The sequence below is a fragment of the Balaenoptera acutorostrata genome, chromosome 13, assembly GCF_949987535.1.
Source record: "Balaenoptera acutorostrata chromosome 13, mBalAcu1.1, whole genome shotgun sequence".
NCBI lineage: Eukaryota > Metazoa > Chordata > Mammalia > Artiodactyla > Balaenopteridae > Balaenoptera > Balaenoptera acutorostrata.
Window position 1 is genome coordinate 20,736,188 of NC_080076.1, and position 52,671 is coordinate 20,788,858.

General features: G+C 36.7%; 1 protein-coding gene and 1 non-coding gene across 5 annotated transcripts; both read right to left on the minus strand.

The window, feature by feature from the left end:
- Nucleotides 1–2,835: 2,835 nt before the first annotated feature.
- On the minus strand, nt 2,836–28,754 carry POLI (DNA polymerase iota). 4 transcript variants are annotated; one of them, XM_057527061.1, is made up of 10 exons: nt 28,655–28,754; nt 27,065–27,187; nt 24,886–25,050; nt 20,888–21,040; nt 18,459–18,695; nt 17,472–17,650; nt 16,555–16,643; nt 14,149–14,279; nt 9,018–9,223; nt 2,836–7,057 (listed from the first exon to the last, which is right to left on the minus strand). In XM_057527061.1, exons 1-10 carry the CDS (start codon nt 28,692–28,694, stop codon nt 6,236–6,238), a joined length of 2,145 nt encoding a protein of 714 aa, XP_057383044.1. In that variant the 5' UTR covers nt 28,695–28,754; the 3' UTR covers nt 2,836–6,235. The 4 variants fall into 4 exon arrangements, with proteins under 4 accessions (XP_057383044.1, XP_057383043.1, XP_057383042.1 ...); XM_057527060.1 differs by having other exon boundaries at nt 28,616–28,754; XM_057527059.1 differs by lacking the exon at nt 28,655–28,754 and adding an exon at nt 28,307–28,595.
- Nucleotides 28,755–40,190: 11,436 nt separating this feature from the next.
- On the minus strand, nt 40,191–40,325 carry LOC114239115 (small nucleolar RNA SNORA1). Its single transcript, XR_003624304.1, has one exon. It is a non-coding gene; the product is annotated as a small nucleolar RNA SNORA1 (small nucleolar RNA).
- Between the last annotated feature and the right edge of the window lie 12,346 nt (nt 40,326–52,671).

The following is a 52,671-nucleotide window of genomic DNA, read 5'->3' on the forward strand; positions in this document are numbered from 1 at the left end:
GACACTATACATAGAGAATCCTAAAGAGGCCAACAGAAAACTAGTAGAGCTAATCAATGAATTTGCTAAAGTTGCAAGATACAAAATTAATGCACAGAAATCTCTTGCATTCCTATACACTAATGATGAAAAATCTGAAAGAGAAATTAAGGAAACACTCCCGTTTACCACTGCAACAAAAAGAATAAAATACCTAGGAATAAACCTACCTAGGGAGACAAAAGACCTGTATGCAGAAAAGTATAAGATGCTGATGAAAGAAATTAAAGATGATACCAACAGATGGAGAGATACACCATGTTCTTGGATTGGAAGAATCAATATTGTGAAAATGACTATACTATGCAAAGCAATCTACAGATTCAATGCAATCCCTATCAAAATACCAATGGCATTTTTACAAAACTAGAACAAAAAAATCTTAAAATTTGTATGGAGACACAAAAGACCCTGAATAGCCAAAGCAGTGTTGAGGGAAGAAAATGGAGCTGGAGGAATCAGACTCCCTGACTTCAGACTATATTACAAAGCTACAGTAATCAAGACAATATGGTACTGGCACAAAAACAGAAATATAGATCAATGGAACAGGATAGAAAGCCCAGAGATAAATCCACACACATGTGGTCAACTAATCTATGACAAAAGAGGAAAGGATATACAATGGAAAAAAGACAGTGTCTTCAATAAGTGGTGCTGGGAAAACTGGACAGGTACATGTAAAAGAATTAAATTAGAACACTCCCTAACAACATACACAAATATAAACTCAAAATGGATTAGAGACCTAACTGTAAGACCGGACACTATAAAACTTTTAGAGGAAAACATAGGAAGAACACTCTTTGACAGAAATCACAGCAAGATCTTTTTTGACCCACCTCCTAGAGTAATGGAAATAAAAACAAAAATAAACAAATGGGACCTAGTGAAACTTCAAAGCTTTTGCATAGCAAAGGAAACCATAAACAATACGAAAAGACAACCCTCAGAATGGGAGAAAATATTTGCAAATGAATTATCGGACAAAGGATTAATCTCCAAAATATATAAACAGCTCATGCAGCTCAATAGTAAAAAAACAAACAACCCAATCCTAAAATGGGCAGAAGACCTAAATAGACATTTCTCCAAAGAAGACATACAGATGGCCAAGAAGCACATGAAAAGGTGCTCAACATCACTAATTATTAGAGAAATGCAAATCAAAACTGCAGTGAGGTATCATCTCACACCAATTAGAATGGGCATCATCAGAAAATCTACAAACAACAAATGCTGGAGAGGGTGTGGAGAAAAGGGAACCCTCTTGCACTCTTGGTAGGAATGTAAATTGATACAGCCACTGTGGAGAACAGTATGGAGGTTTCTTAAAGAACTCAAAATATAATTACCATATGACCCAGCATTCCCACTACTGGGCATATACCCTGAGAAAACCATAATTCAAAAAGACACATGCACCCCAATGTTCATTGCAGCACTATTTACTATATCCAGGACACAGAAGAAACCTAAATGCCCATCGACAGATGAATGGATACAGAAGATGTGGTACATATATACAATGGAATATTACTCGGCCATAAAAAGGAACGAAATTGGGTCATTTGTAGAGATGTGGATGCATCTAGAGACTGTCATACAGAGTGAAGTAAGTCAGAAAGAGAAAAACAAATATCATATATTAATGCATATATGTGGAACCTAGAAAAATGGTACAGATGATCCAGTTTCCAGGGCAGAAACAGAGACACAGATGTAGAGAACAAACGTATGGACACCAAGGGGGGAAAGAGGCGGGGGGTGGGGGTGGTGGTGTGATGAATTGGGCGACTGGGATTGGCATGTATACACTGATGTATATAAAATGGATAACTAATAAGGAAAAAAAAAAAAGATAGCTAGTGGGAAGCAGCCGCATAGCACAGGGAGATCAGCTTGGTTCTTTGTGTCCACCTAGAGGGGTGGGATAGGTAGGGTGGGAGGGAGATGCAAGAGGGAGGGAATATGGGGATATATGTATCTGTATAGCTGATTCACTTTGTTATAAAGCAGAAACTAACAAATCATTGTAAAACAAATATACTCCAATAAAGATGTTAAAATAAATAAACAAATGAATGAATAAGTAAAAAAAAAGACTTGAACACTAACTAAATTAATTGGCATTTATACAACACTCCATCAACAGCAAAATACATATTCAAGTACACACAGAATATTTACTTAGTTACAGCACATTTGGGGCCAAAAAACATCTCAAAACTTATTTCAAAATGTTCTGCAGTAGAATAAAGAATTTTTCTGCTCTTCGTCCAGAGTTCCTGGCATGGAGCTCCTAAAACCTTTAGAATTTCCCAAATAGGAATGTCTTTGTTATTCATCATGGACACTGACAATGTATGCTAATGAGGTGATTCGTGGTGGGCCCCTAGATAGCTTGTATCAACAAGATGACTTAGGATGGAGATAGCCCACATCAGAAAGACCAACCACTTGATTAGAATGTTGAGACTTTGAGCCAGCCTGACATCCAGGGAGGGTAGGACAGGGAAGCTGTAGATGGAGTTCAATCACATGGCCAATAATTTACTAAATCCTCCCCATGTAATGAAACTCCAAGAATAACTCTTGACTTCCTTAGATCTTAAAAGTTCTCATCACAAGGGAAAAAAAATTTTAACTATGTGTGGTGACAGATGTTAACTAGACTTATTATGGTGGTCATTTTGCAATATATACAAATACTGAATCAATATGTTTTACACATGAAACACGTTATATATCAATTATATCTCAATTAAAAAAAGGAAAAAAAACCCAAACTTCCTGATCCCTTGATATATTTTATTTCTTGACCTGGATAGTTACATAGTTTTTACTTATGATTACCCATTAACATGTCCATTCATTTATGTACTTTTCTGTACACATATTTCACAATAGAAATTTTAAAATATTGATATTAATCCAGATTCGATGAAAGACACAAATCTGCAGATTCAGAAAGCACCCAAATCCCAAGCATGATAAAAATAAATATATATTTTGACATATAGTAAAAACTGCAGAGCTCCAAAGATAAAAGTAAATATATTTTAAAACAACCCAAGAGAAGTCAATTCTAAATCCACAGTTCTGAAGACGTAATTTCAGAAAGTAAAAATAATTCTACTTTGAAGAAACATCTGCAATACAAGAAAAAAAGGTGAGCCCCCCCCCCAAGATAAACATGTGAGCACACCCAAACATTAACTATATAAAATACTAACAATATCCAATTTGGAGGTTATATAAAGAACTAGAGGAATTTGGTTAAAATTAATATATTTTAACATCTTTGTGTCGTTTGGAAAGAGGGTACAGATATATACAATTTTTAGATGTTAAGTATGTTAAATTTTTAAGGATAATCAAAAACTTAGAATGTTTAAATTTCAAATCAGTAGAAGGAAAACAGAAAATTCTACCAATCCAAAAGGAAGACAGGAAAGGGATAAGGATGGGAAAGAAGCATAGCATAGAAAAAGAAAAAAATAGAAAGCACAAAATAAGATGGAAAAAGTAAATCCAAACAGACTTGCACTTCTGCACTATGGTGGGACAGATACTCTTAAGTGTTCTCCCAATACAAAACACGAGCTTCTGAAGAAAACAAACGATTTAATTCATTGCTGGGTTGTGCTATATAAGAGAAATTTCCAGGTTCCATCCCTCTACACTCACACAGGGGGAAAAAAAATTGAGCTGAAACAAAAGCAGGAAAGGAGCAGGAAGTATCAGGCAAGAAACAAACTTGTCTGGGTGCTGAAAATAAGACAAAGACAAACTGCATTCAGTCAGGAACCTTGCCGGGGCTACAGTGGTGCCAATGGGTTTGGTACTGCCTCACTGGAAGCAAATGCAAAATCACATCTGAAGGGAAGCATACACAATTTAGGTCCTTTGTTTTCCCACAGATTTAGCTTAGTCACACACTAAAGAAAACAAGCCAAAATAGCACACAACAATATTTAGTACACAATGGTACACACAAAAATTTAGACTTATAAGACTTAAAATACTGAAATGATCAGAAATAGAATATGAAATATTTATGAAAATTTTAAAATTAGAAATGGACTTACAAGAGACTATAATGAATAAACAGGAAGATTAGAAAAAGAATAAAATAAAGAATATAATTATTGACATTAAAACCATCATTAGTGTTTTTAAATCGATCAGACATTGCTGAAAAATGAATTACTAAATAAGACACAGAGCTGATGAAATTAACCAAAATGCAGCACAGATAAACAAGATGATGAAAAATATGAAAGATTAAAGGACATGATAGAGTAAGAAAGTCCATTATTTGTGCAATCACAGTCCTAGAAGAATAGAGAAGCAATATTTGAAGAGTGGCTAAAAATTTAACAGAACTAAAATGAATTGAAAGATACAGAAAGCCAGCATACACCAAGAATAAATAAAAAGAAATTCACATCTCCAAACATTACAGTAAACCTGTAGAACACCAAAGAAAAAAGAGATTATTTTATTAAGAGTAGATAGAGATAAAAAGGTAACCTAAAAAGTCAGATGCTGAGGCACAAAGATGTTGAAAGACCAACTTAAGGCCACAGAATAAATAAATAGCAGAGCGGTGATATACCCCTTGCATTCTCACTTAAGAAAGTGTACTTTTTACTACTTTATTTTCTCTTTTTAAACTGTCCCAAACTGTTTACTTTACTTTTCTTAACCTTTTTTTTTCTTCTAACTTTCCAGTTGTCCAATGATTTCTGGCTGAAAAAATTACAAGGATTATTAGAAACTTCGTAAAAATGTATTATCTAAAAAAGTAATATACTCCTCCATGAATTTTAACTACCTTACCAGAATACTGCATGTAGAAAATTCTATAGTCTTTGATCCTAAGCACTAAATATTTGCATGGTAAATAATTTCTGACATTCTTGATCCAAGTTATTATTTTTGATAACCCCAAACTCCCTGTTAAAAATCCTTGATAGTTAGGGAATTTTCAGATGTCAAGAAATCTAAAACTAATTAAAAGTCCTCACCAGGAAGAAAATATTTTTAAACAACTTTTATTCATGTTTGTACACTTTATTTTTATCATCCTTTCTTTCTTATATCTGGAAAGGATATAAACTTGAGAACAGACCTCCTCCAAACCAGTGCTGACCCACACTTTGGTGTCTTCTAGAAACATCCCCTATGTCTTGCAAATTATAAAATGTCCACAAGCTTATATCTGATTCTTAATCTGGAAGGCAAAAGGGGAACGCAACAACAATGGGAGAAATAGGATACCTATCAATTTAGTCACTGTGTTTATTTGTTGTGGGTATGATATCCTTAATCTCATCTCCAAATCTTCATCTACAAAATTGTAGAGAAGATTAAAACACACCTAATCCATTGTTTTTAGACCCTACAGACTGGCCAGAGGAAATGGACTTCTTCCATTATCTGACATTCTTAAAGACCTATCACTTTGGATTTCTAGTGTCATCCTTCCCTTAATCAACTTGTATGGAGAGTTCCTTCTAGTTCTTTACAACAAATACACTCCCCAGCCCAATTCCCCGCTGGGCCTCTGCCACACAACTCATTCATTCAATACTTACTGAGCACCCTCTGTATGCCAGGCATTGTGGTAGGTTCTAGGTATACAAAGAACCATTAATTGAATATACACTGCTTTGGTATTGTTTTTAAATCAACTTATCGAATGGTACATAGTACTTCAGTCAAAGACATATACATTTTTAGCAGGTTAGTTGGCAATAGAATTTCTTATAGCTATTTCCTAATGAGGTGAATTTCTTGAGCAACTCCATAATGCATAGAAAAAACCTGCTTTTTGGTACAGCATACCAATGATTTGGCCACTCTATTTTTTATATACAGTCATATATATCTTCCTCCCAATGTTTCCACAATGAATGGAAAATGTACTAATGCTGACCATGATATTCTTTTTATTGAAAAGCAATATAAAATAGCTTTAGAAATAAGAGGAAGGTAATATGTTACATTATTTCTGTTATGAATATTTTTATGCTTTGTGCCAGAATTTACTTCCCATAACTTTGTTTGCTTTATCCGGAACATTTTATGTTGTGTTTCTACATTATTGAAAGTATTAGTGTTTAATTTAGAAGAGCTTAATAAACTGTTAATCTGAGAACAATGGTCTTTCCCTTTTTTCTGAGCATGCTTATTTATGTACAGTGTGGAAATCTGATCCTGTTCTCTTCCAATCAGCCAACAGTTCTTTTTGTACCTCTTCTGGTAGTTCATAGAAAACTTCAGGATCAATGTCAGAAGGAAAAGTAACTTTCTCTTCGGTAGAATCTTGCTCTCTATTTTCTGTAAGTCCTTCATGAATAAAGACTGTTGCCATCGGTTGTTTATGGCTGTCTGTAGTGCAGGTTTTGGAGAAAAGTTGCTCACTCTGCAAATTTGGAAATGAATGGAAAACAGATACAGCAGGGTCTGTTTTTGAAAAGTGGAATCCTTGAGACTCTTTAGGTCCTTGACTCATTAGTTCATCTTTTAAGCTACTGTCTATATAATGTGAATAATCCTTTTGGTTAGACACATAAGAGGAACTACTGCTATTTAAGCCTGATGTTCCTGGTTCACAGGGAGATACAGAGGATATCTGTTTGGTATTGGATAAATGATCCCTAGGATTTAAGGAACCATCTTGCATTTGTTTTGTAGAAAAGAAAGATAATACTCCTCTAGAAGCATGTAATGGACAACTCAAACTTCCTTTCCCTTGAACTTTTTCTCTAGATTTTCCAGAAAGGATTTCTTCTTGAATATCTACTGGAAGTTGCTTAAAGACCTCTTGGTCAATACCCTCAGGAAGTGAGGAGAGTGGAAATTCGTTACTGTCTTTTTCTTTAGAAAAACTTGTAGTATCTGGTGGAGACTCCCCAGTTCTTGTACTTTCAATTCTTCCAGTTGGTAGAAAATCACAATTTGTTTCCTTGTCTTTAGAAAAATCCTCCATATGAGTGTCTTTCATTTTCTAGAATACAAGGATAACAGAAAAATTTAGATAACTGATATCTTTTAAACATTCATGCTGCTGAAGTGTGATTGTAGCTATTATCTGACCAACATGTTTCTATCCTACTCTGTAACTTCAATCCTTTTGGCCAGTTCCAAACAACTAGAAATGATCAATCCACCACAATTAGTCACACAACTGTGTGGATCTTTACTCACTATGCCAGGAAGATGGCTTCCTTCCTAGATAGCACTGAGTCAGAAGGTAGGTATGTACTGGAAACCTGGAAAGGACCTAAACAATCATGTATTCAAACTTCCAATTCTGTGAATAAAAAGACTGGTGGCCTATAAAAATAAAATGATACCAAGGGTATCTAAAATATATGTATATGCACAGATAGCATCAAGGGCTGGTTTTCTAAAATTCCCTATTTTGAAGTGTAACATTTAACAGAAAGAAAAAAAAATACTTCTATGGTAAAAACCCAGTATCATTATTAATATGTAGCATTATTCTATATTTACATGAAATAAAAATTTTAAAACACCTTCTATTTTAATTTGCCTAATTTTCCCTCTAGTTCAAGCACCATAAAAATGTACAGATAGTCAAATATAATTCAGGAAACATCAACACATTAGTAACTTCCAAAAAGTAAAAGAAGAGATTTGGGTCATTGTTTTTATTGAGCACGAACTGTGAGCCAGACATGTACAAGGTACTTTCACTTATGTTTGCCTCTCTAATACTACTGTGAATGAAAAACCTTTAATTCTCATTCTACAGACTAATTAAAAAGTAAAAAGTAAACATCTTTTTAAATGTCAGTTAATAAACAGAATAAAAAGGGTCACTGAAAAAAAGTAATTTGAAGGGCACTAATTCAGTATTTCCATAACACTATTCTGTTCTCATTATAAGCTTAAATGTAAATGAAAATATTACTAAAATTATAATGACTGATTAAACAATAAAACTAAAGAAAATAATAAAAACATTTAAAATTAAGAGTTGGACTTCCCTGGTGGCACAGTGGTTAAGAATCTGCCTGCCAATGCAGGGGACATGGGTTCGATCCCTGGTCCAGGAAGATCCCACTGCAGCGGAGCAACTAAGCCCATGTGCCACAACTACTGAGCCTGCACTCTAGAGCCCATGAGCCACAACTACTGAGCCCATGTGCCACAACTACTGAAGCCCACGCACCTAGAGTCCGTGCTCTGCAACAAGAGGAGCCACTGCAATGAGAAGCCCACGCACCGCAACGAAGAGTAGCCCCCGCTTGCTACAACTAGAGAAAGTCCGCGCGGAGCAATGAAGACCCAATGCAGCCAAAAATAAATAATAAATAAAATTTATAGATAAATAAATAAAATAAAATTAAGAGTTAATTGTAGGCATAAACAATTTAGTAAAAGATGATTATTTTTTAAAGCATTTGGTAAACAGAAGTTTGCATTTTCTTTTAGTCATGTGAAAATATGACTAGCCTCTGCCTCTCTATTGCCACACTCTTAATTTCTACAATTGTAAAATGAGGAGTCATATTCTATCAATATTGCTAACAGAATTTTATGTAATTTCAAAACCAAGAAAATTTAAATATTTGAACAGAGACATTTGGGGGGGGGCTGTTGCTGGTAGCTTATGTATAAATTGACAAGATTAGATTTCCAGTATTTGAAAATATTTTCATATGAGCTAATCATCATATTCCTATATACTGTTATAAAATGTTTTAACAGTTCCAAAACAGAGAACCTCTATCAAGGTTTTCTCTTTTATCCAGCGATGTTTATGTTTTATTCTTAGATCACAGTACAATATACTTAAGGCTAGAAACCATAATATGAAAGGCACTATTACAAGTAAGTCATTCAAATCATATCACCCAAAAGAATCTCTAAATTATATCAGTTAAACACAAATTTATCTCTCTAATTTAACCATACAAATCCAGTAACAGCGTACTTACAAAACTGTGCTTGCCAGAGCGTGAAGTTGTTGATAATGATGGTGTTAAATAATAATCAATAGTCCCTTTCTTAGCAGTATTTAGGGCTTTAAGGTTGCAGAAGCACACACTTAAAAGGGTAAGATGAAATGGCATCTTCACATTCACCATATTTCGAAAAAGTTTCATAAGTACATCAACCATTGGGGTCATCACATCATAATTTCCTAAATAAAATGTTTAAGAAGACAATATCTAAACACATTATATCATAATTAATATTAAGAGCTTAATCTAATTTATATTGCTTAGATTAAGAAGTTAAAATCCTAAATAGATATCATTGGGACATCTTGACATTATTTACTGAACTGGGACATCTCAACACTAACACCAACTGCCAAATGAGTTAAGGTTTTCAGAAGATTTGAAATATGGAACTTTTAGTTATGGGAGAATGATGAGGTCAGAAAATCTCCCCATAAAATTAAAATAAAACTGAACAAAATGGTCAAAAATAATCATTCTGAGATTCTGGAATGAACCAAAGGCAAATAAAGTGAGAAGCACTGATTTATGAAAAGCTGCTAAATTTAGGTAATAAAGTGGGGACAGCAGCCTTATTGGTTGGAGTTGCTTGTATCCCCATTTACACAGTACAGTTTGTATAGTAGTTTTACCAGGATGAGGCTGGCTGTGAAAGCCGGAAGGTTTGCTGCCAGAAAGGACTGACCTGATTTGAGGTAGAGGGCAAAAGCCCACACCCAGCAGTGTTGCCACAAAAATGAACTAACTTGGTAGGAAACAAAGGAAATCACATAGCTCTTAAGCCTGGGGTTGCAACTGTGGTTGGGATGAGTGAAAGATCAGTGGACCAGCCATAAATTTAACCCGGAGATCTGGAAATGAGAGAAACACAGAGGGACTGGATAAGCTCTCCTCACAACCCCAGCTGACTGAGAGCTGCACACAGAGAGGAGCCAAGCTTTCCACATGTCTCTCACCAGAATGGCAACAAGCATACCAGGGGAGATGCAAGAGGGACTAGCCGAAAATAAAAGCCAAGGCAGACTTGAAAAAGGCCTAAATTTTGAAAGTGTTCTCCAACCCAAGCACTTGTTTGTTGACAGAAAATGAAAGCCTTCCAGGCTGTAGTATTTGAGCAAACCTTTGACCAATTATTGTCTAACCACCAAACTATGCAGACACAGGGTAACCTCCTAAGAAGACAAAATTAAAAATTTAAATTTAAATTAAAAAAAAGAAAAAAAGTTAAGCAGAGAGATCAGGGGCAACACATCACAGGGAAGGTAGATTTTGCAGCTTAAGTCCAGACAGGTTACAAAGAAAGAAAAGGAAAAAAAAGCCCACAGGGAAAAAAAATCCAAATCCAGAGTTTCTAGAATACATTACCTAGTCCAATTTTCAACAAAATATTACAATACATACAAAGGAAACAAGAATGTGATTCATACTCAGGCAGAAAAAGCAGTCAATAGAAACTGACTTTAAGTTCAATTTAGCAAAGACTTCAAAGTTGTTATTATAGATATTTTCAAAGAATTAAAGAAAATCATTTTAAGGAATTAAAGTAAGATATGATAACCACTACCAAAAAAGAGGGAGTCTCAATAAAGAAACAGAATCAAACATACAAACAAAACAAAACAAATGAAAATTCCAGAGTTATAAAGTATAGTAACCAAAACAACAACAACAAAATCACTAGATGTGTAGCAACAGTTTTGAGGTGACAGATGAATCAGAGAACTTGAATACAGCTCAAAAGAAATGATCTAATCTGATAAAGAAGAAAAAAGTCTGAAGAAAAATGAATAGAATCGCACACACCTATAGGACATTATTATCAAGCATACCATCATATGTGCAATGAGAGTCCCAGAAGGAAAGAAAAAGAAGGAAAGAAAGAATATTTGAAGAAATAAGAGCCCCAAACTCCCCATATTTCATTTAAAAATTTAGTCTACAGAATTAAGAATCTCAATAAATCCCAAGTAGGATAAACACACACACACACACACACACACACACACACACACACACACACACACACACACACACACCACTTAGATATACCATAGTCAAACTGCTGAAAAAGACAGAGAGGTAAATAACTCATCACATAAAGGAGAACAACAATACAACTGTGCCTGGTAACAATTTATTGCCTCTCAGCTACAAATCACCCTTCAGTAACTGCTGTGTGATAATGCATTGGACTCTAAAATTTTTTTTACATTGAACTCAACTGTTAAGTTTTGTCAGTAGAGAGAACTGGAGGACCATTAAAGGAGACAGGGTGTTTCTCTTCCTGGTTCCGATGTACTGTCATTTACCTTTTCTTGCTCCCGTAACATGGTCTGTGTGCGGTACATATGTGTGGAAATATCCAATAGTGCTCGCCAGACCACATGTGTGTGGAACGCTCAGTCCCTCAGCAACCTCCAGCCCCAGTCCAAGCCTAGTGACCATGTTACCATGGCACTAGCAACTCAAACACTGCACATACCAGGCCTGTGCCATAAACAGAAGCCTGACTCTTCCTGCATACCCACCTAATAGGCTTGACTTGCGTATGCCACAGAGGGTTGTTTCCTCCAGCTCTTCCTATGCAGCACCATACCCTCCACCTTTGCACTAGCAGGAGAATGAAGATTCCTTCAGCACAAACACCTACCAGTCTCAGCTTGCCCACATCCTGGAGGATCGTTAACAGAAGCCCTCCCAACATGGACACCTGCGTACCCCAGCTCGTGCGCTGCCCTGCCAGTGAGCAAACTCCCAACATCCCAACACCCCCTGTGCACCCACCAATCAGCCTCAGCTCATCTGCAGATCAGAGGGTGGTATTCTCTTTGCCCAATAACTATGGACCAGCTCTGGGCCAGGTAACTCAAAGGATTTCTCTACCATTCAGTGTTCTGCAACCATACCTTCTCCTTGAGGGGTAAGAGGACTCTCTTTTCCAAGTTTGCCCTTCCTTGGATACTTTTCCTCAGCCCTCAGGGACCTCTTAGAGTATCTTTATATCTTTATAGTCACTCCCCTATCATAATTTAGTAATTCTTTGAAACTTTCCCTGTTCAAATTTCTGTGTGGTTATTCTCTCTTGATTGGAACTATTAACAGGAATCTCTCCTGATTAAACTATTAACAGCTGCCTCTTCATCAAAAATAATGAAAACCAGAAAGCAATGGAATACTATATTCAAAGTACAGAAAGAAACCAGTAAAGGATTATATATCCAGACAAACTGTCATTCAAAAATGCTATTTTGGAGAAGTAGTCCATAAATTTTAGTTAAGTAGAATGGTTTGATAGTGTTGCTCAACTCTTCTTTTCAAATGCAAATGGAACATTCTCCAGGATAGACCATATGCTAGGCAACAAAATAAGGCACAATATATGTAAAAGGACTGAAGTTACTTTAAGTATGTTCTCTGATCAACTAAAATCAAAATGGAAATCAGCAACAAAAAGAAATTTGAAAAATAATCAAATATTTGGAAATTAAACAGCAAATTTCTAAATAAGTTTAAGGGCCAAGGAGGAAATCACAATGGATATTAGAACTATTTTAGCCGTAATGAAAAAGAAACACAACAAAATTTATGGAATGCAGCTAAAGCACTGCTTAGAAGGAAATGTATAACTTTAAACTTGAATTACTAGAAAAGAAAGTAAGTATAAAATAAATAATGTAAGCTTCCATCTTAAGAAACCAGGAGTGGAAAGGCAAATTAAACCTAAAGCAAGCAGAAAGAAGGAAATAACAAAGATCAGAGCAGAAATAAATGAAATAGAAAGTAGAAAGACAATTGAGAAATCAATGACACCAAAAGTTGAATCTTGGAAAAGATTAACAAAACTGATAAACCTTTGCTAGAATGACCAAGGGAAAAAAAAAAAAGAAAACACAAATTACCAAAATCAAGAATGAAAGAGAGGACATCACTATAGACCCTACAAAAATTAGGATTATAAGGGAATATTAACAACTTCATGACAACAAATTAGACAACTTGGATGAAATGCATACATTCCTAGAAGATACAAATGACCAAAACTGACTCAAAATGAACAGAAAATCAGAATAAACTTATAGCAAATAAAGAAATCAAATTCTTATCCATAAAAGAACAAAGCTAGAGAACTTACACTACCTAATTTCAAAACTTACAACAAAGTATCAAGGCAGGGTAGAACTGGTATAAGGATAAACATATAGATCAATGGAATAAGAAGGTCAAAAATAAACCCTTACATTTATGGTCAATTAGTTTTTGACAAAGGTGCTATGGCAATTCAAAGGGGAAAGAACATTCTTTTCAACAAATTCTGTGGAACAACTGGATACCCACAGGGAAAAGAAGGAACTAAGACTCTTACTTTACACAACACATAAAAATTAATTCAAAGTGGATCTAAGTATAAATCTTAAAACTATAAAATTTCTGAAAGAAAACATAAGAGGAAATATCTATGACCTTTAGGTTAGGCCAGGAAATTTTAGATGATATCAAAAGTATTACCCATATAAGAAGAAAAAACCAAAACAATGAAATACCATTACACAGTCATGAGAATGAGTATAATAAAAGAAAATGACAGTACTAAATGTCAATGAGAATATGAAAAAACTGGAACCCTCTATACTTTGTTGGTGAAAATCTACATTGTTATACTCACTTTGGAAAAAAATTTGTCAGTTTAGAGTTCAACTTTACCATACAACCCAGGAATTCCACTCCTTGTAATCTACCCAAGATGAACAAAAGCATATATTTGCCCAATGATTTGCACACAAATGTTCACAGCACCATTTTTTGTAACAGTCAAAAACTGGAAACAATCTAAATGCCCATAAAGAAGTTATCTCATGCTATGTAATTAATTACCATAGTTTTGTTTTCTCTGGAGTTGGGGAGCATTCCTGAGTCTTTACTTTTAATATCTATTAAAAAACTGTAACAAAGTTTTCTAGTGAAAATTTCATATAGAATAAAAGTATTTAATAGTTCACTAACTCCCTGTGAAGACTACCCATCTTTGGATCATATTTCTAACTCAAAGTTTGTTTTTTTAAGAGTTCGACCTGCCAATTAAATTATCAGAAAATTAGTCCATTACCTATCCCTAACTTCTGAATTATGTGGGATGGAATTGGGCACTGACGACTCTCACGGTTATAGTGCTTCTCAGATGAATACCGACGGATTATTAATCTTATTGTATGTGGCTTCCTTCCATCTTGGCAGACTCTAAAAATAAAGAGAAAGAGGAAGCAAGGAATTAGAAAAAGTATTATCTAAAGTTTTTTTAATGGTCCAATATACCTCATTTACCTAAATGTGCCAGATTTAGTAACTGTAACAATTATAAATACAGTTGATAATTAGGCAGTAGGCAATAAAGGTCCCTGAATAGTTCAAGCAAACTTCACAAAGTCTACATAATAAAGCTCTGAAACTTAAATAAGGCTCTCAGGTCTCATGCAGAATTGAGTGCTATCAGAAAAAGAACAGAGATAAGATATAATAATAACAAGCCATTTTACAATCCAAATCCAAAACATAACTAAAAGCAGCATATTAAAATCAGCAGGAAATTTAAGAAACAGAGAATCATTTACTGACAGAAGCAAATATATAAAAAATGACAATTTTTTTACACACATAAAAAAAATAAGATTACAAAAAGAAAAAAAATTTTAATGAGATTATTTCTGTCAAAAAGCATTCCTCAAATAGATCCAAGGGAGTCAGTAATATCACCATTATATGGCATTAGAGAAATAATGTGAAAGATTAATTATACACTATATTTAGGAAGGTAAGTACTTGTCCATGCATCTTAAAAAGTGTTCCATCCAAATAATCTTGGTTTTAGTGTTGAAAACAAAACTTTTAATGACATGGAAAATCCGCTTATAAAGCAGAAAATCTAATTACTAGAGAAAATAAATGTCATCAAAGAATAACATTTTCCTTTCTATATGCGTCACAAACATAAAATATAAGTATTATTAAACATACTCAAATTGATTTTGAATTAGAAAATTTGGATTTTTGTAGTAAACAATTTTTTTCTTATTGCTTTATCACAAAACTTCTTGATTGCTGCTTTAAGATAATATCTTAAATGGTTCCTGTAAACATGTTACTAGTTTAAATATCTTCCAGTTCTATTAAGTTAATATGCAACTCAAAGAGTGTAATTTGGTTCCTATAACTAATTAAGACATACTAGAAAAAGGTTATACTCTAAGCAATCTTAAGACCAGTGTCTAGAGAATGGATTAATGGACCAGTGCCTAGATGTATGATTTTATACCTCTTACATATCTATAGTATTAATCATCATATGCTTGAGAACATTCACACACACGCAATTATTTTTTTTGCCAGTTACTTAGACGGCATTATACAACTCAGTCACTGATATAAGGGGCCACTATGTAGAAAAGGGAATGCCAAGCAGAGACAAAGAGAAATGGTTAATAGTTATTTCACAGGTTTAGAGCATCTAGACTCATTTCTGGGTTGATGCTTCAAATAAGAGAACCTATAAAACGTATACTTCTTGTGGTTTCTCTATTTGAACAACTTTTTCCAGTGACCAGGCATTTCACAGTAGTCTTATACTTAGCTGAAACAAAGCAGATAACCCAGTTTCACTAGCATACTCACAGGCTCAGCCTGAGTCATATCACTGCAGCTGGGTCATATAGCCAGCCAGCTGCGTGCAGCAAATGATGAGCGGCACGGCCCTGCTCAAGACATGGGATTTCAATGCATGTGACAGCAAAGTTGAAGGAAATTTCACTTTATCAGTTTTCTGAGAGTTACAGCCATCCAAAAACCATCTTCTCTAGTCACATTAACCATCCTAGCATCATTACAGAAGCACACCTACCCAAAACTGTTAGACCCCTGACACCCCACTTTGAGAAATCAAAGAAATGGGAGGAAAAGAAATGGAGTATTGAGAAATAGATATATGATGGCAAAGGAGCATCAGAAAACTAAATGTCTTGTTCAGTTTATGCAATGCTATTTGTATACTCATAATCCCAATTGACAGTCTTCATGTATTTATAGGCCAGTAACCCTGCACATAACCACAATCACTCACTGCTCACACATAATCACATTAAGCTATTCCTTCATCTGACTCCATTTTCTTTCACATGGTCTGAGGCACAGGAGATAAAAGGGTTCTTCTGCTTTCTCCATCAATTTCCTATCCTCAATCATCACAAAGTTTATAGGTGCAGCGATTCTAGAGATACGCATAAAACTCCCTTAGGTTAATGATCAGCAGCTTAAGATCCACAGTAAACCATAATGTTACTAAAATTAAGACCAATGGAAGTAGGTAAATTAAATTTAGTTACAAACATGTTACTTTATAATGATCTATCTTTGCATGTTTAGTCTCCAGTTAATTGGTAAGTTCCAAGATAGAACATCAAGTATTCTTTCCATGTACCAGACACAGAATCTATAAGATGATATGGCAAAATGGAAAAATCACCTGTTCAAAAGACTAGCAAGTAGTTCTTCAATCTTATTTTTAGCTTCAACTTCTGATGAACATTTAAATGAATCTTCCTCACTAAAGGACTACCAAAGAAGCACAAATAAGGATTAATATAAACCCAAATAAACATATCCAATTATCAGTGTATATGTCAAATAAATATTCAACACATTCTTTACTAACTTACCTCAAGTACTTAGTTTGAGCCATTTAGTTCACTTTTACATTAAATCTTTTTATCTGCAAGTTATTGTACTCCACTAGAAAGTGCACTGGAAGTCAAGAAAATTACAAAGCTCTAGTACCAATGCCAAGCTTTACTGTACGATTACAGTGAGGCTCTTAATCTCCTAGGACTTGAATCTGAGTTTAACCTTGGGCAAGTTATTTAACCTTTCTAAAGTACAGTATCTTCATCTTAAAAAAATAATGGGAGGAAGAGGGAGTAAGGGAGGGGTAAAAGGTATGAACAAACAATAGCACTACCTACCGGGAAGATTCATTGTGAAGATTAAATGGGATAATGTATATATTATTATCCCTCAGGAAAAAAATTAATCAATGTTATCTGGTTGATTATACCTTTCTCCATCTCCTAAACCATTAGACTACTCTGAAAACAAGATTTTTAAAAATTATAATATTTTGCCTCCTGTATACAATATAGGCTATTAAAATTAAGTAGTATTCAATCAAAGTGGCTAACTTGAGACTTAAATACTAATTCTTAGATTCAATTTAAGAATATTTATTAATCTACTATAATAAATAGCCTTCTCATAGGAAAGGGATCATGTACTAACCTAAAACGCAAATTAAAATAGTAAGAACAAAGTAGTAAAACTAGGAATCTTTATCTCAAATAATGTGACAACCAGTATTCAATTAAAATAAACATCATCGTCACGTACCTGAGGTGGTCCTGAGGGTGTCACAGGAGAGTTATCCTCTCCAAAACTGAGCTTCTGGATACGCTGAGCAACTGAAATTCCTAATTCCTTTTCTAATATTTTGGATGAAAAGGTTTGAAGATCACGCACACTACTGATACCCAGTGCTTCCAGACGTTTGGTAGTTTTATAGCCAATACCTAAGCAAAAAGAAATGCATACGGTGTTACAATAGTTTTTCTCTTTAAAATTAGCTAATTAAAATATTATAAAGATATCAACCACAAGTTTTGATACCATAATTGGTATTTTGTTAAGCTCAAACTTTATTAAAAATTAGGTTATTGTTCTGCTCAAGGCCTCTGAGTTATGAACCACCTCGAAAACCTAACAACCATAGTATAATATAATGAATAAGGAGACAACCAATAAATGCTGTCTTGATATTGATAAAATGAAATTTTTACCACCTGTTACATAACAATGTGGAAGTACTGAAGAATCATAGTTATTATTCATGTAAAGAAAGACTGTCACTACAGCAATTAAAATTCATTACCATTTGCTAATTATTAGCTAACCTGATTGATTTCTATACACAATACCACACATTTATATCTGGAGGTAGTAACCATCCCAAATACAACTTCGAGCCAGAAAGCGAACAAATCTTCTCATTAGCGAAACTCCTATGACAAAGTTCTTGCACCAAAACTCAGTCATACTTTAGCACAGGAAAAAAATTAATGCTGTGATAAAGGACCATACGTTTCCAGGTTATAACTTTCATGATCATATTCAAACTATACAAAAGTAGGTAGAACTAGGAAAATACTTTCATAAATATAGATTCCTAATATAGATTCCCTCCAGAAAACATCAGGTTTTTTGGTTTTCACCAAGAGCCAAGTACACAGGTTCTAAGAATTAATTACCCGTAGCTGTAATTTTTAAACTTAAAGAAATACAATAAAACCAATATATATTTTTCAAATATATTTGTCTTACCAGGCATTTCCTTTATGTGGTTCAAACTATGAATGAGATCTTGAGAACTTTCAGGTAGTAAGAGTGTTTGCTGATTTGGTTTAAAGATGCCAGACACTAATTTTGCCAATAGTTTATTAGAAGCCACTCCAGCACAGCCTGTGAGACCCAACTGATTATACATGGCTTCCCGCATCTCAGCTGCAATCTGAGATCCAATAAGTAGTCTGATGTGCAAGATGTCATGCAGGTTTATAGCTATAAAAACAGCCAATGTTGTTAAAAGTCACCATCACACATTTTAATTTTCTTTTTAACAAATGAGTTTTAAAAACATAAAGGGCTTAATCTATATCCAACCCCCCTTCCCCACCACCATACTGCTACACACTTAACTAATCTCTCTTGTCCTTCACAGGAATTCTGTAAAGTAACTACCACAAGTGAATTCCAAGGCCTGTGATAGCAAATGCATACTGGGAGTGTTGAATGATTAACAGATTACAAAAACTGATCTCTCATAAAAAATTCCGACAGACATTAGTAGAACTTTTACTCATGTTTATCTGGAAGTAAGCATAAAAGTAAAAGTGTGACATTAATGATAAAGCTAACATTACAGCTTTAAAGATCTGAATCTAAACTTTACACACTAGTGGTATGTGCTATTAAAAACAATTTTGGATTTGTTTATAGTTTAAGAGATCTTTTATTAAAAGTATAGGGAAATTATACAGAAACAAATTTTCTTAGGTGTGAAAATGACATTAGAGTTATATGAGACAGTCCTTAATCTCAGGAGTATTTACATTTCAAGTGTTATGATGTCTGTAATAGTGGCTCAACAACCTATCAACCAATCAATAAACAGCAAGATAAAGCAAATGTGGCAAAATGATAACAATGGGAGTATCTACAAGGAAGGGCATAACGACTGTTCTCATTGTATCATTCTGTCAACTTTTTTGTAGGTTTAAAAAAAATTTTTAACACAATCTTACGTGGAGGAGAAAGAAGAATTCATGAAGAATTAGATATTTTAGGATATAAGACCTAGCTCTCTGTAATATGTTCTAACAAACAGAATCTAAGTTTGCTTTAAAAATTACACAGAAACACATTTGGAACCTTCTTGCTACCCAGACCTTGAAAGTGACAAAAGAGCACAGGTACAAAAGACACATGAAAGCTTCATATCTTCTTCTAAGACAGAATGGCAGCTCTACTTCTTTTCTTCTTTAATATCCGGGAGGTGGATAATGACTGGAGACTGATCCACCAGCTCTCAAAAAAGGGGGATAAGAGAAAGCACATGCTGGCTGAGACCTATGAGCAAGTATGTCAGGACAAGTCTTAGAGAAAAGCAGAGTAGCTTGCCTTCTACATGGTATGATTTGGAAGTCACCAGCAGTCACAAGATGTTTGAAAGCCTAATTAGATATTCAGTAGGGTTGATTGCAGCTTATTTTCAAATGCAAATACCCCTGGAAATACCATCAGTCATTCATACTTTAATACGCGAAGGAGAGGAACCATTCTGTTTTCTTGCTAAGAGTTGGCAAAGATTATTTGAACTGATTAAATATGAGCTTGCAGAAGATGGCAGGTAGGCCTGGACAAGCTTCCACAAGGGCTAACTTGGGAGGGTCTTAGTGCCTTGGGAGAATAGAAGTGAGCAAGCAAAGAGGCAGCAAAGGCAAATTTAGTCTACCTATAACATTTTGCTTAAAAATGGTTTTAACAAAATCAAAAATTACTCTAAAAAGCCAACTCCTGTAACTTAAGGATGACCTAAAGAGTCATCCTCTTTAAAAACGATAACACAGGGACTTCCCTAGTGGCGCAGTGGTTAAGAATCCGCCTGCCAATGCAGGGAACACGGGTTCGATCCCCGGTCCGGGAAGATCCCACAGGCCACAGAGCAACTAAGCCCGTGCGCCACAACTACTGAGCCTGCACTCTAGAGCCCGCAAGCCACAACTACTGAGCCCGCGTGCCACAACTACTGAAGCCTGTGCACCTAGAGCCCGTGCTCCGCAACAAGAGATATCCCACGCACCGCAACAAAGAGAAGCAATGAGAAGCCCGCGCACCGCAACAAAGAGTAGCCCCACTCACCACAACTAGAGAAAGCCTGTGCACAGCAACGAAGATGCAACGTAGCCAAAAAATAAAAAAATAAAATAAAAACTGTAATACAAGACTGTGTCAGAGAAATGAAAAGTGCACAAAGCACTGAGCTACATGTCATCAAAATACCATTTTCTGCCTATTTAATATGGAATAGCAATAGCTGATTTTAATCATCTTAGACTGTTGAAATATGGCTAATATATCCAACAAAAGCCAGAATACTTTCAGAAAGACATAATCGACTCTCTGAACTGACTGAACATTAAGAAATGTAGATACTTTTAGTTACTAAATAGAATGAATAAGAACCCACTTACGCTGATTATCGTATACATGACCCGACACAGTCAGTGCTGAGTGTTCATCACTTTGAAGCTGCTCTAGTCTCTTCTCAACCATTTCTGTTAGATCCACAAAATTTTCATCAAACCCGAGTCTCTCAACAATTGGACTAAATTCTTCCAACAACTCTAAATTAAAATAACATTGGAGCACAGATGTAACTGAAGTTATAACTAGAATAGATTTAACTCTTTTATGCTTAAAAAAATAACAAAATATGTTGTTAAAGGTTTTACATATATTCACAGTCCCATAATATCTTTAATAAAGTCCTCAGTTAACTGGGATTTTTTTTTTCTGTACCACATTCTGAGTAAAGGCAATATTTTCCAACAAAATAAGTCCAAAAATAACATTTCCTGGGCAGATACTCATAGCAATAAGTTTCTCAATCTCCTATACCTATAATTTCTCTATCTGCAGTGCATTAATTATCAATGCTTATAGTTAATTATGATCTTGAAGCAGTAGGTCAAAGAATAAATTACAGTCTGCTTAGAGAAGTAAAAACAAGTAATAATATATTCTAGCTATGTTTTTCGTAAGAATTTTTAAAAGGCAAAACAAAATAAAATTTTAAATTTCCAGTTAATACTAATCTACAGAGAAAAGTTACTTAATTTTCAAAATATACTACAATGCAATATTTTTTGATTAGTTACCCTCCAGCACATTCCTTAAGGGCAGAGATGGACCATGACTTACATGTATTTGAATGTCCAGCCTCTAGCACAATGCCTAGTCCATAACTCAAATGTTTACTAAATTGAGCTGAACCAAGATTTGAAATAAGTTCAAAAAGACTTATCGATTCTCATTTTTAGGATTAAAACTAATAATTTGAAATCATTAAGAAGAATTTTCACTTCTCTCTGAATCACCTATGACACCAGCTAGATGGCAGAAAACAAATTATTAGCCTCTTATTATATAAAAATGCATAGGTTCTTAAAGTCCTATAATATGAAAGCTCTGTTTTATTGACGCCAACACTGATAACAGCAGGAGAAAACAATTAATAAAGATAACAGTGTGATCTGGTGACCACCAAAAATCACTTTCAACCTACCTAGAGAAAACCATATATCTACTCTGAGGAAAACCTGACAATGTGTCTGACCATATAAAAGGATTCTTTTGAATTTCCCTCATCAATTTCTGCTTTTCTTCCCCAAAAGTATATACCTGATATCCAGCAGTAACAGATAGAAAATAAAAGTTTATCAAAACAATACTATATAAAAAACAAAGAACAAGTTAAGTGCTAAGGAGAAAAGCAAGTTAAGTACAGAATCATGCACAAAGCTGGTGGATCGCTGAATATTGATTGATTATATTGGTTCTATTACTAGGTCATAGGAATAAATCACTTATCCATTCCTGAAGTTAACCTCGTTTTTGCTGTCAACTTGTCAACTCCATAAACAAAAGGCATTTATTAAACATATGATTACAAAAGGCCAAAGAGAGGAGTTATAATTAGAGAAAAAGCTAGACAAAAATGTAATACTGCAGAATAAAAATATGAAATAAACAATAAGGTTATACATCATAAATAGGTCTGAAATAAATTCAGTATAGGACTATTAGGCTATGTTCCTATTTCAACTCAGAAAATACCATGAAAAAAATTAACAAAATAACATTCTATCGATGCATAAATCATGCTTAGAATATTTATTGTTACTATATTAGTGCATTATTAATTCTTTCAAGATACTACTTTATAAAACTTATAAAGAATCAGCATAAAAACTGAGATTTACTCATTGAATTTCCAGTGATATTTTCACTGTGAAGAGCTGCAGTGGCACAGAAATCATAAGAGAAAGACTGATAAGTCTGACACCATAATGTCAGCCAAAACACAAATTGGAAAAGTAAAAAAGATGAAACACAAATTGGAAATACATTTATAACACATGGCCATCAAAGGGTTAATTTCCTTAACTTCCCCAAACAATGACACAAACTAATCAGAAAAGACAGGAGCAATCTAAATAAAAACGGGCCCAAGTGAAAAGGCCATTCACAGAAAACATATATAAATGACCAAAAATACATGAAAAAATGCTCACACTTACTTATAGAGAAATGCAAATCAAAACAATGATTTACTATTTTTTCTACCTATAGGCAAAATCTTTATGAATATCTAATACTGTCATACATACTAGCAATATGTTGGGACAACCTCAAGTGCAACATATAGCAGTATTCAAAATTTCTAATGCAAATTATCTTTGACCTAGCAATTAAACTTTAGGAACTTACTTTAAGGATATCTTCATGAAAGTATGTGAAAATTTCTGTATGAAAATGTCTACTGAAGCATATATTTGGAAGAGCAAAAAGTTGGTAACAGAGAAATAATCCCTCACTATCAGGGAAACCACATAATTTACAAGATATCTTTTGAATAAAAGGAGGTGCTATTAATAATTACATAGGGACAATGGGCATAAAGTGGGACATACTGTCTTCGTGTCAGTAAAGGAATGGTTAAATAAGTTTGGGACAAAATACAACAGAATACTGTGCAGGCATTAAAAAGAATGAGGAAGAGCTATATGAATGAGATGAAATATCACCAAGAACAAAGGCAAGATGCACACTGTCTGTATTATATCATCTCTTCTATGTACAGTAAAAATTAACTTCTGAGTATTCAGATACACACACATAATTGTGCACATTGTCTATTCACACATAGACATATACACACATGTGGCGGAAGGGGTTTGGGTCATTGTTTTACACATATGGAAAAACCTGATACTGGTTTTTGCATCTTGCCTTTTACTCAACAAGGCATATCTCTATGAGTCAAACAGTACAGCACAAAGCATTCTTTTTAATGGCCATATAATATTCTATAATAGAGAAGTCTTAGTTTATTTAGCCATTCTCATCCTGATGAGCAATTGTTTTCATTCCATATTTTTAGCAATTATGAACCATGCTACAAGAGACATTCTTGTACATATACATTATTTTAGTTCTATTAGATAAATCCCCAGCAGTGATATTATTGGGTTAAAGAACATAATAGGTATCTTTAATTTCAAAAAATGTTTCTAGATTGCTTTCTTGAAAAGGCTGTAATACTTTGTTTCTACTTTTTCTCACATTCTTATTTTTAGTACTAATGAATTTGAGCATTCTTTTTCCACATTGTTGAATTTGCTCTTTTTGTTAATTGCCTATTCATATCCTTTGTCCACTTTTCTTAAGTTTCTTTTTCTTCTTAAGAGGTCTTGGATATTATATTTAATGCTTTCATCTGAAAACTGCTACAAATAACCAAAGAACAAGTAAACAAAAACAATAGCAAACAAGATAAATAAAAAGCTGATCCTTACACATTTTAAAACTATATATATTTGCCATATGCCAGTACAACATATGGTTTCATTTTTCCTGTAATTTACTGAAACACTAAGATTCAAACCCAAACCTTAGTAAGGGGGAGTTTATCTACACTGAAATATTTAATATATACATAAAATCAAAGAAAAAAATATACTAATCTTTGCTAATACTTCCTAACAAATTGGTTTTTAATTATGTTAATCAAACATTACAGAAGCCTCTCTCAACTACCATTAGTGCATTAGAGTACAGCATATTTCTTCATAGTTCATTTAAACTTGGCATTTAAATTTATAATTAAAAATATCTGGTTCTTTTTGGTTTATTGTCTCCCATTTTCTCACTTTAAAATTTTTTTTACATTTTCTCATATTTATGTAAACATCAGCATGACAGAGTTCAAATTCCTTCCAACTATACATTTTTGTCACCATTACTCATAATATATTAAGTCATTCTCATATAAATTTTTTTAAAATGGGAAAGCCCCAAAATAAAAGGAAACTGACTTATGCATTTTACATTTATTGAAAGATTCATGTAGTTAACAGGCATCCTATAGAAAAATTAATGCTGAAAGTATATTGCCCATAATCTGTACCTGTAACCTTATATGACATCTCTCTGTAACGAGTCAAGTCTTCTCCGTTAACTAATACTAGTTGTGGACACTTTTCTTTTGCATCTCTGACATTCATAAGTTTCTTAACTCCAAGTTTCCTAGCTTCATAGTTGCAGGTAACCACCAAATATTTCTGCTGAACCCCTATAAGAAATAAGTATTTTATGAGAAAATTGAGCAGGATTAAAAATTAAAATTAAAATATATTTTACTTATTCCATATTATAATTGTAAGTTGTAATACCATCTGTTTTGATAAGAATAAAAAGCTCTCAGTTAAAAAATACAGCCTCCATTCATCAAAGTTCTATGAAGTACAATTTAACAAAAATTTCCACAAACCAGCAATTCTATGAAGTCTTCTGCAAAAAGATACAAATAAAATCATCTGAGGATTTTTTTCAAACAATACGAAACCAAATTAAGTTATATTGAATTAGCTCTATATAACTTTATATATAACTCTAGGCCATGTTTTATCAAAAAATAAAGCAGATGAAAATAACTGAGTACAATTAACTACCGGTTGCTGCTAGAAAACCTAACTTGTCTTCTGAGTAACTTTCCAATGAATATAAAGCAATGTTCTGTTACAAGTGCCAACCTACAGCAATTACTAGGGATCTCCCCCAATCAGTGTTCTAATTATTGAACTGTTCTTCATAGTAATCTGCAGAAAAGATTATAGACAGAGAGGTGGCATTATGAGCCCCCTCCTTATCAAAATGATTAAGTTATGATCATCTACAGACTGTTTAGAAATTCTAGTTTTCCGGTAGCTTAAAATTGCTAAAATTATTTGCCTTTCTCTTTACACAAGTTGACTACTTGTTTACCACTACTGAAGTAACGTTCATCTAAAATATGTAAAACACAAATATGTAGATGGGGAAAAAAAGGTTATGTCCATTCCCCTAATGTAAGACATTTTGTTTCTAAAATCTTCATACTATAAACAAGGCAAAGAAACATTATTTCATACATTTTTGATATATCAGATTATGCCCAAAAATAGAATCACTGGGTCAAAAGTAATAATTTATGATTCACCAGTGAACTATGTAAAAAATCAGATTAGTAACTTCCTTAACTAAAAAAGAAGTCTTTTAATGCAGGATTAATGGACTCACCATTATGTCACCAGCCCAAGTTAAGTAGTCATGTATTTGCTGAGTATAAATGAAAGACTATGATGCTTTCTCCTAGAAACTTTCAGCATTATATCCCTCACTTCCTGGTAATCATTCATTCCTGCATCTTCATTACACAATACCTTTTTACTAATCATTACTTACAGAACATCTTGTTACCATGCTACTAGTTAGAAATGCCTTCAGAAGAAAATTGAGGTCCCCTAATCCTAACTCCTTGACAGACTTAATTTTAAAGATCCTAGACTGACCTTGGCATACCAAAAACTAGTCATCAGTCATCCCTCTGTTCCTTAGTAAATCAACTAGGCTGAGTTGAATTGGGGACTTAGCAAAACCAAAATAGACACCAGAGGGAAGCAGCAGGTGAACCAAAATTGCTCTTTATGATTTTACTAAAAGATAAATCCTTACTACATGCATAAAAGAAGTTTTTAGAAATTTAAATTACTTTTCCAATTTAAGATATAGTAAAAAAAGAAAGTTTTTTTAAAAAAAGCCAACATAATAGTAACTAAATCCCCAATGTAAAATTTCTCTTTGCCTTTTATTTTAAAAGATACTTATGATTTTATGGAAAACTTGTACTGTATGCCTTAACATTTTGGGTTCTGTGCAAAATCCAACTATTTTGTCGAATGTTACACAATTCAAGAGTTAATTTCAAAAGTGGGAGAATAAATGACAACTTCCATTAAAATTAATAAAAGAGATTGTTCTTGAGACGAGATGGTTGTAAAATTTCAAACACTGAGAAAAAGACTAAAAGCGTATCATGGTCTCTCTGTTCATCCGTTTGGTTAACTATTCTACTTGTGTCACATTCACCATTGATTAAACGAGGCTTATGAAGTTTACACCTGTGGTGAAGCAAAGATTACTATCTATAAAGCATCACAGAACTGCTTCCAACATGTATTAATATGGTTAATAAATCATAACGTAATAAACGTAATAAATAACGAATACTATTATACAAAGAAAACAGTATCAAACTCCAGAATTACCTAAAGGTTTGCCCTTCAGCTCTGGATTTGAGATCATTTCTACTTGTGCGTAAAAGCAATCCAGATCCACGTGTACTATGACTCTAGAGGAAGAACTTCCTTCTGGCACCACTTGATCATGGACTGCGGCACAATATGCAAAGGAATATAAAAATACATTCAGGCTGCTTATCGTCTCCGAGCAACTGCCAGCCCCTTAAAACATGGCAACTGAGAAAGAAGAATGCAGAGTGATTTTTTCAAGTTTTTTTTCCTGGATTTATCACATGTGTCAAAGCATCTAAAAATTACAAAGACATGAGAGAAGCTCCACCCACAGTAGAGTCTTCAGTCCTGTTTAGTTACTATTTCTTTGTATACTATATTTTTCTCAGGATAGTAATAAATTTAAGGAAAAGAATTTATCAATAATGGAAGATTGCAAGAGGTAATCCTAGGACTTGGAAGTTTATGGGAAAATTTAGAGTAAGTTGAAAGGGGCAGAAAAGTTTAAACACTGACCTTTCAACCAACTTAAAAAGTATTCTAAGTGGCATGTCCTTAAATTAAAAAAATAATCTGAAATACAAAGCAGCACAAGACAGAACCTATGGGTCCCAATGGACTACATTTAGCTCCCATATGAGATCAAGATTAGCTGGTTCAATGCTGAATACCCAATACCTAAAACAGAGCCTGGCATATAACAGACTACCAATAAATACTTGCTAAATTGAAAGGCAGAGTAAATATTTCCTGGATTTTAAAAAGTAGCTCATGTCTTGAGGGAAGGGGCAGAGGGATAAGACAGAGGAGATTCCAGCTCTTAACACCAGTTAAAAACAAGGCAGGCTAAATGCAATGTGGTTTTCTGGTTTGGAGCCCGGAACAGAAAAAAATTAAGTGGAAAAAAACTGGCAAAATCTGAATAAAGCCTGTCCTTTCATTAATAGTATGCCAATGTTACTTTCTTAGTTTTGACAAATGTATCATGGTGACGTAAGATATTAAAGTTAGGAAAAGCTATCTGTGCATCTCTGTAAATCTAAAATCATTCCAAAATTTAAGTTTTTAAGAAGGGGGGCGGGGGTCTAGGAGGCAGGGAAGGAGAGCCTTGGCCCCAGGCCCGGGGGGTGGCGCGGTGCAAAGTAGGGTCCAGAGGCTGGAAGTGGGTCACCGGAGAGGCGGCCACTGCAGACGTGCCTCGTCCCCGGTTCCGAGCTGAGCCGTCTCTTCCCGTCTGGGCTGAGCCCGGGCCCCAACCTTTGCCAAACGGACGACAAGTTCCCCCGCTTCTGCAACCTTTAGGCAGCCGGGGACTCTTCCGCTTTCACTGGGCTGTTTTGACGGATTACAAATGCACCCTCGATTAACCAACTGACGCGCCCACCCTACTGCTACTGGGCAAAAAAAATTCCCTCTCGGGATCTTGGCCTCAAAACACCGGGCAGCGAAGGGCAGCTCTCTCAGCGGAGCCGGGAAGACGAAAGGAGCCGAGCCGGGCGGACGGTCGCACCCCAACGGCCGCCGCCACTGCCCCGGAAGTCCGCCCGCCCCGCGCTGCTCATTTACACCAAGGGAGGCCGCCGGGCTCCTCAGACCCCAGCGCACCCGGCGAGCTGCCGGCTGCCCCCGCCTCGGCCCGCTCCATGACCCGAGCCGCGTCCTCTTCCTCGTCGCGGTCGCCTTCCTCCTCGGGCTCCACCCCCTGCTTCTGCGTCCCGCCCCAGCGGCCAACCGCAGGGCAGCTTCCGACCGCTTCCGCCCGGTCTCCAGGGAAGCCGCTCCGGGCTGGCGCCTGCGCGGTCTGCGCCGACCCGCGGGCTGCTCCGGAGGACTCGCCGGCTGGGAATCCTCCAGACCAGCGTGCGGGGGTTCCCTCCCGCCCAGCCGTGAATGAGAGATTGTCGTACCACACAGCTCATTTTTTTCTTAAGGTCTTCGGAGTGAGTCCCACACCACAAATTTTAACTGTTTATCTTTACTTAGAAGCCAGCCTGTTCTCCTGATCAACTGTTAGCAGAATTGCTAACCCTTAGATGCTGAATGATTTATGCTGATGGAGTTGGGGGAAAGGATGGAAATTATGGTGACAGCAGGGCGACCATGTAAACTAATATGATTAGCAAGTATGTTAAAGTTTGCATTTTGTTTGTTTGGTGTTTGATTCAAAGATACTGTGACAGATTGGACCCCTGAATTTTTAATCATTTAAACTGAATAGGATTTTGATACATGAGCTTTGGAGTCGGGTAAAGTTCTCAATCCAGACCCTCCAACTTGCTAACTGTGACTTTGGGCAGGTTAAATAACTGCTCTGGGCCTGTTTCTCCACTGTTTAAAAAAAAAAAAAAAAAGGTCTTGAGTGTATTGGGATTAAATGAACGAATGAAAACTAACATACGCTTTAATATTCCAATGAATATAAAACACCTGGGACATGGAAGGTTAGAAGGTGCTCAATAAATGTTCATTCTCTTTGCTTTCTGTTGAGATGCCTTTTGTGCCTCTGTGTGTGTGTGTTTCTTCCAACAGAGAAAATTTGGAAATTACTGTGCGCGTGTGTGTGAATGAATATATATATATATATTCACACAATTATTTTGATTTTTTTACAGGATTCTTTCATAAATAGGTTGTGAAAACTTTGAGAAACCCATTAAAGGACATGCTGATGCATCCATAAAGAAGGAATGAGAGGCAGAGCTGGGGCTCGGTGGTTTGGAGACCAGGTCTTCTTCCTCTTTGGGTACTTTACACTTAGACATCTGGACCAGTTCCTTCAGAGTCTCCAGTATGGGATCTAAGACACCAATTTAAAGCTATCCTGCCTTCTTTGCGATTGCTATTTGATAAGTCTAGATAAAGTACTTTTGAATTAAGTGCCTCTTTGGCTATCATCAAGGGTCCAATTACTTGTAGACAGCTAAGGTATTTTGTTTCAATTCCTCCATGTTGAGAATGATACAAACCAGGGAAGTACTATGGCAGGTTAAAACAGTTCCTTTATAAGAGCCCTAGGGTCACTAACATTCAACAGCTTGACTAAAAGTGAACCAGCATTGAAAAACAACACACATAATAAAGCCCTCTTTAGTTGAATTTATTTCCCTGTCAATTGTCAAACTGAAGAGTGACTTTAAATTTAATAGAAGAACAGACAAATGGAACCTTGCAACCATAGGGGAGCGAGCCAGGCTGGCTTTGTGAGTGTACAACCTATGAAATAACACAGAGTTCCGCACTTAGAAGGGCCCCTCACTTGATTTAATGTTCTCCTGTTGCTGTCTTGAAATTCTTAGTAATTTTTGAAAAAGGGAGCCCTCATTTCCATGTTGCACTGGACCTCACAAATTATTAGCCAGTGCTGGGAACAGAGGAGGGAAGTGGCATAGAAAAGAACACTTACAAAACACCTGTATGTCAGGCACAGCCCTAAGAGCTTAAAACAGATTATGTCATTCAATATGCCTTAGAGGGTAGGTATCATCATTCTTTTTTTTTTTTTTTTAACGTTCTTTTATTTATTTATTTATTTATTTATTTATGACTGTGTTGAGTCTTCGTTTCTGTGCGAGGGCTTTCTCTAGTTGCGGCAACTGGGGACCACTCTTCATCGCGGTGCGCGGGCCTCTCACCATCGCGGCCTCTCTTGTTGCGGAGCACAGGCTCCAGACGCGCAGGCTCAGCAATTGTGGCTCACGGGCCCAGCTGCTCCGTGGCATGTGGGATCTTCCCAGACCAGGGCTCGAACCCGTGTCCCCTGCATTGGCAGGCAGATTCTCAACCACTGCGCCACCAGGGAAGCCCATCATTCTTATTTTACCAAAGATGAAACAGGCCAGCAGAGACTAAGACGCTTACTCAAGATTATGAATCTAGTAATGGTAAATCTACTTTCCAGAGTTTTCCATAGAGAAGAATTCATTAAGAATGTTTCTTCCACAAGAAAAGGGAACCCTCCTACACTGTTGGTGGGAATGTAAATTGATACAGCCACTATGGAGAACAATATGGAGGTTCCTTAAAAAACTAAAAATATAACTACCATATGACCCAGCAATCCCTGAGAAATATACCCTGAGAAAACCATAACTCAAAAAGAGTCATGTACCACAATGTTCATTGCAGCACTATTTACAATAGCCAGGACATGGAAACAACCTAAGTGTCCATCGACAGATGAATGGATAAAGAAGATGTGGCACATATATACTATGGAATATTACTCAGCCATAAAAAGAAACAAAATTAAATTATTTGTAGTGAGGTGGATGGACCTAGAATCTGTCATACAGAGTGAAGTAAGTCAGAAAGAGAAAAACAAATACCGTATGCTAACACATATATATGGAATCTAAAAAAAAAAAAAAGGTTCTGAAGAACCTAGGGGCAGGACAGGAATAAAGACAGAGACATAGAGAATGGACTTAAGGACACGGGGAGGGGGAAGGGTAAGCTGGGACGAAGTGAGAGAGTGGCATTGACATATATACCCTACCAAATGTAAAATAGCTAGTGGGAAGCAGCCGCATAGCACAGGGAGATGAGCTCAGTGCTTTGTGACCACCTAGAGGGGTGGGATAGGGAGGGTGGGAGGGAGATGCAAGAGGGAGGGAATGTGGGGATATAAGTATACGTATAGCTGATTCACTTTGTTATACAGCAATTAAAAGCAATTATACTCCAATAAAGATGTTAAAAAAAAAAAGAATATTTCTTCCATAGAGGAAACCACTCCCTCTGCCCATTTTCCTTGGTGCTTCCTTGGCCCGTTTATATTACCTCTCTTCCAACCCTACCCAAATTGCCATCTTCAGGTAGACATTGTAGTTCGCATTTTCTAGAATTTCATATAAAGGGAATCCTACAGTTACTCTTGTATGGCTGTTTCCACTAAGTGCGTAAATATATTTCTAGTGTTATTCATGTATGTGCAAAAGCGTGGCATCAAGTAAGAATAAGCAAGGCCCTGCTATGTATTAGAGCTGCGTTGTTTATAAGCAAAGGGGCTTTTTATGTACTGACAATCACTGAGAAAGAGTTGTTTAAAGTGAGAAGTGAAGTTGCAACTAAGTAAATTGAAATTCAGTTTCATATCAATTCATTATCAGTAAAAGAATTTTGAATCATCTGCCTCATTAAAAAAAAAACACGACAACTTGGATATATTAGGAGGCATAAAAATAAAATTTATTTGAGCTAATATGTGTTGCTTTGTAGTGGGATGAATTAGGGAAAGTGTTTTTTTTTTAATCTATAAATCCCCTCCCCCAATTTTAATTAATTGGCTCTAAATCTAGGATAATTTCAGGAAATAAATATTTTGACCCTGCATCATAATTGCGTATTTAAGTGCCAAATGAGAAGAACAATTGCAAGGCAGAATAAACATTTAATTAAAGGAAATTATGGTTGAAACAATATTCATGGGGGAGCATGGGTTTGCAGTGTAGGTAATGGATAAAGAAACTGGGGGCATTCATGAGCTTCAGAAGTCAAGACGTTATGAACTTACATACCTGAAAAGTGACAAACAGGACTTCCCTGGTGGTGCAGTGGTTAAGAATCCGCCTGCCAATGCAGGGGACACGGGTTCAAGCCCTGGTCTGGGAAGATTCCCACATGCCGTGGAGCAACTAAGCCCGTGCACCACAACTACTGAGCCTGCGCTCTAGAGCCCACGAGCCACAACTACTGAGCCTGTGTGCCACAACTACTGAAGCCCGCGTGCCTAGAGCCTGTGCTCCCCAACAAGAGGAGCCACTGCGATGAGAAGACCACGCACTGCAACTAAGAGTAGCCCCTGCTCACCACAACTAGAGACAGCCCGCCCGCAGCAACGAAGACCCAACACAGCCAAAAATAAATAAATTAAAAAAAAAAAAAGTGACAAGCATGACCGGCCATGTCAGGGAAGGCTGGGAAAGTTACCAGCATCTGCTTATCTCCTCCTAGACAAATTGGCCACATATTATTCAGCAGAAGAACTTTAGATGGTGTTCTTCAAGGGCTTTGAGATGAAGAGTGTGAGGGCGTTTATGGGTATCTGTATTTTATGTTGGTGGTGGCTAGGTAAATAGAGGTTGGCCGTGGGATCAAAGGAACAATTTGTATTGGTGAGAACAGAGGCCCTGTTGTAGTCTTTCTGTAGTCTTTGATCTAGTACAGTGGTTCTCAGTTGCGGACCATGATTTTGTCCCCTAGAAGATATTTGGCAATATTTTGGAGACACTCTTGGTGTTCACATCTGGGGAGTTGCAGCTCTGATTACTGGCATCTATTGGGTAGAGGCCAGGGATATTGTTGAACATGCTACAATACACAGGACAGCCCTTTACAATAAAGAATTATCAGTCTAAAGTGTCAGTTGGGCGAAGCTTGAGGAACTCTGGCCTCGTAGTGTTTATATCATCCTGCTCCCAACTCCCTCCTCAGCTTATGGTCCCCAGCTGTAAACTAATAATGTAGAATTGGTCTTTGGTTATGTGCTTTTAATTATAAATAGGACAGTTTTAGAGAAGGGAAGATATAAGAGAGGGAGACAAGTATTATTCAGTTGCTTTTCACCATGGGGATTTACATTCTGAGGCTAAAAAGCAAATGAATGCATTGGCTGGAAAAGAGATTTCAGAAGCATATTCACACTTTTTATGAAGCTTGTGAGTTGCCCCCAGGGTGAAAGGCTAATGAGTCAGAAATAATTTACACGGCTTAGAAGCTGAAACCAGAAAGCACAGAAAGGCTTCAGGTGGTTGAAAGCAAACTAGAATTATTTTACGCAGTTGTACAATGTGCATGTCGTGCAGTATTTACTAAATAACGCTCATCCAAGGATCTCACACCCTTTGCATAAAATTTTCAATTGTCATGAAAAAACCCTCTTCTCTCTCTCTCTCTTTTTTTTTTTTTTTTTTTTTTTGCACATTGCACACCAAAGCTGCAGTTTCAAGCTTTCTCAGTGTAACCTAAAAATATTTGCTGCATACCATGTGATTGTAGCTAAGAGAAGGTGTAAGAGGCTGGTGTTTTTCTAACAGTCAGCTTCTCTTTGCTTTGACCTTTCTTTGTGGTTCTGTAGAATTCGATGAAAGGCCTGCATAGTCATTTTAGTAATGACCTTTAAAAAGTTGCTTGTCAGGGTGTGCTCAATAGATATTGCCTTGTCATTTTGGATAGAGAGAGGCAGGGACCAATGGGATCACGATAAAAGTCATTTGGTCCCAGTTTGTAAATAAAGTCTGCAAACTTCCGTCATGGAGAAAAAGAGAACTCCTTGATGCCATACAGAAAGTGCAAGCAGATTGACATTGATCAGATACGCTGTGTTACATTTACAGACACCTAACTTTAATGGACCAATTGTTTTAATTGCAAGAGTGATTTGTGATTATTATGGAGAATTTGGAAAATATAGAAAGGAGGTAAAAAGAAAATGGTAGTCATCCATAATAATCCATAATCTGGTGCTCAGAGATAACCAAGCATTAATAGTCTTTTCATAAAGCACAACTTAAAAAGAAAGCTTTCGTTTTATTTCACAAATAAACTTCTGTTTCTCTTTCTTTACTAAACCACAAAAACCATTGCCTAAATAAATGACATAGGAAAATCTTTGTACACTTATTTGTTTTTGATGTTACTTGAAGGAAATGAATAAATATGTTTTCAACATCATTTTGGAAATATTAATAATTTCAACTTAATTAACAATATTCTCCATTTTCCTGGTTTGAGTATAATCCATACTCTTTATAAAGGAAAATTATATTTATAGGACTTATTTCTTAGAGTTGATTCAAAGACTTCATTAAAGTACCTATTAATCCTAAAAGTACTGCTTGTGTCTCTGGTTTAAAAAAATTTTTTTCCCCTTTCCCCTCCAAGAGTGTCTGCATCAGGGATGTGACTTGGTGAGAAGAGGGAAGAGGAAAAACTGAGTTTCTAAACGAACGCCTCTCCTGGGTTAGTGAAATGGCTGCAGAACAGACACAGGATGATGTTGAACCTTCGGTCTCATTTGTGAAAACTTGTGCAATTTTTTTTTTTTTTCTGTGCTGCACTACATACAAATCACCAAATTACAAATTAACCCTTTGTGATCCTTGGTGTAATGAGCAGTCTCTTTGGGGCTTTTTCTTTCTTTCCGGGAAGTGGGAGGGAAAGGAGCAAGGTATTACCTTGCTCTTCATTTGTACTTTGGTCCCAAAATGTAAATACAATTTTCTATGTTACTTTTTTGTGGTAACTACCAAGATGAATATTTTAATTAGATAAGTTATATGGAAAGGAAGGAAAATTCCACGTCTAAATTAAAAAAAAAATTTTTTTTTCTCATCCATTTTTTAAGATATTCTAGTAAGACAGAAAGGTATAAGGCATAATGTAAAAATCCCTCATAATCTCCACTGCACCGTGACGTGACCACTGTCAGCAGAGTTAACCACTGTTAACATATATTGATACACTTCATCAGACTTTTTCTTATAATATTTAATATAGAGTAGACACAGTGACAATCACTTCTAATTCACATCAGTGGGATCGTATTATGCAGACTCTTCTGTACCATGCTTTTTCACTTAGTATCTCTTGAACATCATTTCTTTTCCATGCACAAAAATCTACTGTGTTCTTTTTTAACGGATGTTCTGTTTTACCAATTCCATATTTATGGACACTTCTTTCTGATTTTTTGCTGCAGTGAACATCCTTGTACGTATATCTTTGTGCTCTCCCTCAGGAATTTGATCCCGCCCTTCCCTAGGACAAATCTAACCTCCTAAAATTCTGTAAGAATGTTATCTTTATCTTTTTAAAATTAATAAAAACCACTAGAGAGAGCACCGTGATACAGGGGACCTGTCGGTTCTACCTCCAGACATTCTCTGGAACCCCTTCAATTCTCTGCATCCAGGCTGACACAGAGCAGGCCACACACAGACATCTCCAGCTCAGCCTACAGCGCTGGCCTCAGAGCGTCTGCCCTTTACCATCTGTGGGCCCTAGAATGATCTTTAAATAATGTAATATGTAATTTAAGTTTCCTGCTGAGAATCTTTGAAAGGCTTCCCACAACCTTTAGAGCAAAATTCAAACCCCTTTCTCACATGGTCCTCAAGACGGCACTGGGGCAGGCTTCATAGCACTTTATCATTCTTCCTTCCTGCCCCTGCTTCTTCTCATAGCAGTTTATGTTTTTCTCTTGTACTTGGGCCACCCCAGCCCCCTTTCTGTTCTGGGGGCATATGTTAGTCTGAAGTCAGCAAGCTGGAGACCCAGGAGAACTGATGATATGGTTCCAGTCTAAGCCCCAGGGCCCAAGAACCGGGAGAGCCAAGGGTGTAAATTCCAGTTCAAGTCCTCGTCTGAAAACAAGAGAAGACCGATGTCCCAGCTCTAACACAGTCAGACAGAGAGAGCAAATTCTCCCTTATTCAGCCTTTTGCTTCTGTTCAGGCCTTCAACAGATTGGATAAGGCTCATCCACATCTGCTTTACTCAGTCTACCCATTGGAATGTAAATCTCATGCAGACACATCCTCAAAGGCAGACTCAGAATAGTATTTAACCAAATACCCAGGCACCCTGTGGCCCAATCAAGTTGACACGTGAAATGAAACGTCATAGGACAATTTCCTGCCTCCAGACCATTCTATCATTTGAAAGGTTTTGTAGAATTGGCTTGTTCTCTTTCTCCAGTTCTCAATTCAAATGTCAACACCTCTGACTTTTCCAAACGGCACTCTCTCAGGTGACCTACCTCAGAATTACCACATTCTCTCGCGACATACTGAGTATCATTTATAACACTTATCCCGATGTGTAATTTTTTCATTTGCTGTTTACTTGTTTTTAACCTCTCTCTCCTACTAGGATATATTAGGTTAGGGGCCTAGCATGCCTTGTACTTTATTGGTATCTACCCAAAACATGTGTGCAATAAATGAATAGCATTATTTCAACATCAGTTAGATAATTTAGTAACATTAGATTTTAGAAGTCCTGTGTAGACAAATCTTCCTTGCAGAAGAATTCCAAATAATATATGGAGATAAGCCCCCCTCCAGGAGGTGGAGCTTATTCTTCTCCCTCTTGCAGGTGGGCTAGACAGTGACTTGCTTCCAAAGAATAGAAGATGGAAAGGGAGGGATAGTAAACTGACAGTGGAGACACCTGGCAGTCACTACTTAACCAAACTATCATGTGGATATCATACATCCCTGATAGGATGCGTTCAGAAAGGCACGGCATCACTTCTGTGGAATTCTTGCCAAAAAATGTGTAACCTCAATGTAATCATAAGGAAACCTCAGACAAACCCAAACTGAGGGGTGTTTTACAGAACAGTTAACCAGTTTCTATCAGAAGTGTCAAGATCACTAAAGACAAGATAAAAGGAAGTGTCACCGATTGGCAAGGACTAAGAAAACGTGACAACTAAATGCAATGTGGCCCCCTGGATTGGATTCCAGAACAGAAAGAGGATATTAATGGGAAAACTGGGGAAATCTAAATAAAATCTCAAGTTTAAGAAATGTGTCTATGTTCTGTTTCTTAGTTTTAACCAAAGTACCATGGTAATGTTAGATGTTAACAGCAGGAGAAACTGGCGAGAGTTATGTAATAAGAACTCTCTTGATTATCTTTGCAATGTTTCTGTAAACAAAAATGTATTCTAGGGCTTCCCTGGTGGCGCAGTGGTTGAGAATCTGCCTGCCAATACAGGGGACACGGGTTCGAGCCCTGGTCTGGGAAGATCCCACATGCCGCGGAGCAGCTGGGCCCGTGAGCCACAACTACTGAGCCTGCGCGTCTGGAGCCTGTGCTCCACAACGAGAGAGGCCGCGACAGTGAGAGGCCTGCCCACCGCGATGAAGAGTGGCCCCTGCTTGCCGCAACCAGAGAAAGCCCTCGCACAGAAATGAAGACCCAACACAGACATAAATAAATAAATAAATAAAATGTTATATAAACAAATAATTTTAAAAAAATGTATTCTAAAATAAAAAGTTTACTTAAAAAAATAGGTAATCACAAACCAGACTCTAAACAAACCACAATATTTTTTCAAATCTTAGACATAAAAGAACAAAAAACTGAAAACAGAAAGTCCTCCAGACTCATCACACACACACACACACACACACACACACATACACAAACTCTGTGAGGTGATAGATGTGTTAATTAACTTGGTTGTGGTAATCATTTTACAATGTGTGTGTTTATTAAATTATCACGTTTTACAACCTAAATATATACAGCTTTTATTTGCAATTATACCTCACTAAGGTTGAGGAAAAAAATCTTATATGTTGCTACTGATATTCAAAAGTGCAATGAAAAATCTATCTTTTTATTAGTTAATATATATATAGATCGATGACTACTATTCTTTGAATTCTGTTTACAAAATTTTTAAACCTCTGAGGTCTCAACCATTATTTTCCATTTCTGTTACCATACTTTAGATTCCCTAAAAGATGCTCTCATGCCCATTTAATGTTTATAATTGAAGGATATTTTTGCATATACTGGCACCAAACAGATAATTACTGCTGTTAAAATGATCACTGCTAAGTAAGTTTCTGCATGAGATGATTCTTACTTATCTATACATTTTATCTCATTTTTCTTTTAAATAAAGCCAGAAAGATTATTTTTTTAATAAATTTATTTATTTTATTTTTATTTAATTTTGGCTGCATTGGGTCTTCGTTGCTGCGCGCGGTCTTTCTCTAGCTGCAGCCAGCAGGGGCTGCTCTTCCTTGCGGTGCACGGGCTTTTCATTGCGGTGGCTTCTCTTGTTGCAGAGCACGGGCTCTAGGCGCACTCACGGGCTCGGTAGTTGTGGCTCGCGGGCTTAGTTGCTCCGCGGCATGTGGGATCTTCCCAGACCAGGGCTCGAACCCATGTCCCCTGCATTGGCAGGTGGATTCTTTTCTTTTTTTTTCTTTTCCAGCATTTATTGAAACTTCAAATGGTTAAAATTGTCAGATAAGTGACTCCACAATGATTAAGCAGCTGCGTGTGTGCTTCTTTCTTAACATGTATATTTCTTCATTTAAATGAGCACTCGGCATAAGTGCTTCTTAGGCTATGGCAGGCGGATTCTTAACCACTGTGCCACCAGGGAAGCCCCAGAAAGATTATTGAGAAATCAAGGGTAATGAGCACCTGAAGTCAAGATTGCTGAATCTCCAATCCACCTGAGGGGTTAGAAATGGAGACCCATCAACAGATTCTTCCACCAGTGCCTGAAATGGCTCCGACTCTAAAATAGTCACTATCCAAAAGCAAGAACAGTTTGTTACTTTTGTTGTCACTCAGGTAGTTATATTCATTCCAGTAAATGGCACTTGGTACATTCACTTGTGTAATAACAAAGTGATAAATAATCCCCTGTAGAAAATATCCTGGTTTGGGATTTACACAAGATTTTTTAGCTAAGAAATCAATACCTACTTCAGACATTCTTAAAAATGACTTGATTTACTTTTCTTTATCTTCCTGGAGTCAGATGAAAGTCATGAAAGATAAGAAAAATGAGGAATCGTCACAGTTTGGAGGAGACTAAGAAAATGGAACAGATAAATGAAAGGTAGGAGCCTGGATCAGATTCTGGGACAGAAAAGTGACATTGGAGAAAATGTGGCAAAGTTCGAATAAGCTTTGTAGTTTGGTTAAGAGTTTTATACACGTTTATCTCCTGATTTTTTTTTTTTCCCGCACAAAGTGTAAAGGTTTTTTTTTTTTTAATTATGTGTAACATAGACAAAATTAAGTCAATAAGTTTTTAAGGAATTTCACATGTTCTGATTCTTTCCACTGCCAATCACCTTAGTTCCTCCAAGCTCATAATCTTCAAGATAAAATAGCCCTTTCAAAGAAGAAGCTGTCATGTGAGTCAGCCCACAGTTCTTTTAGTTGGGCTTCTTTGATCTCCAGTGGAATATGGACACACTTCAAAATTCCCCACCTGTAATCTTTGGGATCCAATTTCCTCGAGCAATTTACTTTAGGACCCTAGAAGTTAAATATAGCAAGTACATTGCTATTTACTCCTTCATCTTTTCTAGTACTGAAAAGCCTTGTTATACCCAATTTTTACTCATGAGCCTAGCCAAAAAAAAAAAAAAAAAAAAAATGTTGCAGTTCTCATTGTCGCCACTGCAATAAAATTACAGTGATGGAAGCAAAACCTGTGTTCTCAATGTAGCCACATTAACAATTTATGGACACCATGAACAACAGTGTCCATTTTCAGTAGTCTGAGGCTTCTATCTCCTGCTTTTGATAATTAGACTACGGTGATGAAAGTTGTTAACACAGAGAAACTGGGTGAAGGATAGACAATAACTTTCTGAACTATTTTTGTAACTTCTGTGTCTAAAATTATTTCAGAATAAGAGATTTTTAAACATTGCATTGGAAAGCTCCTCAGGAAGTTGTTACTTCAAAGAGAGACACAGTATTTCTCAATAGTTCCAATACAGCCAGTTTTCCCTCCAGCTTTGAAACAGAGAGCATTCTTTCTTCAGTTAGCAGCAGATAAAGTGCAGTTGCTGGCCTGCACTTTAGGAATATTTTGTACAGAAATGTATATGTCAAGTTCCTAGAGTTATACTTTGGACAGTGAAGTGTTCGCGCTTTGAGAGGCATGAACCAATGGAAGCAAGACCAATGGAGAGAAAGAGTCACATTTCTCATCTTATATTTACACCAGAATATTTATGCTCATTGAGCAGAATATTGGGTTGAATTGCCTAGACAATTATAAATTGGGGGATTTTTCCCCTCTTTCCATGTTTTCTCTTTCATGTTAAGTGCATGTAGTTGAATTTGAATAAGTAAAATGTAGATATCATGTGACTTCACTGTAATCCAATAGAGGAAGTACATACACAAGAACTTTGCTAAACCGGTGATGATGGAATTCATTCTCTGAGATTACTATAAAAGTGATAATCAGTAAAAAGAAGTCCTTTCAGCAGTTCAGCAATGATGCCCTGTTTTATTATTACCATTCGTTAATCACCTACCACATGCTTGCCCATTCATCTACCGCTAGTCTAATACATAACTCAGCAAGGAAATGTCCCTATTTTACAGATGAGGAAATGGAGGCTCAGAAAAGCTACTTAACTGGCCCAATCTAGGTTTGAAGTTCAAGTTGAGTGTCTCCAAATGACTAATATTTATATGGGTTGAACTTCCCAGCAGCAAATTCCACCCTTAGTGAATTGTGTCATAGTGAGATTTCAGTATACAAGTCTTTTGACATATTTGAAATATCCTGTTAATTTTAAAAGGAAATGTGATATTTCATTTGAGAATTGGTCATATATAATTAGATTTTCTTAAAAATATAGAAATATATAAGAAAATTCAAGGTCTTCCAGTTATTAAGTTATTAGGTTCCATTAATAACAGAATGTATCAAGCTAATAAATTATATTTGTTAAGTACATTAACTTAACTATACCAAGATCCTAAAGTGCCTTTTAAGCACATACAGTATTGCAGTACATTAAGCGTGTTTTTTAAAAGCCAGAAAAAATATCAGTGATCTAAAAGAAGTAACTCAATGTTTACTTTAAAAAGTCTACTTTGGCCCTTCATTTCCTGTTCAGAACTATAGTGAAAAATTTATGGGTAATCTCCTTGGTGCAAAGTAAACTTTTCAAAGCAGAGATAAATAACCAAGCTTACTTTAATCGCATTGAGAGTTTCTACTAAAAAAGTTAATTATGTAGTTCGGACATAGGAAAAATTATTCCGATGAGCTTCTCTTCTAGAATACCGATTGTAACTGGATTGGTAGCCAAGATCATTTACCTGATCAAGAGGGAAAGAAAACTTTGTGGCTGTTGTTGTTTTCACCTTACAATTAAGAGTGGCATAATTAGATACTATACTTTAGCACCCTGTTATAAGATACAGGTTTAAACCTATCCCTTATGTCATGAAACTGACAAGTTTCATTCCGGTGCCCCAGCAGCCCTTCTCAGTGAAGTTGAAATGCATTAAAGGTTCTGAGCAGATAATGTTCTGCTCAAACTCTCGAATAAAGCTAGAACACCAAAGTTCCTCACTTCAGTTCCAAAACTACAGTATCACCTAGGTAATCATTGTTTCCTAAACTTTCCTGATCACAAGAATCAGCTAGGTACCAGTTTAAAATACCGTTTCCTAGGCACGCCATCTAGCTACTTCAGTTTAATAGATTGGGGTGGGGCCTGAGGATCGGAAATTTAGACAAATGTTACAGGTGACCAGGCATACTTGAGACACAAACTTTTAAAAATAAAATAAAGCATTTGTTGCTCTTACTGGATGCTATTAGAGTACTGGAAAGAATAGGAACTTTGCTATAAGTCAAATTACAGTTTTTCTCACTTATGAATTTTTTGATCTCTCCTTCAACGTCTGCTTTTTAAAAAATAATAATATCTATCTCTCAAATTTATTGTATTAAATATGAAGGATCTAGGCTTTTGCTACACAAACTGTGGTCTGGGGACCAGAAGCTAGTAGTCACCGAGAATTTGTTAAAAATGCGGAATCTCAGGCCCTGCCCCAGACCTGCTGAATCTGAATATGTTTGTTAAGAAGATGCCCTGGGTGATTCATACACACATTAAAGTTGGCCAAGCGCTGACCTCGTCACCTAGTAAGGGTTCAGGAAATGCTAGATTCTTTCCTTCTCATTATATTCGTTGTACCAAAAATTCAACTCAGCTGGGGTTCAGTGATTGTCACCACCATTGCTTACTGTTGGTTTAAGCCCATCAGGTACACTTTCAGCTCTTACACAGTGGAAAGGCATTCAAAAATAAACAAGTGCATGGGCTGGACATCGGGCTACTGCAAAAGGTAACTGAGGATTTCAGTTTCAGGCCTCTACTCTCACACACTGCTGCACACGAAGCCTACAGCACATTTTCCAGTCTTTTCTAGGGATTATTTCAGAGCTTCTTACGTGTGCTTCACTGATAGTTTCTTACACAGCTTTCACCACTATTTAGCAATTGTTGGTAGCAGGAGAAGTCAACTGGTCACTGTTTGAATAAAAATTGAGGGAAGGTTTCATAAAAAGGATTGGGGGTTTCCTTTTTTTCCCCCTTTTACTTCCAGAGTTTATCTTTGAACTCTGCAGAGTCAGAAGAGGAGAATTAGGTACAACTTGTCTTACTGTATCAAGGACATTTTCAGTAATTGCCTGCAGTTAAGGTGTAGAGCACGTGTTAGTATATGACAAATGAAAATGAGGACTATATTTTAAACTTTGGGGGTGCACTCAGGGAACAAGGGAAAAGGCTGGCTGCTGCAATGAATATTCTAGATGAAATGCTTTTATTAAAACAGCAAAAAAAATTAGTTTAATGGTTAAAAATAAATGAATAGGATAATTCTCAGATTTATAGATATTCTGGCCACACACACAAAAAAGGCTTTTTCAATGCCTCATGTGTCTTAAAAAGTGTGCTCTCCAACAGAGCGTATTGATATCTGGTATTTGTAAGTGTTCTGTCACTGATGTGTTCATTATAAAAATATTTTTTTGTACATTCTTGCAGAAAGTAGTAAGGTGGGTTCTCACCTATTATTACTAAATTCTTGGGGAAAGATCTGTATACTGAAAGACTGGAACACCCCATTGGCTATGCCTGGAATACCACCTGGTAGGTCTTTGAATTCACTGCCAATCCTTTGCACTATTGCGGAGGGCAAGCCTATCTCTTCTTCCCCATTTCAATGAGACAGATTCAGCAGTGGAAATGAGACATGCCTTGAAACTAAGAAAGTAAAGAAGGGAGAACCATCTCTCACTGAACGCACAGGATCATCAAAGAATTCGGTCTTTAAGAAAAGGACCTACATTCACAAAAGAAACCATTCTTCATGCTATGGGTTGAATTCTTTTGCCCCAAATTTCATATGTTGAAGTCCAAACCCCCAGTACCTCAGATGTGGCCTTATTTGGAGAGTAGGTCTTTACAGAAGTGATCAAGTTAAAATGAGGTCACTAGAGTAGACCTTAGTCCAATGTGACTGGTGTCCTTATAAGAAGAGGGAATTTGGGCACAGACACTTGTAGAAAAATACTAGGTGAAGAGACATAGGAGAAAACAGGCATCCACAAGTCAAGGAGAAAGGCCTAGAACAGATCCTTCCCTCACAGAAGGAACTAACCCTGCTGACACTTTGATTTTGGGCTTCCAACTTTAAGAACTGTGAGACATTACATTTCTATTGTGTAAGCCACCCAGTTTGTGATGCTTTGTTACAGCAACCCTGGCAAACTAATATACTTCATGAGTCATTGGGAAGAGAAAAGAGCAGTGGATTTGTGTCTATCAGGATTAGGGCAACTAAATTGTCTATTATGCGTTTATAGTAATAAAAAAACAAGTCTACCAATCTGATGATTTTTTTTCCGATGCTAACCTTGGCTTTCTTTTAGCTTAATAGTAACAACTGTGTATACATTATAGTTATATTGCCACAGTTCAGGAACGCTTTCATTTTTATTATTCCATTGTCATTATCAAGTACTTTCTCCTTCATTAGCTCAGTTGATCTTCAGGGAAACCTAGACAGGAGTTTAGCATATCCCTCTCAAGAATGGGGCTACGTACCAGGACGTAAACATCGCTAATACCTTCCGTCTATAACCTTTGCCTATCTCCCATATCCTTATGGAACTGGGTGGAGTTTTATTCCACCCACAGGAATAATTGTGTCAGAGAGCAACAGAAAGCAGAAAGTTTTCTGGTTCAATCTACACCCATACATTTTTTTTCTGAACTATTTGGGAGTAGGGTCCATACATCATTCCATTTACCCCTTAGTTTTTCAGTGCGCATTTCCTAAATCCTATCACATTTTGGCATATGATTTTGCAGTCACAAACATTTTTTTATTGCAATCTAACCATCAAGTTTACATCTTTTCCTAGTCTTAGTTCATTCCAACATGATACATACTTGTGATTTTCTTGTGCCATTGTTTTTCAAATATTTTTAGTCTATGTGTTCTTCTACTTTACCTAGCTAAGTTGTGAGAATTTCCCAGTTCCTTGTGTTTCCTCATGACTTTGCTCCCCTACCACCTGTACCTTATCTCTACATTTCTGGTAAGGAGTGGCCATACTGAATCATAACGTTGCTCCACATTGCAGCCTCAAACTTACCCACCCAGAGCTCAGCTGTTATCTTTCAATCCCTCGTAATTACCCCATATTCATATCACAGTAAAGCACTGGTCATTTTGTTACTTTTATTTCTGTTACTTACTTTGAGTTTAGTGTGGTTTAAGTAGCTCAAGGGCATATCACCAGGAGAAGAAATTCATGCACACAATTAACGATTCCAAACAAACAGTCATGCTTTCTCTTGCATCTTTTTGTGGCCTACACAGGCATTTGCTGGAGTCGAAAGACCAGAGTTCTTGTTCCAGTTCTGCCATTTATCAGGTAGGTAATCTTTGCCAATCACCTAATTTCCCACAATCTTCGTTACCACAGTTAAAATGTTACCCAACTTCTCTGTTCTGCAAAGACCAGCCTTATCGAATTTAATGATTCTTTTGAGGATGAAATGACATGTACGTGAAAGGGCTTTATGAGAAATGCCAGGGTATTTAAAAACAGTATATATTCAAATATTCTGAATTGGAAAGGATCATAGAGACTAAAATGACTGGGTCATTTTACAGATGAGGAAATGAACGATCAGAAAGATTAAATAACTTGTTCACAGTCATTGAGCTGTTTGGCAGAGCCAGGCTTCTTAATTCCTAAACCAGTGGTTTTTAATCTCAGCAAACTATCTTCCTAGACAGAGTCTACCTCTCAGGTTGCTCAAGCTTATGCTTTGAGGTTGTAAAGAACACAACCCCAAGTGCTAAAAAATTTTAAAGTGCTAATTGTGCAGAGTATTAAAAAAAAATACAAGTTTAGAAAGAGAGAGACAATTTAAAGAAAATGCACAAGGATTATAGGTGACAGAATTTTATTTGACATTATTTGAAATATCTGTTAAGAAATCATTCTTGCTCACTGAGGTTCAGGCTTTGTAAAAGCATCAACAAATAGAATCTATGTAAAGCTTGAACAGATTAGCCCTCAGTTCAAGGTCAATAAATGTCCAATATGAGCTGTCAATAATCCTCATTTGTCAACTGATTTTATTACAAGCATGCAAACACAGTATAACAGGTTAACAGTGGCATATTCTGCCTAAAGCTCAATTCAATATTGTTCTAAAAATTGAGACACAATTATTGAAGAGGCTACTAGCATACATTTTAGATAAAATAGGCAACAGATTCATTTGTTTATAGTGCTGAGTGTTGGAAGAATATCCTCCTGGACATTGGCTTGAATCTATTCTGTGTCCATTCAAACAGAATCCCACTAATAGAATTTTTAATAAGGTATAAAGGCAGACAAGGTTTGAAGCTCACAAACCTAAGAAGATTTTTGAACTGTTTTGATAGCAAAAGTCTTCACTGTGTACCCTATTTAAATCAAACTTTTTATTCCAGTGAAATATATGAAGAGTTATTCCTAGGTTTCAAGAGAAAAGGCTGCAGTCTGCAAAGTTCAGAGCAATTGTCTTAGGATGTTAGAGCTGAAAAAGGCCTCCAAAATTTCTGTCAGGGCTCGGGCTTCTAAAATCTCACACATCAGAGTTATTCTACCGTTCTCAGCGAAGGTTTGAATGCGAAGACCCAAGATTTTACACGTATTTTTACAGATAGTACATTTATAATAAGATTGAAAATCACTGAGTTCTCAAATAGCCTCATCCACATTGTGCCTCTGACTCACTAATCATGGAAGTTTAAACCTGAGAAGGATAAAGTCAGTTGTAGGTTGTTATTGATCCGTTTTTTGAGATCTGAGGGAAATTTCAATAAATAATAGAATTTGAAAGCCCATGCTTTTCAACCAGGTCATTTAAGTTTTCGTTTTTTTAATTTAATAACTCCCTCCCCTCCCCCAATATAAAAGCAATATGGCAATCCTTTATCAATTATGGAGGTTAAACTCCTAAAAAGTACTGTGGTTGGCAAAACCACTGTGGTTATGAGCCTAAACACAAAAAATATACAGTGTGAGGAGAAAAATGCACGTCATAAAAATGTGATACGTGTTTTTAACTCAGTAAATAAAAGCAGAAGGCGTCTGCTTTAGAAAGAAACCAGTATTTGTTGTCATTAAATATCTGCTCCAGTAAGTCACCCTTTTCCTGAGTCGCCTTTATCCATTATTCAGGAAAAATTGCTGAGGTAGATACACAAGTTAACAGCATGTTATCAGACTATAGCTACTTAATGCTTTCGAATCATCCCTCTCTACCTTAAAATTTACTGTTGTTTTTTTTTTTTTTTCTTATGCTTTCCTTTGTTTTTTTTTGCAAGTCTCAGCAAATGCTTGGGTAACACCCAGACTTTTTACAAGGTATCTCAATAGTCAAGTATTAGGGGAGAGAGGAGGGAGTCTGGTTTTGAAGGCATGTCAGAGAGGGTGGGGCAGAAAGCAGAGCTGGCCGTGAACCTCTGAACTGGGCCACGCTTCCATGAAGGGAACAGAATGGAACCGCACATTCACGTAAGTCAATGCAAGGTCTTTTTTTGCATCTCAAAGGCCATAGCTCAAATCCCCTCCAGATTCTGCTAACTCAAACACAGCCCCAAGGAGATGGAAGACATTTTGATTCAAAATTTTATTAGCAGTAAAACTAGGTTTGAAGTAAAAAAACTTTTTTCTGAGGCCCCTCCCCTACCTCCCATATTGCCCTACCCACCATGCATTGAAGATAAACAACCAAATGTGAACAGCGGCGCTGATTTTTCCACCCAGGAACAGGGTAGGAAGCTGGTTCTGAGAGCACAGAGGCCTGTTAGGGCCTGCGGGAGGCTAAACACACCTGCCAACTTACTGATTAGAACCTGGAAGCACAGTGAGCCCACAGTGCCTCGGGGAGGCGGTCCAGGAAGGATTCTAAAGGCTGAGCCCACCTGGCTTTAGGATTGTCAGGCTCTCCCCACTAATTAAATAAATAACTGTTCTTGCCTGGGGGAAGACAAAAGAGAGGATGAAGAAAGTAAAAGAGAGAAAGAAAGTAAATACACCGCCTCTGGGAGAGCAGAGCAGAAGTCCTCTTCATTATTAAAATGTTAAGAGCAAATCTTTAACAAACCACCCCCCCATACACACATCTGCAATAGTGTGAAAAATAGATCACCGCTATTATTTTGGATGGGACTCCATTTTTTTTTTTTTTTAGAAATTCTATTAACCACTCTATATATTTATTTATTTATTTATGGCTGTGTTGGGTCTTCGTTTCTGTGCGAGGGCTTTCTCTAGTTACGGCGAGCGGGGGCCACTCTTCGTCGCGGTGCGCGGGCCTCTCACTGTCGCGGCCTCTCTTGTTGCGGAGCACAGGCTCCAGACGCGCAGGCTCAGTAATTGTGGCTCACAGGCCTAGTTGCTCCGCGGCATGTGGGATCTTCCCAGACCAGGGCTCGAACCCGTGTCCCCTGCATTGGCAGGCAGATTCTCAACCACTGCGCCAGCAGGGAAGCCCGGGACTCCATCATTTTAATCTGTATTTTGTTTTATCAGGTAGTACAGATTTCAAAGACTAAGTATGCACACAACTCAGCTCAGAGACAGCTATTCAAGATTTAGAGTAAGGAGATACAACACCGTCTATACAGTCCAAAGAATCTACCCTGAGGATGGGAGAGAGCAACGAGAGCTTAATTGTTTTTCAATTTGCCTCTCTCGTTTTAAATAAATAATTCTAAGTCTAAGGGTAAATATGAGTTATTTAAAAAGTTTCCCCTAGATTTCTACTGGCAATATCTCATTTACTAATTGATACAGTTAGAGAAAATTTTCTGTTTAAGTTGACATTCTCTCCCTAGAAGGATAACCATAAAAACAAAAACACACACAAAAAACTTTCTTCCATTCTACATTGATTGCAAGGAGGCTTTCAACAGCCCCTGCACTAATTCTAGTGCTCATGTCTCCAATACTAATATCTACCACAAGGTATGTGAAATAAAGAGGGCACCAAATTGTAACAAGCAGCACATGCCCTGGCAGGAAAGATATAACTATAGAGATAGGGGACACCTAACATACTAGGTGATCAGATTGAGCAGTCCAGAACAGATTCTTATTATACAGAGAGGAAAGAATAAGTCCCCTCAAGTTTGGTAGAGATCAAAGTGGTTAGCTTATCATTTTCTGAGCCAAAATGTTCAACATGAGGAAATGGATTATTTGAATGTCAAACCTTTCCCAGACACACTCATTAAAAACACATTGGAGGGCTTCCCTGGTGGCGCAGTGGTTGAGAATCTGCCTGCCAATGCAGGGGACACGGGTTCGAGCCCTGGTCTGGGAGGATCCCACATGCCGCGGAGCAACTAGGCCCGTGAGCCACAACTACTGAGCCTGCGCGACTGGAGCCTGTGCTCCGCAACGGGGGAGGCCGCGATAATGAGAGGCCCGCGCACCGCAATGAAGAGTGGACCCCGCTTGCCACAACTAGAGAAAGCCCTCGCACAGAAACGAAGACCCAACACAGTCAAAAATAAATAAATAAATATATATTAAAAAAAAAAAAAAAAAAAAAACATTGGACAACCCAGTAAGAAAATGGGCAAAAGCTTTGAACACTTCACGCAAAAAGATCCTTAACATCATTAGTCATTGGGGAAATGTAACTTAAGACCACTACACACCCATTAGAAAGACTAATCTTCTAAAAACTGTACCAAGAGTGGATGAGGCTATAGAGCGACTAGAAGTCTCATACATTTTTCATGGGAATGCAAAATGGTGCACTGACCTTGGAAAGCAATGTAGCAGTTTCTTAAAAAGTTAAACATAACACCTACCATATGCCAATTCCATTCCTAGCTATATGCCCTAGAGAAATTAAAACATATGCCCACATAAAGACCTGTACGTGAAAGTTCATATCAGGTTTATTTGTAATAGTCCAAAACTGGAAACAACCCAAATGTCCATCAATATTGAATGGATATCAGAATGGCCATCATCAAAAAATCTACCAACAATAAATGCTGGGGAGGGTGTGGAGAAAAGGGCACCCTCTTGCATTGTTGGTGGGAATGTAAATTGATACAGCCACTATGGAGAACAGTATGGAGGTTCCTTAAAAAACTAAACATAGAACTACCATACGACCCAACAATCCCACTACTGGGCATATACCCTGAGAAAACCACAAGTCAAGAAGAGTCATGTACCACAATGTTCATTGCAGCACTATTTACAATAGTCAGGACATGGAAGCAATCGAAGTGTCCATCGACAGATGAATGGATAAAGAAGATGTGGCACATATATACAATGGAATGTTACTCAGCCATAAAAAGAAACGAAATTGAGTTATTTGCAGTGAGGTGGATGGACCTAGAGTCTGTCATACAGAGTGAAGTAAGTCAGAAAGAGAAACAAAATACCATATGCTAACACATATATATGGAATCTAGAAAAATAAATGGTTCTGAAGAACCTAGGGGCAGGACGGGAATAAAGACGCAGACGTAGAGAATGGACTTGAGGACACGGGGAGTGGGAAGGGTAAGCTGAGACGAAGTGAGAGAGTGGCATGGACTTATGTATACTACCAAATGTAAAATAGATAGCTAGTGGGAAGCAGCCGCATAGCACAAGGAGATCAGCTCGGTGCTTTGTGACCACCTAGAGGGGTGAGATAGGGACGGTGGGAGGGATACGCAAGAGGGAGGAGATATGGGGATGTATGTATATGTATAGCTGACTCACTTTGTTATAAAGCAGAAACTAACACACCATTGTTAAGCAATTATACTCCAATAAAGATGTTAAAAAATATATATATATCCCCTAAAAAATAAAAAAATAAAAATTAAAAAAAGAAAAAAATATTGAATGGATAAACAAATGTGGTATATTCATACACTCAGCAATAAAAAGGAATGGACAGTTGATGTTCACCACAAGGAAGAATCTGAAAATGAGTTAGCTGAGTGAAAGAAGCCAGGCAAAAGGAGAAGACATAGTGGATGATACCATTTAATTTCAGAAACTGTTAATTAATCTGTGATAACAGAAAGCAGAGTACTGGTTCTCTGGGGGAGGGGGTGGAGGCAGGGAAGGATTACAAAAAGGCAAAGGAAACTTTTTTTTTTTTTTTTCCCCAAAGGAAACTTTTGAAGCTGATGGAAGGATTCATTTTCTTGACTGTGGTGTGTGCATATGTTAAGATGGATCAAATTGTACTCTCCAGATGTGTGTGGTTTGGTACATTTCAATTGTACCTCAGTAAGATTCGGGGGGAAAACCCCTGAGAAACCTAACACTTTAGGACATTTAGATTTAGCTCTTTCCTGACCCCAGTCCAGGAGAGGAAGTCTTTGTCCCATAGGAGGCACAGACCAAGGAATACACTGTGTTTGGAAAATTGTATCATGGACTTTAGGCAGCCTACAGTTAACTAAAACTACAGCTGACAGTTGAAAGAACTGACCTTGTCTGGTAAAATGCGTCTGGTCAGATCTTAGTGGTAGGAGACTTACTTATTCAGATTTAAGGCTTACTCAGCGACAAAAGAAAGGCTATTGCATATCTCTGTAGCAGAGAATGAGTCAGGTTCAACAAACCTTAGCTAGAGGAGGTGATGTCAGTAGTCCTGTAATCAGACTGGGTGGATATACAAATGATCAAATTATATAAAAGCTCCATTAGTTCTATTCAAGAAAGAATTGAATTAAATTATTAACTTGATTAAGCTCCTGAATTTCCTAGATTCATTTGCTAGCTGAAGATCCAGCCTTCCCAATACTACCTTGTTCAAACTCTTCTGTGGCTTTCAAATCTTTTTAAAGCAATAGACTCTTTAATCAAGCAAAACCTCACTCAGGACACCCACCTCAGTCACTGCCCCTGCTGTAGATAAAAGCAGAACCTTATGACCATAAGTCACGTTTATTTTATAAGATTACATTTTAAAATCCTTATCAACGAGTATAATGTAACTAGAGAATAAAACACAGGCTTGGATGATCGTTGTTGATTTATCTACCTCAGCATCCATTTCTATATCTTGTTGGGATTGTTGAGTTTTCAGAAATTCCAGATTCATACAGATAAGGAATTTCAAGTGGTATTTTGTTATCAGCGCTCCTGGAAAACTCTTCAATTAAACTGTTCCAGAAGCTTAAGAGGATGTTAATGAAGGTTTGCCCCTGAGTGGAATTCCCAATAATACCTAACAACTGATTACATTCCTTACCAAAAAAAAAAAAAAAAAAAAAAGGCAGGCAAAAAGCACAAAAGATTTGCAGTAAGTGTTAAAATCACTTAACAGGAAAGGATCACAACCCCAGGGGCTGTGCATTTACTCTCATTGCACAACTTCATGGTAAGCACCCATAAAGCAGATGTACCCGAGCCTCGCCTGATATTTCACAATGGTGCACACAGGCTGTAACAGTGTCTTTACTTGTACAGTTTTATGTGTTCAGACAGGCAAAAACTTAAATTAAGATTGAGAAAAGAAAAAGCTGAGTCAGAACCGAGTGAC

Bases quoted from the DNA above. Each gene is read 5' to 3' on its own strand.
- POLI (XM_057527060.1), bottom strand. From the start codon at position 28,694: ATGGAGCGGGCCGAGGCGGGGGCAGCCGGCAGCTCGCCGGGTGCGCTG. The intron at 25,051-27,064 runs GTAATTCTGGAG...TATTTCTTATAG, and splicing joins GCTGAAGGGCAAACCTTTAG to GGGTTCAGCAGAAATATTTG. The intron at 14,280-16,554 runs GTGATTTTTCCA...CTTTATTTTTAG, and splicing joins CTTGCTAGTCTTTTGAACAG to AGTCTGCCAAGATGGAAGGA.